The sequence below is a fragment of the Panthera uncia genome (assembly GCF_023721935.1).
Source record: "Panthera uncia isolate 11264 chromosome C1 unlocalized genomic scaffold, Puncia_PCG_1.0 HiC_scaffold_3, whole genome shotgun sequence".
NCBI classification, from domain to species: domain Eukaryota; kingdom Metazoa; phylum Chordata; class Mammalia; order Carnivora; family Felidae; genus Panthera; species Panthera uncia.
In genome coordinates this window covers 31413117-31485205 of record NW_026057584.1, presented here as the reverse complement: position 1 = coordinate 31485205, position 72089 = coordinate 31413117, and the positions used below count along the sequence as shown (strand labels likewise).

Genomic DNA, 72089 nt, shown 5'->3' with positions numbered 1-72089 from the left:
GTTCTTCCTGGAATTAGAAAGCAGGTATAAAGCCAACAGCTGGAGCTGGAGAAAATAGTTTGTGACCTGCTCTTCAATCTCATAAGAAGAAAATCATTAATTATTCCAAAGGTTAGTAGAGCTGTTCCTTGTCCATGTGACGTTGACTATAAGATCATAGTATGAAGTAATGGACTTGGAGTCCATTTTGAATATGTTGAGGTTTATATCAGCAAACTGGTTAACACAGACAAAGTTGCAGTTTCCATTCAAGCTTTATTCATCTGGTAAATGCCAAATTCCAAATATGCAAGTGCTACGGATTGCAGCAATGGATACACAATCATTGTCCCAGATGTCTTTGTAGGGCAAGGACTCTGGCACCATTCTGAAGACCAGTCTTCCTTCTAGTTGTCAATCAAGAAATGCTAAAAAGATTGCTAAAGTAACTAATATAATATCTAATATAATATCTGTTATGCCCAGATGTTTTAGATTCTGCTATGGTAAACTGACTTTACATCATTTAATAATAAAATGTCCAGAATTCCAAGTAGGAGCATCAGTCTACAGCATTGTCAAAGATTTTGAAGATGTCTTCAGTTTAAAGAACCCTACATTGTTCATTTTTGCTCAAAATAATGCTGCACACACACACACACACACACACACACATATTTTTGAGCAGGTCTCTTTCCTGACCCAGAAGATGAAAGAACACAAAGATTTTTCTTGGGAAAACTGATGGATTTGTGCTCAGAGGAAAGAAGACTTTAATGTCAGGACAAACCTTATATTGAGGAGACAAGAAAGATCAAATATAGTGGCCAAACCAAAACTTTTAGTAATGGCAGAATGCAACCTTTTTCAAAAGAGATTTTCTCCAAAACTTGTTTGGAAATACTTAGATCATTGGATTTAATTTTCAGTTTATATAAAATTTCATCTCATGGAATTCTAAAATTTTATTTCATCTTACCTATAATTTCTACTGTGAAATTAAAAGGAAAAAACCTCTGCCTGCCTTCATCCCAAATTTTCTTAGGGCAATGTTTCAAAACTGTCCTTTTCCCTAGATTTAAAAAGTATCTCAAAACCCCCCATATTCCTAATATTCTCTGATAGCATAGGGGAGGATGTTTGTCAGGATAGATTAAGCTATGATAGAGTTACAATAAACTCTAAAATCCCAGTGGCATAATTTCATAAATGTTTATTTCTAGTTCACACAATGTCTAGTGTGTGTGGGGCAGTCCTCCTTCGTCTTGTCAACACACCATCAGGAATGTGAAGTCTTCATGATCACCATGGCAGAGGAGAAGAGAGCTGGAAAGTCACATGGAGTGATTCTACCTACATCCGATGGCCAGAACCCAGTCCCATATCTTCAACCCACTACAAAACTGGAAAGGAGACGAACAGGAACTGATGTATAGTACATTGAGTGCCAGTAGTTCTGCTTCAGTTTAATTTATGCCTCCAAATAGCCCTTTGTTCTTTCCTCTCACACATAGAAATAGTTACCACTCCCCAAGAACCCCCAAGAGTCGACCCTAAATCCACTGCATTCAGCTTAAAGCCTAAAATCTCTGGGTGATGCACTGTTGTGTCTCTATCGAGTCTGGATGTGGTTTCTCCTGGTCCAGGGACCAGTGAACTTTAAAAAGTTTAATTATCTGTCCAGTCCCTTGTACAATGGTGGAATGAAGATAGAATTATCACAATAAATGCTCCTATTCAGAAAAAGGAAGAAAGAAAGATACAAAGCAATCACACATCTGGAGTTGTGAGATTCTCCTGGCCACATTTTGGAGATCACTACCCTGGGTGAAGGAGGTTCCTTAATTCGTCCTGGTTCTGTCCTCTGGGAGGGATTTTTCTTGCTTATCATCTTCTCTGACCACACCTGAGTTGGGCGTGAGGAATCACGTCTCCTCCAGACTGTAGCCTTGACACTTGTGCTCATGGAAGATTAGAAACCAGAGGTTGTAATACAGCTCAAACCATCCAAGGCTTTTCTTATTCCAGTTTCACTGGGTTTTTTGGGGGGAATACTATTCCCTCAAAAATCCAGTAGACTTTTGATCTTTTTGACTCTAATCAGCTCCGCGTGGTAATAAATACAACAAAAGTTACCTTTTAGACACAATCCTCAAGTCTACTGTATTTCCTTATTCTTCACCTTTATTCATATCTCTTTCAGCTTAATGGTGGCTACCTTTCAAGTTTGGAGGGGAAGGTCATGTGCCCTTAATCTGATTTGTGTTCAGAGTCACTTTACTTTTTATTCCTGTGTTTGTTACTCAAAACCTTTTGTTAAACTCCACCTCGTACCTTTTGGAAGCTAGCAGATGGCTTTTACAACCCTACAATGCCTCAAATGTCTGGTCCTGATTTCTGTTTGTAAAGAGGTCAGCTCTTTCCTGAGCTCATTGCTTGTTTATATATTTCCAAACACAGTTGATAGTAGGCAATACACAATATTAACATACTGTTTTCTAAACTTTTTCCTTAGATGTGCCAGCTCAGTAAGTGCATGTCCTGTCTCAAATTATTGTAGGTGGCAGATTTTCCAAATGTTTTCCCTTTGCATAATGTGAGCCAAGATTTCTCCAGTCTCCAGTATTAGTTTCTTTACCATCTAGTGGCCATCCACTAATCCAATGCCACATACTGGTACCTTGAGTTCCAGGGCTATGTAAAAACAAAAAAAGCGCCCTAGGTGCCAGAACAGATGAGCTCCCAAGATTCAGTGACTTAAAAAATAAATATTATTTCCAGCTCCCACAATGTTTAATGTATGGCACATGGCCCTCTCCCATCTTACAGCTATATCATCTTGGATACCTGGCCTCCAAAGTACCAATACCTCTTTGAATCGCGGGAATACAAGGGCTGGATAACCACACTGGAAAACTTTAAGGAATGGTCTAGAAGCGGCTTACATCATTTCAACTCATCCTTTATTGGTCAGAACCCCATTAAAAAGCCCTAACCTAACTGAAGGGCAAGCTAGGACGCATTGTGGAGCATATGGATTTGGAGCTGAAGTATCCCGTCTCTGTTGCATGTTATCTCCAAAATAGCAATTCCAAAGATACCCACAAAAGAAATTCAAAGTTTGGGCAAGTTACTTTCCCATCGATTCTTTGTTTTCCTTATAAAATGAGCTTCATTTGATTTAACCTTAATTTTCTTAATAACGTGATTGTGAGGATTTAATACCAAGACATATAAAGTTCTAGCATAATATTTGATGTAGAATAGTCTCTCCTAGACAAATTTATAAAAACTCAGTGGAGTATTTCTAATTTGTCCTAGTTTCACATATAAGGATATCATATTCATGTCCAGGGTCTAGTATTCTTTATAAAATACTCACAGGAAGCAGTTTTGACCATGCAAGTTCCCTTTCAGAAGTCTGTTGATTGCATCTTTAACATGAAATTTTAGTTTTTTGTTGGGGTCTTGGCTTTCCTTATTAGTGTTGTTTTCAAAAGCCTTAGTTCAAGGGTAGGTTGGACAGCTACCAAAGGATATGATAGGAAGAACAGTTCCATGGGCTAGAGGGGATGATGTTGTCTCCAGATTAGGTTCCCCCCTTGAGAAGTACTTGGAACAAGGATTTCTGTGCAAATAGTTGACTTGAGAGGTTATTCCAAGAAACGTGGTAAGGGACTGGGGAACGGAGACAGAAGAAAGTAAAGGCAATAAGGTATATGTTAATGACTAGGTTACCATAGTGGGCAACTGGGAGTTGCCTGGGGACTTTTAGGACATTCTGTAGAATATACTTTGTAACTGTCTCTTCAAGGTTTAAAGAACCCGAGTGTTTATCCATCAACTCCTCTCTCAGTGATTGAAGTCCATTCCTGGGGTGTTACTCTCTCCACTTTGTGCATAAATAAACATGCTCCTCCAATGACAAAACTCCCACAGACACAGAGAGGCAAGACACTCTTGACATATCTGGGAACTATCTGCAGGTAACTTCTGGTGTAGGCCTGCAGCTATGGGCAGGACGCCAATAGAATGGAGCCTGTTTAAAACCGTTTTCCTGGGGCACCTGGGTGGCTCAGTTGGTTAAGCATCAGACTCTTGACTTCAGCTCAGGTCATGATCTCACAGTCTGTGGGATAAGCCCCATGTTGGGTTCCGTGCTAACAGCACAGAGCCTGTTTGGGATTCTCTCTCTCTCTCTCTCTCTCTCTCTTCTCTTTCCGCCCCACCCTGCTCACACTCTCTCTTCCTCTCTAAACAAACAAACAAAGAAACAAACAAGCTTAAAAATAAAACGGGTTTTCCTTGGGATCTCTGAATCACTGGGCCAGGTAGCCACAATTCCTTTCCAGCATTTCTCTCTCTTACTCTCCTTTTTTTTTATTATTATGGCTAACTCTTTTTTTTTTTTTAATGTTTATTTATTTTTGAGAGAGAGAGAAAGAGACAGAGACAGAGCATGAGTGGGGGAGAGGCAGAGGGAGAGAGAGAGGGAGACACAGAATCTGAAGCAGGCTCCAGGCTCTGAACTATCAGCCCAGAGCCAGTCACGGGGCTCAAACTCATGAACCACGAGATCATGACCTGAGCTGAAGGGGGCTAAGTAACCAACTAAGCCACCCAGGTGCCCCTATTATTGCTAACTCTTAAATGTACTTAAAATATACAAATTATGATTTTTGAAAAGGAATGAAAAAACAATACATTGGAAAGTGTGCTTACTTTCGAGTCTATGTTGTTTTATCTCTCTGTACTAGATTTGGTCACTGTTCTCCTTCTTGTTCTATATCAGTGCCAGATTTCCTTCTTTGGCAGGAAGGTATTCGAGGGCTCAGGCCTGCCAAGCTGGGAGAATTCTTGAGGAGTCATGGGAACTTGTTACTGAAGCTAAAGAGGTGGCATTAATCAAGGTAGCAAGCAAGATTGAAAGCAGAGTGGTAAACCTGAAATGGAGAAAGAGAGGAAGTGAGGCGGGGTGGGTGGTGGATTGGGGAATCACAAAAGCCAGAGGGACAGAAGCAAGCATCTACTCTGGGGTGGAGTCTAGAATCCAAACATCAGGGAAACCAGGTGAGCAAGGATTGGCTGAATAGAAGTGGAAAGATCCAGTTACATGAAAATGTTTCATTGTTTCCAATTTCATTTTAGAAGTTAGTCCCTCACTGTGCATGGGAGAGCCCCAAACTTGAAAGTCCACGATGAGGCAGACAGTAGGAACCTCTAGACTTTTACACATTTCCTAGATTTTGCCTCCCTAATCCCTCAGTTCCAATTACTCCCGTTGATCGTTTCTGTTATATTTTTTTTAACTCATTTTTGTTCTCTTATTTTTCAGCTTAAAATGTATCAATGGGTTAGAGTTCCCTTTTTGTTCTGGATTAGAAAGTTATACTCTTCCTAAGTCAAACAACATGTTGGCAGGAAGTTAGCAGGAACATATGGGCCTCAGCATTTTGATGCCCAGACTGGCTTCTGCCAAAACATTTCTTTGCTGTCATATAGAGAGCAGCAGTGTTTGGGACTGTTGGGGAATCATCCCACACAGCTCGGGCTGGGGAATACTGCTATCTAACAGCCTTTGTGTGTAGCTGAGGGACTTCCCACCCCTAAGAACTTTTTGAGAATTTTCAGAGGTGGAGGGAGGTGGGGTCATCCAGTGTCCACTTCTTAAAGCCACAACTACAGGTGATGTCCCTTTACTTCAAACAGGCCACAGATAGCGGTAGGATGACTGGGACAGGAATGTGGAGGTTATTGGTTAGAATCAAACCCAGAAAACAGAAACCACTCTGTTTTTTAAAAGAGGGAATTTACTTGAAGTGATTGGTTGCACAGATAATGGAAAAACTAAAAATCAGGGGCCCCTGGGTGGCTCAGTCGGTTGGGCATCCGACTTCAGCTCAGGTCATAATCTCACAGCCCATGCGTTCGAGCCCCACATCAGGCTCTGTGCTGTCAGTTCGGAGCCTGGAGCCTGTTTCGGATTCTGTGAATCCCTCTTTCTCTGCCCCTCCCCCACTCACGCTCTGTCTCTCTCTATCAAGAATAAATGCTAAAAAAAAAAAAAAAAAAAAAAAAAAAAAGAACTAACAATCAACCCAGAGATAAGCCAGAATAGGAAGACACTAGCACGTTAGAGTAGAAGAGCCATGGGAAGGCAGACTTACCAGAGCCCCGCGGAGTTTGGAGCAATTTTGGCTTGTGCCACAGGAACTGGAGCCAAAGAAGAGACTGAGAAACTTCCAGAGACACCCCCTGAGGTTGATGGGGAGGGGGAAATACCCTGACTTGCCTTCCTCCCACCCTCCAATCTTTTTCCAGTGACTCTCACTAACTGAAATGGGAGTTAACAGACATGGGAGCCTGGGGCACCAGCCTCAGAGGTTAGTCCCCCTGCAAAATAGAGGGATCTGAGAGGAAATAGGCCAGAAATGGCTTGCATGGGGTGGGAAGAAATAATAGCTGGGGCAGAATAAGCTATCCAATCCTGGGATCTAAAGTAGGTACATCCAAATCCCCAACATTTTTTTTTTTTTTTTTTTGAGCCAACTCAGTGCTTGGAATGTTGGCATAAGAAAGAAAATGATAACATCACCATCACCTGACATTTACTGAACTCTGTGTGTTGGGAACTTTATACCAGTTATTTCGTGTAACCCATACTATAGCCTGATATACTATTGTGTCCTCGATAAGTACATGGGAAAACTCAGGCACAAAGAAGTTACAGATGTGTCCCAGTAAGCAGTGGAACCAGTGTTTAGACACAGGCAGTCCAGATGCAGAGCCCATTCCCCACCTACACCTTCACCTCTCCCTGCCTACCCCTCTGCTCTGCTGCCTCTACTCACTGGAAGTCTGGAGCTCTTCACATGTCATTATAAGAGGGACCTGAGGCTCACACCATTACTTGGAAGTATGTGAGCCCCTTCTGAGCATCCCCCAAGAAGGACTATCCCAAAGTAACTTTTGGAAAACCTAGAACTGGCAATGTGTTTTTCGATCCTATATTTCTCCACTGTTTATTGTTTTCTATGTTGGTTATTTATTCTTAGCCCCCGTCATCTTTGCGGCAGAGGTACATGGCGGGGGGGTGGGGGGAGGTTCAATTTTTCAATCTATGAATCATAAAGCCACCGTATTTTCCCCCTTTACCTTATGCTAACACATTCTACCAGGTATGTGCCAGCTGTCCTGAACCCTCGGCATAATGATCTTGGTGCTGCTTTATTTCTAAGCAGCTGGGACTCAAAGGGTTAATTACTGTTAAGGTGACAGAGGATAGCTCTTTGGTCAAAAGCTGCATAAAGTTTTCAGCTGGCAGGTAGGGGAACTCCAAGCTAAAAAGCAAAATAATACAAACAAACAAAAAACTGGGTCTGGAGATTACAAGGGATAGAGTACTGCCTACAAAGAAACCCAATCTACAAGCCAATGCCTAGACTTCTTTTCAACATATGATACTGGTGCAACTGGTCATGAACATGTAAAAACAAATGAATCTATACATTCCTCACAAAAATTAGAACAATGAAATACCACTACATACCTATTACAATGGCCAAAATCCAAAATACTGACAACACCAAATGCTGATGGGGATGTGGAGCAACAGGAACTCTCACTCATTACTGCTGGGAAAGCAAAATGGCACAGTCACTTTGGAAGACGCTTTGGTGGTTTCTTACAAAACTTAACATACTCTTACCATACTATCCAGCAACTTGGTATTTACCCAAGTTGTGGGTATTGGTGTTTCTTGGTATTTACCCAAATTAGTGGAAAACTTATGTACCTATAAAAACCTCTAGATGTTTACACCATCTTTATTCATTATTACCCAAACTTGTATGCCACCAAGATGTCCTCAGTATGTAAATAGATACATAAACTGTGTTATATCCAGACAATGGAATATTATTCAGTGCTAAAAAGAAATGAGCTCTCAAGCTATAAAAACACATGGAAAAACATTACATGCATATTACTAAGTGAAAGAAGCAACCTGGAAAAGACTACATACTATATAATTCCAACTAAATATCTTGGAAAAAGAAAAACCTTGGATTCAATAAAAAAGATCAATGAAGAGGTTTGCAGGGAGAAGGGGGAATAAATAGAACACAGGGGATTTTTAGGGCAATGGAAAATACTCTGCATGATAAATATGATAAAATTGGAAACAATGCAATAATTTTCACTATCACCATTATTCTTTAACATTGGATTTGAGGTCCTAGCCAGTGTTATCAAAATCCTAGTGAGATTTACTTATGTACATTGACAAGCTGATTTTAAAATTTATCTAAAAATGCAAAGGACTTAGAATGGTCACAACAATCTTGAAGATTGAAGGGTCTATACATTGTCAGATTTTAAGATTTCTTATAAAGCAAGCTATGCGATCAAGAGAATGTAGTGTTTGGATATAAATAGATAAATAAATCAATGGAACAGAATAGGAAGTTCAGAAGTGGACCCACATGTATTCAATTATTTGATTTTTAGTAATGATCCCAGTGCCTTTCAATGAGAAAAGAAAGATCTTTTCGATAAGTGATGCTGTATTAACTTTCTATCTCTATGCAGACAAAGTGAACCTTGCTGCTAGCTCACATTACACATATACATTAACTCGGGATGGATAATAGACCTAAGTGGGAGGGCTTAAGGTTTAAAGTTTCTAGAGGAAAACATGAAAATAGCATTGTGACCTTAGTTAGGGTGAAGATTTCTTGCACAGAATTCAAAAAGCACTAACTATAAAAAAAATAATAATTGGACTTCATCAAAACTAAAAACTTCTAATCAAAAGAAGTATTGAAGAAAGTAAAAAATGGCAGCCCAAGGCTATAAGAAAATATTTGCAGTGCATATATTTAACAAAGGATTCATATTAAGAATATATAAAGAACTATAAATCAATAAGAAAAAGACAAATATCCAACAAAAGCAGTAGACAAAACACTTACAAGGCACTTTGCAAAAGAAGATATCTGGGTGGCCAATAATATTATGAAAAGATAGCCAACATCATCATCAGGAGGGAACTGAAAATTAGGACTACAGTGTGATGCTATTCCACAAACACAAGAATGGCTGACATTTTTAAAAGACTGCCAAAACCAAGTGTGGACAAGGATGTAGAGCAACTGGAACTCTCATATGTTGTTAGTGGAGATATAAAGTGGTACAACCATGCTGGAAAAATTTTGACAGTTTTTAAGAGAGTTAAAAATATACTCTCCTTGTGACTAACAATTTTATTTTTAGTTATATGCCCAAAATAAATGAGGGTATATATCCACAAAAAGACTTATCCAAGAAGTCTTAATGTTCATAAAAGCTTCATTCATAATATACCCAAAGTGGAAACAACGTAAACATTCATCAATAAAAGAATAGATAAGCATGTTTTGGTGTATCCATACAATGAAGTACTAGGCCACAAGAAAAAAGAACCAATTACTGAAACATAAAGCAACACAGTTAAATTTCAAAGGCAACCTGTTAAGCAGAATAAGCCAAACACGAAAGTATATACACTATGATTCCATTTAAATGAAGTCACAAAGAGGCCAAGTTAATCTATGGTGATAGAAGTCAAAATAATCATTACCTCTGAGGGGAGTATTGACTGGAACTGGCAAAAGAAGGGCTCCTGGGTGGCTCAGTTGGTTAAGCGTCTGACTTCTGCTCAGGTCATGATCTCATAGCTTGTGAGTTTCAGCCCAGAGTGGGGTTCTGTGCTGACAACTCAGAGCCTGGAGTCTGCTTCAGATTCTGATTCTCCATCTCTGTCTCTCTCTGCTCCTCCCCACCCCCCCCACCTCGTGCTCTGTCTCTCCCTCTCTCTCTTTCTCAAAAATAAATAAACATTTAAAATTTATATATATATATATATATATATATATATATATAATATGGCAAAAGAAAACATTCTGGGACAATAGGAATATTCTTGATTTGGGCCATATCTTGATCTGAGTCATGAGTACTTAAGATACCTCTCTGTAGGGGCGCCTGAGTGACTCAGTCGGTTGAGCATCTGACTTCGGCTGAGGTCATGATCTCACAGTCTGTGAGTTTGAGCCCCGCATCAGGATCCGTGCTGACAGCTCAGAGCCTGGAGCCTGTTTCGGATTCTGTGTCTCCCTCTCTCTCTGACCCTCCCCCGTTCATGCTCTGTCTCTCTCTGTCTCAAAAATAAATAAACGTTAAAAAAAAATTAAAAAAAATACCTCTCTGTCTCTCTCATGCTTGTTCTCTCTCATGCTCGCTCTCTTGTGCTCTCTCTCTCTCTATACACACACACATATATACATATACATACATATGTATACATATATATATAAGATCAAGTTGTACATTTAAGATTTATATTTTTTTCTGTATGAAAAAATTAAAACAAGGAAATAATTCTAAAATGTATCTCTTTCTTCATGGTAGGAGGCTTAAGTGCAATAACTTATCTTTTATATTGGAGGGAGTGTCTTTGTACACTTCAAACACTAGACCCCCAGAAACATCACCAGTGTGAGAGGTCTTTGAATCTTCATAAGATATCTCTCTCATCTTGTTGTGCAAATCTGTTTTAAAACAATCAGAGTACTTGCTATTTCCTGCTCAACAGGTCTGGTTAACACGATATCATTAATATGTTGGATCAACATCATGTGCTTTGGAATATCAAGACTATCAAGATTTGGAGGGTATCGTACCCCTAGGGCATAACTGTAAATGACTCTGTACTCCTCTCAACCCCAGGTGAATTTGAACTTCTTTTGATCCTCCTTCCTGATGGAGGTTGAAAAGAACACAATCACCAGCTCGGTAGCTGCATATCAGGTGCCAGAGGCTATTTTTATCTTTTTAAGTAAAGATGCCGCATTCAGCATAGCAGCTGCAATTGGGGCTCCCACTTGTCGGAATTTATGGTAGTTCACCATCCTCTGCCATGATCCATCTGCTTTTTCAGGGACTGTACAAGGAATTAAAGGAGAATAGTATGTACCACCTTAGCATGCTGTTTGTCTTTGAGAGTGCCATTCATCTCTGCCATTCATCCAGGATGTGTTATTGCTCTAATTTTAATTCCTTGCAGGGGTGGAGAATAGCAGTGCAGACTTAACAGCTTCCTATATTTGTTTTCTATTGCTGCTGTAACGAATTACCACAAATTTAATGCTTAAAACAACAAAACCTTACTATCTTATAGTTCTGAAAGTCCAAAGTCCAAAACAGGTCTCACTGAGATAAAATCAAGATATTGAAAGAACTGTGTTCATTCTAAAACATCCAGAGAAGACTGTTTCCTTGACTTTTCCAGTTTCTAGAAGCTTCCTGCATACACTGGCTTGCAATCCCTTCTTCCACTTTCCAAACCAGCATCATAGCATCTTCAAATTTCTCTCTGCCTCTGACTTCCTCTTCTGTCTACCTCTTCCATTTATAAGGACTCTTGTGATTACACTGTGCCTCCCAAATAATCCAGAATAATTTCCCCAGCTCAAGGTCCTCTGATCAGCAGCCTTAGTTCCATTTGCAACCTAATTACCCTTTTCCATGTAACCTAACATATAGGTTCCAAGAATAGGACATGGACATCTTTGAAGGGCCATTATTCTATCTACCATATTTCCACTAACTTCCCCAATTATAAGCCTATGATCAAGTAATAAATGTGAGGGTTCTGTTCTAAGTAAACACATTCTAATGATGCATTTAGGGCTGAGAAAATCATTGTAGGGTGGTCTACAGAACCATTATATTGATGGGACAGGACTCCATTTATCATATAGCTTCCATAAGCTCTACAGCCATTTTGATTCCCTTTATCAGTATCACCTATGATCCAGTACCCAACAGCCCTTGAAAGATCTGCTTTCACCAACTGTATGATTATCTGACAAAGGACCCTAAGTGCTTTGGAGATGGATTGGGAAAATAGCTACTGCACATACTTCTTGTGACATCACAGCACATTTCCTCCAAAGGAAATAGCTTCCCCTTCAATTGACTCTGGTTCTGAGAACAGTATAAGGAATTGTGATTTTCCAACACAGTGCTTGACATCAGCTTTCTGCTCTCCCACTACTGATTTTTTTGGTTGTATATGTCAAGCAACACCATCATCATCGGGTCAACTTTCCTGCCCCTAGGAATACCATGGTCTATTAGACATCTTCACAAATTCCTGTGGGTCATGGTCTCCTTATTGTCATTCCATCTGTACCCCCATTATAGAAATTACATTCACCTTGCTTCTGATGGTTAAATGCTGCCACTTGGCCTCTAGTATGCCAGAAGCTCATCATACCCATTGATGCTAAGTAGCCCTGGTCTATAACAACCTTCCATTCCACCCCTGGCCCACAAATGATAATCGCCATTAGTTCTCTCTTTCCTTATTGCTTTAGTTAAGGAATAGCTTCTGGGCCCTCTGAAAAATCACAGACACCTGGGGTCTTTTTCTTTTTATATTACGCAATAAATCCATTCAAACATGTTCACATCTCTGATTCTTTTGACCCCTTCCTTAATACTCTGCCAAGACAGTTCTGGCATCTCTACTTCATTTACTAGAGGCCTCCAGAAAATGGGAGGCTTGAGAGTTACGTCGCATTTCCTGCAGTATAGTAGGCTTGGCTCCAGAAGTCCTTGCCAGAATGCTAAGTCTTGCCAGCACTCATATCAATATACTATTCCCTATCAAAACTTATATTCATCCTCTGTGAGCAACCTCAAGTTACATTCTCAGACATGTTGTTGTGAAACATGTTAGTATATACAAGCCCTTTGGTGAACAATTCTTTTTCTTTCCATTGCATGGACAGTGCTTCCTACTTGTACTACACTAAGACCTGACCCTAGGTTTTATTATAGACTAGGGGCTGACAAACTAGGGCCCATGGGCTGGACATCTAACACTGTTGTAAAATTAAGGAACTCAATCACACTCATTTATTTGTCTGTTGTCTATGGCTGCTTTCATGCTATGGTGGCAGGGTTGAATAGTAGAAACAGGAACCATATGGCCTCAAAAGCCTAAAATATTTATTATCTAACCCTTTAAAAAAAACTTTGCCAATTCCTGTTCTAGATAAGTTCTGTCCAACAGACCTTCCTCTGATGATAGAAATATATAATCTTCACTGTCCAACATGGTGGCCACTAGCCACATGTAGTTATTGAGTATTTGAAATATGGCTAGTGCAGCTAAAAAAGAATTATTGATTTCATTTCATTTTAATTGATTTATAGTTGCATGTGGACAGTGGCTAGTGGGTTGAACAACACAGGTATAGAAGCAATGAAGGAAATTGGGAAGGGGCAGAGATCTTAGGGAGGCAAATACAACTTGAGGTCATCCATCTCAGTAAGGATTTTGTATAATCTTCAGAAGTATTAGAAGATTGCTCTTCTAGCCAAGGGGAGAGTGTCACCCCTGCTGGTCCAGGGATCAGAGGATTCTGGGGGTTGACAGTGCACAAGCACATCCACTCAGAAATTCTCATCCTAGGTATCAGGGACTTGATTTTAGTGTAGGAGATACTTGAGCTGTGAATTCAGCCTCTTTGAAGTTCCACTACTCTTACATTTAAGTCTTGGGTTTATTAGTATAGCCTTCTGAAAATAGGAGATGAGGATCTCTAAACACTGTACTGAGGCATCCTGGTTTTCATACTATGCCCTGGGTTGATAGATTTTTGTTGTTGTTGAAATATAGTTGACACAAAGTTACATTAGTTTCAGGTGCACAGCATAGTGATTCAACAAGTTGATAGGTTATGTTATGCTCACCATGAGTTTAGCTGCCATCTTGAGTTGATATGTTGTTGACCTCTTTTATTTTCTTTCTTCCTGTGGATGTTAACAACAGCCAACTAATTTCCCAATCTTCATAATTTCCCGTGCTCCATATCTTTCAAGTATTAGAGCTATTGCAGAAGCAGTACATCTCGTTCCATCCACACATTCTCCCTCTCAAACCATTATAGGAGAAATCTAATGATTAGGTGAATATAATGAAATCTATGATATGCCATGCTAAAGATAATCATTGCCCTACTTTTCAGTAATGGCGTTATCATACCTATCCCATCACTATCCCATTCTGAATGTCTGTTCCCTCTGGCTACTCTTAGTAGCAACTTTCTTAGGCTGCGTGGCCCCAGAAGCAGATGCAAGGATTTGAGTGCATATGCCTCAAGAGGGATGATTTTAGGGGGGAGGGATCACAGAGTAGGAAAGCAAGACAGGGAAGAGTTAAAAGACAATGCAAGGTATGTTAATAAGCAGATTATCCTGGAGGGCAATGAGGTCTCAATTCTGCTGGGACTCCTGGGAAACAGTGTGGAACACACCTCAGACTTGTCCTCCTATACCACTGAGAGGTACTCCTAGCATGTCGGTTCTCTGGCACTTCCCACCTGCCCTGTGCGTAAGCTGAGATAAAACTCTCAGATGCTTGCCATCTTCATTTCCAGGAATGGTGAGTGTTGAAGTAATATAAGAAGGGCACTCACAACATCTTCTACAACACTGAATATACAAAAAACTCGTGAGTCCATTATGGCACTCAAACAAAGAAGGGACAATCAAAGCAAAGCAAAACAAAACAAAAAACAAAAAACACACAAACGCACACAAACAAAACCTCCTTAGTCATCATTGGAGGTGATCAGTATATAATACTTCACCCTGACAATTGGCAATTAAAGGGAAAAAATTAAGCATTGAGACTAATTTTCCTATATGAACTATATTTCAGAATAATCAGCCATGTTCAATGAAGGAAAGTACTTCTTTACAGAAAAATTATCATGTTTCATCACTGTTTGTCATGCTGAAATAACACAAAGTCATTAATTTGCTTTAATATATTTCAGAATAGAAAGGAAGAGCTGGACGAAACAAGTGAAGGAAATCTGAATAAACACTGAATCTATATTGGATCTGCTATGTGGGGAGGTTCATTGTATCACTGTATTGTTTTTTGTTTTTTTTTTTTTTGACTTTTTACTGAGAGAGAGAGAGAGAAAGAGAGAGAGAGAGAGAGAGAGAGAGAGAGAGAGAGAGAAAGTCCTTTCCTTTTCTTATCCCCTCCAGAACTATCATCAGCCTTGGGTTGCATACACATCCTTATAATCCTGATTACCCATCGTCATTAAGATAAACGGAGCACTAAATAATGCAGTTGAACTGCAAGCAACAGCTCTTTTCCTAAGATGCAAGTTTCAAATCATGATGCCTGTTCCTGCTGTGATCACATTATAACCTTAAATTTTCCCTAATGAATTGGTCCACTTACACATAGCCAGTGCTTGTTACGAAATCTTGCATCCATACACACCTCATAGGTTTGATGCGTGGATTTTAAAAGCCATGAATATGGAGCTCCCATCAAAGTGTCTGGCACATGGGGAAGGCACTGAGCCGCAGACACATTTCTCACCACCTCCCCTTCCCATACGTAAATAGGAAAAGCTCCTTTTAGTTCCTTCCAAATGTAAATATATTACCTGAGAAGGGTACTAAGTTCACTCATTAGCACCTCCTAACACTTGAGGAGAGTTTACTTTATTAGATTAACTACTGAAAACAAGGTCCTGAGGCAGTGGAACTTCAGTTGCATACATGTTGACAAGGACAAGGTAGTATGGAAAGCAAATAAATAAAATTCCATCTTAACATTTGTTCGTGGATATGCGCTATCTGGGTTGCTTTTGGTACCAATCTCATTTGATCCTTACCAACCTCAATTCAACAGAGGAGGCTCAAGAAGCTTAAATCATGCACCCAGCCTTAAGCAGCAATAAATGGCACAGCTAGATTTGGAACCTGGATCTTCTAACTCTGAAGTACAAAGAAGGCCTGGGTATCTGGAGCCCAGAATGAGAATACAGAAGAAGATAGAACAGCAGAGCGGTGACTTCTTAAAGAAGAGATGAAAGGTGGGGCATTTGCCTCCTTCACAAAGGGACCCCCTTAGGCTCCCTGGAGTGTAAGGTTTCAGTTTCTATATTTGTCCCCATCTTATTTACACGGAATCACACGCAGGACAATTTACTTGGTGACCTGTAATGGCCTCATGTTCCATTCATAAATACCTTCCCCTGAATATTCATGGTTGTGTTGTTTTTACCCACAGCTCAAGGCAAAATAAAATATTTTAAAATTCCTAAAAAGCAATTTTCAAATTATACCTACAGGATATGTTATGATTTGAGAAACTTCTAGCTTCATTTTTCCTATTCTTGACTACATATGTGATATTCAAGAAACTGTTGATGATTACCCCTGTTTAAGTTATTTGAAACCCAGGACCCGGTGAATTTTAATGGCAAAAGATGGACTTTTTACATTCTTTGTGGGAAACCCTCTAAAAAGACAAGATTTATAGAGTTCGCTGGTTCTGTAAGTTATACACGTTTATAGCTTTCAACATTAGGGATTCGAACATTAGAGAAGTATATAAATGAGACAGTGACATTTCCCCCATAATCCTATTCTTCAGCATGAATCACAGTTAACAGCTATGAAGCTCTTCTTTCAGACTTTTTATTTTACAGAGTTTACAAAGCACTTTCACATACTTCATCTCATTGAAACCTCGCAACAGCAGTATTCAATTATAAATGTGAGATTGGGGAAATTGTTTTCCAGTGAACTTTAATAACCTTCTCACAAAAGGGAGCTACCATGACTGACTACCTTCTATTCACATTTTTGCAAACCCAGGCCAGGATTGATTCACTGTGACCTTTCGTGCTCAATTCATATAGCAAAGAGCAAACTGGGCTGTGGAGAGCAGAATCAATCCAAAATCTGCTAAGCATTTGGTTCTATCAGCTACAGTGTTAGCTAAACACAGAACATTTGCATGGGTAACAGATAAAGATGGAGCAATCTTCCGAAACACAATAGAGGCTGCTTCTTCAAGAATCACTAACAAAGAAAAATGTGGGGCTAACTGGTCTCAAACTCTGGTATAAAATTGAGTTCAAATTAGAGTAAATTGTGGTATTTCCTCCCACAGAAGTGGGTAGAGAGAGACTGAACACACAATTACCACTGGAGATAAAGTAGCAGCTCTCAAATTAATGGAATAAAACAAGTCCCCCCAGGCTAACAGCATAGTCTTGGGGTTAGTTGCTTAATTAGTGGGCTCTTTGCTCTAATAGATCTTTTAGATAAGATCTTGAAATGGAATCTGAATGGGGGGAGGAGAGTGTTGGAGAGAGCTTGGAGTCTTTGGTGAACCCGGTTACCATATTTTTAAACCAGACTAATGGAAAGATAAGGACCTCGATTCCAAAGAGCCAAATCAACCTTATCTCTTGACTTCATTTTTGTATAATGAGCTATTTATTTTGGCCTGGAAAGATGCTTCCATGAACCCATTATGATGGCCAAGGACTAACTATGATTAAATTTTCCTCCAAGGACAACCGAAGGATAGTTAATATCCTTATCTTCCTCCAGTTTCCACATCACGAGCAAACATATTTACCGGGCAAAATCTGTATTATTGTGGCTTTAACATGGTATATAGTGCTTACATGCTTCTCTTCAACTCTTCGGTCACATCCGAAAGCAGGAGGAAGTTGTGACCAAGCGGATTTGATTTCCACTGGAACAAAAAGCAACCAGTCTCTGAGCTCCCTGGACTCGGAGCAAAATTCAGACTGACTTGGAGTTGTGTGACCTAGCTTAAACTGTTGTAATGGCCCTGATAGCGATTCATGTCCGCACAAAACAAACAGCTATCTTTCTAACCCTTCACAGCTTAGGAAGGCCCCCACCACAGAGCCGCCTTTAGTCAGCTCTGCTGGCTTTGATGATGAGGCTCTGGCAGCCAGTCTAAGAGAGAAAAGGACATTCGGGGAATTTTAAGTGGTTTGGATCAGCAGTTGTCATGTACAATTGATGTTCATTTATATTTCACTAGCCAAAATCTAATGCTGCCCAAAATTGGGAAAGAAATATTTCAAATACTAATCAGGTCCAATCCTGCTTTCATGTAAAAAATGAGCTGTCCTACCTTTTTTCAATCCTAGTCTCAGGAGGGAGATTTAATGTTTCCTGACAGTGCTTTAAATACTTTGCCGTTCAGACTTCAATGAATCCACAATAATTATATCAGTTAAACCAGCTTGGTTTTTCCAAAGCTGTTTCAAGCTGAGGGTGCTTTTGAACTTCTTATCATGGCATTCATCCTTTGATACCAGGTTTAATAGAGGAAGGGCTAATACTCAGATGGATCACCACTTAACTATTTAACCCATTTATGTATTAGTTGGTTTTGTTTTCGTTATTTTGTTTAATCTAATCTATCAGACTCTGTGATCTACACTTTCCCAGCCTCCTCCTTTCCAGGAAGTTTAATTACACAGAATATAGGAACCATATGCTATTCCCAGTGGAGAGTCTCAAGGAAGGCCCAGTGATTTTTAATTCCCAGAAGATCAAGCAGTAAAGACTTCAGTGGATTATCATTAAGAACTGACTTAACATTTAGCGTCTAACTAAGCCTTTTATAAGAGCTTTTATGTTGTCATTTCTAAGAAGGAGGTTAAAAAACTATCGTTTCAAAGATAAAGTGTGAATTATCAATGTACCATTGTTTTGGGGGGGGGTGGGAAGTACCAATATATCTAGGTGGAAATTAATTCTACTCATCCCTCATCACTCCCTCAAGACATCTAACAATTTCATCATAATTTTGGCTTCAATCAGTGTGCGTTCTTACTGAACCACACTCTCCTGTAAAATGAGATCTTCTCGATCTGTTGTATTGGCAATCTCCAGTCTTCACTTCTACAACAATTGAATAAACAAAAGAGCACAGTTGAGAACAGTTTTCCTTCAGAAGAGCAGCCAAAGAACAGTAAACACATTTACATAAAGCCAGAAAGCAAGTGTGGGAATCAGAAGGCTTCTTCTCTGTGTGAGTGGAACAGTGAGCCTAGACTTCTGAAGTAGCCCAGGAATCATAAGTGTAGATGCTCTTTATTTCTTCAGATGACCACTGAATTTCCATAGCAGAATCTGTCTTAGCTACTTTGAAAGTATAAGAAATACCACTACAAACCAGAGATCACACGTGCAAAATCTTTGTTGTTCCATAAATAATTTTCCTGTATAAAAATAGATTCAAAATCGTGAAGTGGATGCTTACTAACAGCAAAAGAAATGATCAAAAAGATGAACATAAAGGCTTATAAAATCAGAGTAGGCCATGCAAAATACAAACATTGCAGGGTCAAAATCGAAGTGAGATTTTAGCAAACAAGGTTTGCTTTGAAGTTCTCATTCGACATTTATCATGTCTTCTCTTAATTTTCTAATAACCAGCTATTTGTTATTTTACATTTGACTTTTCATTATAAGTCCAAACTTTCATAATTTTATGCTCTGTTTCGTAATCCTGCCATACCCATTTACATGTTGTTCCAGGATTAATATCAGCAACTAAATTTGTTATTTTCACTTTAAGTGGGGAATCTTTTGATATTAATTGGTTGATTTAGATATTACCTCTTTTTTAATGCTTATTAATTTTGAAAGAGAGAGAGAGAGAGAGAGAGAGAGAGAGAGAGAGAATGAGTGGGGGAGGGGCAAAGAGAGAGGGTCCCAAGCAGGCTCCACACTCAGTGAAGAGCCTGACACAGGGCTTGATCTCAGGACTGTGAGATCATGATCTGAGCTGAAATCAAGAGCCAGTCACTTAACTGACTGAGCCACCCAAGTATCCCTGAGAAGGTTACCTCTTAAGGCAACAAGTTTGGACTGTTGGTAGGATTATTGCCATGTTGAGATACTATAGTGATAAAACTTTCAAGTTTGGGGGTCAGAGGACACAAGATCTAGTTCTAATTTTGCTATTTATTAACTATATGGGCTACTTAATAGGGGGTCTGTAATTTAAACTCCCTACTATACTTTATAGGAAGTATATGTATATGTCAATTAGATTAAGTTACACTGTAAGGGTGGTCATTTGCCCTAACCAAAAATTCACTCCCTAGGAGTCATCAACCAGTCTTCTAATCAACTAGTCTTCTAACTAGCCTCCAGAGGTGTTTTCTAGAAAAAATTTGTCTAGCCATTGACTCAGTCCTCAGTCCACTGGTGGTCTGATATCTACTATAGCAAACTACCAGCTTATATGTTACATGAGTGTTTTGTGCCTGCTTCTTAATAAATGTTTAATATGCATCTTTATGTGTGGCCAAATTTGGTCAGAGATTACTTTCAACATAAACTGGTGAAGAGGTTGTGTGGAAGGTAGTTACTCTTCATTCATCTCTAATTATTGGTGGTTACCATTATCTACAAAATAACTTTTGCAATATTACCCTTCACCTAACATTGGTTTCTCTTTACCTCCATCCCAGATATTTATAATGTCACCCAGGAGTCTGTAGGCAATTAGTGGGTAATAAACTCATAGATCTCCAGACTATAGACTCAGAGAGATTCAGTGGGATTCAGTGCATGCACAGAGCTTTCCTGGGTTAGCAGTCTCCTCAGGATTCTATAGATTGATCTGACAATTGTCTGGTCCTTGCCCCAAGTCCCGGAAGCAGTTAGGATTTCTCCAGTTCTGGCAGCCTCTGAGTAGCATTCAGCTGTGGCTCTGGGGCCCCAGGCAGGTAGTGGGAGGTCATGGTGGCCGGTGCGGGGATGTCTAGGAGCCTGAAGGTGGTGCTAGGCCTATCGGTGGTGCTGATGGCGGCCACCGTGGCCTGGGTGCATCTGAGGCAGCGGCAGGACCTGCAGAGGCTTCATGGTGGAGTGATCAGAGACATTGAGAGGCAAAATTGGAAAAAAGAAAACATAAGTCTCTTGGGAGAACAGATTATTTTGACTGAGCAACTTGAAGCAGAAACAGAAAAGATAATAGTGGCAAAAGGATCTCAAAAAACATGACTTGAAATGGATGTCAAATACTGATGGGATATTGTCAAGTGTGAGTGTGTGAGTGTGGATGGAGAATAGCTTTGTGAGGTATTCAACCTTTTCGTGGTTACTGCCCTTTCAAACTTGACCAAAGACAATGACACTGGATCATATATTCTAAACAATTGCTTTAGAAGTCCCTTCTATCTGAGTAAAGAAGTGGTCACTCTTCTGAAGAGTGTCTGCCTGTGTGATCTTGGTAGAAGCCCCTTTAAGCCTGGTATCCAGAGTTTAGGATTGTTCGTGAAAAGCGCTGGAGAGCCTAAGAGAGGAAGGTATGGATAGTAATATCCACCTAAGTAGTTTGATGAGCCGTCACGATGATAAAGCCACGAGAACATCTACCTCAGGAGGGCTGGAGGAGGGAGAGGTGGAGGGGGAGACTGCCCTGATAGTTGAATCAGAAGACAAGGTATCAGTGGACTTATCTCATGATCAGAGTGGGGATTCCCTCAACAGTGATGAAGGAGATATGTCTTGCATGGAGGAGCAGCTCTCCTACTTCTGTGACAAGTGCCAAAAATGGATACCAGCCAGTAAGGAGCTTCTTAATTCCCTTGATTTGTCAGTTCCTATGCGAAGGTTTGTTCTTCTAACCTGTGAACAAAACATGAATGTAAAATGGACCTAAATAAAAAGATAATTATTATTTTTATGGTTAGTTTAGTTGGCTAATGAGAGATTTATATAAAGCATAGACACATTTGTGCTAATAAAAACTATTGTCAACCTCTCAAAAAAAAAAAAAAAAGAAAAGAAAAGAAAAGAATTTCTCCAGTTCCCTCCAAGGTCTTCAGTTCCCTGGAGTCTTGATCAATGCTTCCTGTAGACTAAGTTTCTTCCCTAGGACCATGGTCAAACCCTTTGCTCTGCTCGTAAAAACAGAACACAGATTAGATATCCTGGGGCCATGTCATTGATAGAGATGATGATGGTGATGGTGGTGGTGGTAATGATTATTAATATGATTTCCACATGGCAAAAAGCTATGTCGCCATTTGATTGTTTGCACATAAAATAAAACCCAAGAAATATTGTCTTACACCACAAAGTTTTTTTTCTCCTTATATAATACACCTGGAGTTGGGCAATCTAAATCTGGTACAAGGCCTCAATGATGCAATAAATGACCTTAAGTCTATCTTCCTGCTCTGTCATCATTAGTTTGTAGTCCTGGTCCCCCCATTTTCAATACGGCTGCAGCACCTCCAGGCATGCAATCAATAGGGGAGGAGAGAGCTTTTACAAAATAAGGTTTTGCCTCTTTATTCAAGATATAAAGTTCTCTTCAGGGAAATCCATTTATATTACATGGCCAGAACTTTGTCATCCTCTAGCTGCAAGGGAGTTAGGAAAGGGAATAATTTTAATAGGACATATCACCATCTTGAACAAAGTGAAATCCCAACAGGAAGGAAGAAGGGGAATGGGGAATAGATATTGACAGGCAACTAGTAGCATTTAGCATTCCTACTATTTAGTAGTTTAACAGGTAATTTTCATACTTACCATCTCTAACATTACCCAGTAACCATCTTCCACATGATGAAACTGAGGATCAAATGTTTTTAGTAACTTGTGCAAGAAAATGGCAGATTCATGATTTGAATCCAGGACAACTTGATTAATAGCAATAGTAATAATAGTTAACATTGGTCAAACACTTGCCATGGGTCAGATATTCCACTAGGTCTTTTATGTGTATTGACTTGTTTCCTCTTCATAGAATCCCTCTGAAGAAGGCATTTTTATTATTTCTTTAAATGTTTATTTATTTTTGAGAGAGAGACACACAAAGAGCATGAGCAGGGGAGGGGCAGAGAGAGAGGGAGGCACAGAATCTAAAGCAGGCTCCAGGCTCTGAGCTGTCAGCACAGAGCCTGATGTGGGGCTTGAACCCATGAACCGTGATATCATGACCCGATCTAAACCCGGACACTTAATGGACTGAGTCACCCAGGGCCCCCTGAAGAAGGTGTTTTTATTGTCCTCACTTATCAGATGAGAAAACCAAGGCCTTGAGAAGTTAAGGGACTTACATAAAAGTCCACAGATTATAGGAAGTGAAGCTTGAATTTAACTCAGTTCTGTGTGAATCCTTAGCCCTTGACTGCTCTTCGACACAGATTCTGCAAAATTCAGCTGCTCAAACCGTGAACTCTGCCACCATCATACTAGGGTAGTATGGTTAAGTACCAATAAGGCAGCTAATAAGTACTCCACTTGGAAGGATTAAATGGAGAATTCCTGGAAATGGAAGCTGAAGATTCAAGAAATAGCAAGAAAATGAGTAAGGTCGAAGCTGGTGTTCAGCTGTGTGCCAGAATATGCATTTAATGTTTTTCCCTGATTCAAAATACACACCTACATTGGTGCGTATTCTTGATGAAGTCACAAGGAAATATCGATCACAGAAGATGACCATTGGTAGTTGCCTATCCAATAACCATTCTCCATTCATTACTAACAGAACCCCATTTTACCAAGGGCAACATTAGGCTTGATTAAAATGACTCAGTGCCACAGACCTCTCTGTGTCTATGGGGTGGCCATATGGAAGCAGGCTGCCCAGCGTAAGCACACTGTTTTGGTTAGGGCTTCCTGAAAAGTTATGTTTATCGCCGAGAAGAGACAAGCTTGTGCTTGCTTTGGCAGCCCATACTGGAAATAAAATGATACAGAGGAGATTCGCGTGGCCCTTGCACAAGGATGACATGCATATCTCTGAAGCATTCCATATTTTCCACAGTTCCCAGAGGTCATAGGACACTCTATTGGTTAATCCCAAGGAAACTGTATGAGTCAAAGCACAATATGTGGCATCCAATATTGACATTGTGATTTTTTTTTCCACAAAGAGAGAGAGAGAGAGAGAGAGAGAGAGAGAGAGACCAGCTCAGCCCCCTCATTATTTGCCCTTTATTCATTCCTCTTCCTTTAGCCTGAAATACAGTTGTGATGTCAAGTGGGGCGGTGGCCATCTTATGAGCATGAAGATAACTCACTTATCTTATGAGCATGAAGATAACGGTCTCACACTAAGGACGGCACAGTGGAGAGATAAATAACTGCCTAAATGCTCCATTTAAGTATATTGACTCCATACCAATCTAAGCTTGCCTATTTCTGGATTTGTAATGATTTATGAAAAATAAACCATTTAGCTAAATTGCTGCTATTGTATGGTTGTTGTTGCATGGAGTTGAAAATAATACCTACTGAGAGAGATGGCCATGCTATTTTCCCTTTCCATTGGGTTTATTTTTGGTTTACTACCAAAGTCATCTCCAGCATAAAGCATATCGTTGTCATTGCCCCAGATTTGACTGCATGGGGGATGCTAATTAGTCTGGAAGGAGTGGGTTTATGGCTCTGGTACCTTGCACTAAAGAAGGCCTCAGAGTAATAAGGTGACATTGTACAAAGAACTGAGACTTTGGCAGAAGTAATCTTCATGACAATTTTTACTCACTCACTTTGAGCTGCAGTTTCCTTAGCTCCACAATGAAGAGTCTACTTTCTACCCTAAATATTTCCTGAGAGGTGCATGGGATTCCTAATTCAAGCAGCATATACGTGGATAGTTATCTTTATTACGAATTCCCCTCTCTCACTAATACGAATGGACCACATCATCTCACCCTCTCCTCCTCCCTTCTCAATGCATCCCTAGTCTTCTTGATAGAATGTTCTTCGGAAAAAAAAAACTTCTGCCCCTAGAGTTTGGCCTTGGTTTTCATTTTATCTAGATTTCGTATGGTTAAAAGAAGTGGTTGGAAAAGGGAGTGGGGAGGAGAAGAAGGCCCATAGAGTATGACCCAAGGAGGATTCTGCTGACAGGCAGAGGAAAACCTACAAGAAGAGAGCATGAAAACATCTCCCCCTTCCTCAGAACTTCCTTTCTTCCCCATGTGAAAATGGAGACCCAAGTCTGTGACCATATATCTTTAGGTTCACAAAGTATATCTACATTTTTAATTAGAGTGTTTCTTAAGAGCTAAGTCTTCTGAAATGTGCTCTCGGAATAAAGTCATAATCATCTATAGTACATATTTATAACACACACACATATATGCCACATACATATTTATATATAACGTTAGAGTCTGTTACCATGGCAACTATTTCAGTACTAACAAATTAAGCATTGTGACTCCACTGTAATAAGAAAAGAGAAATTCAAATGAAACACCAAGCATTTGTTTAAGCACAAATATCTTTAGTAATTAAATACACAGAAACAATACGGAAAGCCACAAATTAATGCTTAGAAGCCTTTTCCAGTATGAAACCCAGATTTGCTGTTATTTTCCCTTTTCCATTCCATTCCATTATACATCTTTATAAATTAAGTTTGGCACTGAGTTAACGAGAACAGATCTGCTGCATGGGAGCTCTCACACACCGAAAAGCTCAGCTTTCATTCTAAATAGTTACACCTTCCATAATCAGTGAGAAAGATTTTATGGCTCTTTTTATTCATCAAAAAGAGGACTTTTAAAAAGAAAGCTCAAATGTGAAGTTGGTCTTACATCCCCTGTTTCATTCAGACAACATGTAGAACTACCCCTGGGGTTTTGAATACATTAACATCCTTTCACAATTAACCCTAATAGGACAAGTGTAGCATTTTTCCAAGCAGATATATTCAAAGCCGAAAAATACATAGTGTTTAAATAGGTCTCATTATATCAGCTACACCAAATCTCTCCTCTTTATATACAGAGGATTGTACCTCTTTTCACTGTCATGCAACATTAAAATAGGAAGGCATACACAAGGGTGACACGGATTTGACAAAAAATTAATGATTTGTACATCACTTTAATGCTTCAAATCTGCAATTCATGTATGCTAATTAGTTCATAATGGGCTGTTGAAGAACAGAACTGTCATCCTGCTGCTTCCCGGGTTTCTGGAAGCTCTGATTCAGCACAGCCCTGCCCGGTTGCCTGCTGGATTCTGGGCTGGTACCCGGCAGATCTATGAGAGCATTTTCCCCCACCACACACACAATTGTTTCTAGGATGTGGTGCTTTAATCTATCAGAGTTCCGATGGCGTATCTCAGATGAGTGGTTCCTGGGTGCCACAATACATACTGGGAGCAATAGCACGGCCCCACTATATCCAAATGATTGATTTCTGGGTTTTAGGCTGTCAGGCTATACCTCAGAGGGCAGCTGTCAGCTTCCTAAATGTATGAAGTTGTATTATGCAGCACATTTTGAAAATGTATGTACAACTTTTTTTTTTATTTACAGATAAAGAAGGCTGTAAAACTTGGAGAGAGGAAACAAAGGGGGTACAAAGATCAGATATCTTCTCTTACTGTGAAATCATGTATATCTCCCCAATGCAAGAAAAGCAGCTACCGAATCCCTTTTTCCTTCGGTCTTTGTGCTGCCGGGGTGGAGACAGACTGTCACAACAGCAGGAGAGTGTGAGGCTGAACTGTTTCACAGACCAAAAGGAAACACCAGGGCTTGCTGGAAGCTGCGAGATTTGAAAACGAGTTGCTCTGTTTTTACTGGAGAGAAAACTTATTTTCCCTGATCTCATGATAGAGGTTTGACCCAGTGTGTTCCTCATATCACATCTGCTGATCTGTAAACTCAGCTGCTGCGCATGTCCAGAGCAGAGACCGCACAAAGGAAACAAGCACTAAATTTGTTTCTAGGTTTGAAGTATCAGATGCCTGGTGGCTGAAATTTTGTCTTGAAGACTCCAAAATGAAAATGCATGTAATTAATTTTTTTTTTAATTTACTAGAAATATGAACTAGAGGTCAAAATGGAAGAACTCAGCCAGGCCAGGGGAAAAAAATATGCCCGATGTGGCTGAGCCTTAAGGGATTTTAGATGGTCAGGAATAGATACTTGATAAATCTGCAGAATAATGGCACATTAAAAGAGAGTTTAAAAGTGATCAAGTTAGGGGCGCCTAAGTGGCTCAGTTGGTTGAGCAGCTGACTCTTGATCTTGGCTCAGGTCGTGATCTCATGGTTTTGTGGGTTTGAGTCCTGCACTGGGGTCTGTGCTGACAGTGCAGAGCCTGCTTGGGATTTTCTCTCTCCCCCTCACTCTGCCCCTTCCCAACTCAAGCTGTCTGTCTCTCAAAATAAATAAATAAACAAACGTTAAAAATAATGAATAAATAAATACATAAATAAATAGACATGATCAAGTTAATGAGAATTACTTTGTTTACAGGTTTATTTAAGGTCTTTCCATAGGCAAGGAAGTAAAAAAATGTACTGATAAGAATAAAAGTAGGTGTTTAATAAATGTTGAATAAGTGAAGGATGCTCTTCAAAAAATATTATGACTTTAGAAAGACATGAAATAATATTCCAACCTTGAGACTGCTATTGGCTGTCTAGAGAGCAACAGGAAAACTCACATAGATGTAGATAGTGATGATACCATTTTGTCTTCATTAGACATCTGAATAACACTTTCTTGGGGAGGAAACCAAACCACAAACTTGACGTTCCCTCCACTGGTTGGGTTATTCAGATCTACAGATTTTAAGTTGTATTTGGTCAATATTTATGAGTAGGACGGTTGGGTCATTTAGTAGATGTGCGTTTCGATTTTTGAGTAAATCTCAAGCTGTTTTCCAAAGTGGTTGTACCATATTACATCCCTACCAGTCAAGTATGACTTGACTACATGTCCCCCCACATCCTCACCAATAGAAATATTTTTAACTTTGGATAGTCTAAAAGGCATGTAATTTGGGGCACCTGGGTGGCTCAGTAAGTTAAGTGTCCTGCTCTTGATTTCAGCTCAGGTCATGATCTCATGGTTTGTGGGTTCGAGTCCCATATCATGGTCTGTGCTGACAGCACAAATCCTACTTGGTATTCTCTCTCTCCCCCCCTCTCTACCCCTCTTCCCCCTCTCAAAGTAAATAAACTTAAAAATAGCAATAAATAAGAGGCATATAATTAGGTCTTGCTATGGTTTTGATCTGCATCTTTCTCATGAGTAATAATGTTCAGCATCTTTTCATGTTCTTATTTGCCATCCATTAATTTTCTTTGGTAAAGAAACTGTTTAAGTTTTTTCCTGTGTTTTACCTTTTTTTTAAAAATTATTGTTATCATCAAGTTTTGAGATTTCTTTATACATTCTGGATACAGTCTTTTATCTGATATATAATTTGCAAATATTTTCTCCTAGTCTCCTGAGTCTTCTCTTTTCATTCCCTTTGTCTAGTTTTTCAAGAGTAGACATTCTTCATTTTGATGAAATTATATGTCATATATATGTAATAGTATATATATATGTATATACATGTATGTATATATATATATAATAGTATATATACATACACACATATGTATGTGTGTGTATGTATGTATGTAAATATACATGATCTTTCAGTATCTCCTTTCCCTGATCAGTCTGCCAGAAGTTTATCTATTTGATTATCTTCTCTAATAATGGATTTTGTTTTCATTAATTTTTATCCATTGTTTTTTTTTCTATTTCCTTGATTTCTACCCTGATCTTTAATCTTTATTATTTCTTTCTATTTGCTTATTATCCATTTCATTTGCTCTTCTTTTTCTACATCATAAGGTGGATGCTGAAGTTCTTGATTTTAGACAAAAGAAAAATGAAATCATATATATATGCAAAGATTGTTATACAAATATTTATTAAAGTTTAATTTTTTTAAGTTTGTTTATTTTGAGAGAGACAGAGATAGTGTGAATGGGGGAGAGGCAGAGAAAGAGAGGGAGACAGGTTTCACACAGCATGGAGCCCAACACAGGGCTCAAACTCATGAAACCGTGAGATCATGACCTGAGCAGAAACCAAGAGTCAGATGCTCAACTCACTGAGCCATCCAGGTGCCCCAAGGCTTTATTTTTAATATCCAACACCTGGAAACTACTCAAATGCTCATCATCATGTGGATAAATACAAAATACATAACTTGTGCATACTTATATAATGGACTAGTACTCAGCAATAAAAAGAGAAGTGTTACATAAACTGTGTGGCTATATCTGAAAATAAGTACACTATTGAAAGAAGCCAGGGAAAAAAAGGAAATACTATATGATGTCATGTATAAAAAATTATAGAAAATGCAAAGTAATTGATACTGACACAATAATAAGTAGAGAAATAACCCAGTGAAATAATAAGCAAAATATTTTAAGAGATATTTTATAAATAAATACATATGTATGGCCAAGAAGCCTATGAAAAGATGGTCAATAATATTAGGCATCAGGAAAATTACAAACTAAAACCACAATGAGATACCACTACAAAGCCACTAATATAGCTAAGATTAAGAAGAGTGCCTTCATTTTAAGGTGCTTGGGTGGTTCAGTCAGTTAAGGATCTGACTCTTGGTTTCTGCTCAGGTCATGATCTCACGGTTCATGGATTTGAGCCCCACGTCAGGCTATGTGTTAACAGCGTAAAGCCTTCTTGGGATTCTCTCTCTGCCCCTCCCATGCTCTCTCTCTCTCTCTCTCAAAATAAATAAACTTTAAATAAAAAGAGTGATAACACAAAATATTGGCGAGGATGTGAAGAAGGTAGGATTTTAATACATTGCTGGAACAATTGCTGGAAAGTAAAAAGGGAAAACTATTTGAAAATTTGTTCGACACTTTCTTTAAAAAGTTAAAGATATATGATCCCTAGGACCCAGCAATTTCTCTCCTGAGTCTGTACCCCTAAAAAAGTATATGTCCACATAATACATGAATATTCATAGCAGCTTTATTCAAAATAGATTAGAATTAGAAATAATCCCTCCCTTGCTCTGGAGACTCCAATTACATGTATATTTGATGTTTAAAGTTGTCTCACTGATGCTCTGCTCATTTTAGTTTTCAAATTTTTAAAAATTCTTTGCAAATTTCACTTTGCATGGCTTCTATTCCTATGTCTTCAATTTCATTAATCTTTTTTTCTCCAATGTTTAAGCTGATGTATTTTTTATCTCAAATATTATAGTTTTCATCTTTAGAAGCTCAATTTGGATCTTTTTTATGTCTTCTATTTCTCTAGTCTTCATGTGCAATCTTTCCTCCAGCCTCTTGAACTTATGGAATACTGTTATAATAACTCTTTTAATGTCTTGTCTACTAATTTTAACATCTGTATAATTCTTACATTGGTTTCAACTGATTGATTTTGCCCTCATTATGGGTCATACTTCCCTGCTTCCAAATGCTAATTGGGAATATTAATTCTGTTCATTTCTGAACGGATGTCTGATGTTGTAAATTTTACCTTTTGGATGCTGGGTATTTTTGTGTTCCTGTAAGCATTCTTGAACCTCTGAGATGCAGTTGAATTACTTGCAAAACACTTCATCCCTTTCAGAACTTGCTTTTAAGCTTTGTTATGTACAACTAGAGCAATCTTTATTCAGGGGTTACCTTTGTCTCAATATTAAAGTGAAACTTTCTTAGGACTTGAGGACTCTACCCAATGTCCCATGAATTATGAGGTTTTCCACTCTGCTTGGGAGGAACAGGAATTATTCTTGGCTTTGTGTGAATTCTTGGTACCATCTCTCTAATCTTTTCAGAGAGTTCTTTCCATGGACCTAGACAGTGTCCTTACGCACATGGACTGATCAGTACTCAGTTGAAGACTCCAGCAGGACTCTCTATGGATCTCTGATTCTCTGCCCTGCAGACTCTAACCACACAGACTCCTTTTTCTCTCTTATCCCATGGGACCACTGTATTCTGCCTAGGATCCCCCTCTCTGCACATTGACCAGAAACTCTCCCTGCAGCAAACTAGGGCAAGTGTAGGTCTCACTGCATTTGTTTTCTGTCTCTTAGGGCTCAGTGTCTTTCACTGCTTAATGACCAGAGTCTTGATAACCTTTGCACCAAGGTGGTATTTTGCTTAGTTTTTCAGGAAGGAAGGTAAATCTGGTCCCTGTTATTTAGACCTGCCTGGAAGCAGAAATCCCATCTAAGTCTAATTTTGCACCACTACTCAATGAGGTCTTTTGATGGGCAGTTTTTAATTTTGAATAAGTCCATTTTATTGACTTTTTTCTTTCCTTATTAGTTCTTTTGTGTCATCTAAGACAAAATTTTGCCTCTCTCAAGGCTATGAAAATTTTCTCCTGCATTTTCTCTAAAAATGTTATAGTCTTTAAGTTAATTTTTGTGTATGGTACGAGGTAAAGTTCAAGGATTAGATTTTCCTGTGAATATCCAGTTGTTCCACCACACCTGTTGAAAAGCCTGTCCTTTCACACATTGAATTACCCTGGAACCCAATCCCTCTGCCATGTTTGCAGTGAAATTATGTTTTCAGCCTCACCTGTCTCTCCTCCACACTGAGCTTCAAAATCTAGCTCTCTATAGCAAATATCTTCTCCTTTTTTTAAAAAAAAATACAAAATGTTCTGAGCACATGTTTTATACAAGACACTGCTAAGGTCTGTGAAGAGTACAATAAAGTAAAATACAGTATCTCCTCTTCCAAGAAGTTCTCAATCTTATAAATAAGTAGGAAGTTACAAATGCACTTTGGTGTAAAAAAAAAAAAAGGTCAGGTGGTTGGTTGAGATGAGTCAAGAAAGAATTAAGTATAAAAATGGCCAAAAGCTTTTGGTTGGAAAATGGAAAAGAACATTGTGTTGGGCATAATAATGGCTTCTGGAGATGTCCAAGTCTTAATCATTGCAACTGTGAATATATTACCTTATGTGGCAAAAGGGGACTCTGTAAATGTGACTAAGCTAAGGATCTTGAGAAGGAGTGATGACGCTGGGTTCCCTGGGTGGGTCCAGTATAATCACCAGGGCCCTTATAATAGAAAGCAGAAGACTGGAGACTCAGAGAAGGAAATATGACAATGGAAGCAGTAGTCAGAGTGATGGGATTTCTGGAAGGGGCCATGAGTCAAGGCTTAAAGGCAACTTCTAGACGTTGAAAAAGGTAAGAGAACAGAAGTTCCCCTAGAGTCTCCAGAAAGAATAGAACTCTACCAAAACCTTAATTTTAGTCCAGTGAGACCCAGTTTGGACTTCTGAATTTCAGAACTATAAGGTGATACATTTGTGTTTTTTTAAACTACTAAGTTTGTAGTAATTATCACAGCAGTGCTAGGAAAGTAAAGCAGGTATAGAATAGAAGGGTTGCTTTTTGTCCTAGTCTCAAGAGTGAGGTTGTTGGGGAGAATTTCCCACATGGAGGCTTCCTCATACAGTGGTGATCATCACCACTGTGCATAAAGGAGGTGCACAAAGGGCTAAATCCAAAGTGCCCATTACTTTGTCAGCCTCTGTTGCTACAATAAATATTTTGGCTCAAAATGGTGGGTGGATTTTATGCAAACTTTTTGTATTTGTATTTTGTATCACTAGCTTCCTGTGAATCAAAAAAGTTCACCATCCTCCATCCCCACCCACAGAGGGGACCCGAACTACACAAAGACTGAAGACAGGCAATGGCTTTACAAGACCTGGAGTCAGAAATGCTATAATATTTGTAACACCTGTAATGGAAAATCCTCTTTCCCTTTATAAAATTTGTCTGTTCTTCAAACTTCCTACTTATGTTCAGAAACATGAGCCTGAATATCCCCCAATAGAAGACTGGTTGTATAGGACTCTTGGCCATATTTCTCTTTTCTTGAAGAGATTTTTTTTTTCAGTCAAGTTCTTGTCATAATGCCTGGATACTTTTGTGTGTCCACATGAGGTTAAGTCAAAATCCTTCTTTATTAATGAAAATTCCTTAATAACCAGTATAAGTTATCTGTATATAGACCAAGAAAACACAAGTCCTTTGCCATATCATTGCATCACTCTCAGCAGTGGAGAACATAAAATGCAGAGAGCTGAGCAGTGGCCTTCCTATGGCCTTCCCTGGTGGGAACAGAGCCACAGGACACATGGTTGTCACTCTGGGTTGTAAAAGTCCTCTCTGCATGTGGGGATCTGCACAGACAAGCGATGAGCTGAACGTGCACAAGCATTGTGTTGGATGAGAACCTTGCTCCTGGCTAAATAGCAAATAGCAGTACTCATTGTTGAGGCTAATCCCCACTCACTTGGCCTCTCTGTGAGAAATGAATAATGCTCCATAGCCTCATATGTCCAGGCATCATGCTGGATATCCAGGCAAGCCTAGGTGGAGACAATGGGCTTAACGATTGGATTGCTCCACTGTATTTATGGGGGGAGGGGACTTTCATAAGGTCCCTGTGAAGCAAGCCAAGACAAGGGTTTAAAATACCAGGTGAGACAAGATGTTCATGAGCAGAATTAAGTTTGCAGCGTCCTAAATCTCTTTGCTGAATTATTTTATCAGATGGGTAATGCTTTCACATTCAGACTGTGTCTACATAGGATTAAAACAGTGGTAAAAATTTAAAGATTCAGATAACCAATTTTTCCTTTCTTGACCACATGATATCAAGGAATTGGTTTGGCTGACTCAATTTTCTTTATATTTATTTTAGTAGATTAGAAGAATTCACTTCTTTCACTTTATCTAAGAAAGTTTCTATTTTGAAATGGTTTAATGTGCATTTATAGTATGTTCCCAGCTTAAACACACACACACACACACACCCTTGTGCCATCTCTTCTTTTCATCTCCTGAGCTGGGAGATTCTCAAAAAGATAGGGGCTAAAACAACACTAGTATAATTAAGCTGTAATTATTCTACATTTTTTATGGTATCATTTGGTTCTCTGAATACTGATATCAGATTTTCCGCTTGTGAAGTTGCCAGTGAAATGGTGTATGGAGATTGGGAACAGAGTTTGAAGAAATCTGGCTTGGAGAAATACTGCAGGAGCATAAATCTCTTAGAAGCCTGTCGAGCTGGAGGATGCATGCTGATTCATGTGAATTGTGTTCATAAGGTAGGTGAGAACCCTTTTAGAGTAGGAGGAGTTCAAGGGAGTTTGGTCCTGTTAGATGATTAGGCAAAAAGAATTTAATGCAGGAAAATTCTATGAACAAAAATAGTGAGTGATGGAGTCAAAGTTCGGGTGTTTTATTTTTTTTTAAGTTTATTTATTTATTTTGAGAGAGAAGGAGAGGGAAGGGCAGAAAGAGAGGGAGATAGAGAATCCCAAGCAGGCTTCATGCTGGCAGCTCAGAGCCCTATGTGGAGTTTGATCTCATTGAACCGTGAGATCATGACCTACACCGAAATCAAGAATTGGATATTTAACTGGCTCAGCCACCCGGGTGCCCCCCAGGTGGTTTTTTAGAACAATGTTGGCTTGAAATTAGGAAATCCAAGTGCAATGGGCCCTCTTTCCTGAGTGGCTAGAGAGTAACAAAAGATGTTCCAGTCTTAAACTTGGAAATGAAATTAATAAATAAATATTATAAAATCTAAGCCATTTACATTCAAGTGGCTCCAATATGCTTACTTTACACAAAAATGAATTATTTAGCACCTGAAATGTGCAAGACTTCAGGTAGACAATCCGAGTTCATAGTGGACAAGACAGACATGGTTCTTATCTTTAGTGAAGCTTAAAATTTAGAGACAAGACAAATGTGATAAGCTGAGGAATACCTTCCCCCACTCCCAAAAATGTCCATATCCTAATCCCTGGAATTTATAAATGTTACCTTGCACAGTAAAAGGCACTTTGCAGATGTGATTAAGGTAAGGTTTTTTGTGATAGAAAGATTAGTCTGGATAATCTAGATAAGCCCAGTGTAATCTCCAGGGTCCTTATAAGAGGGAGGCAAGAGGACCAGAATCAGAGAGATGTGATAGCCAACCAGAGGTGGAAGCAGAGAGAAGATGCTACACCACCAGCAGATAGAAGGAGGGTCCATAAACCAAGAAATGTAGTTGACCTTCAGCAGCTGTAAAAGGCAAGAAGACAGATTCATCCCTGAAGCCTCCAGAGAGGCATGACTCTGCTGACACCTTGATTTGGGGCCAGTGGAACCCAGGTCAGGTTTCCAATCTCCAGAACTGTAAGATAAGAAATTTGTTTTGTTTTAAACCATTACACTTGCGGTGATTTGTACACTAGCAATAGGAAAATAATACAAAAGGAAAAAAAAAAAGGGCAAATAACCATTCTAAATGCCGCTTCATGATCATTGTTGAGGATGCCATGAAGGGAAAGCACAGAGAGCCAGCAGAAAGCTAACAGAGTCCTAATCTAAAGCAGGCTGAGAGTGGACCTACCTCAGTTTCGTGTCTTCTGGAGGAGACAGGAGGAGTACATTGATCAGGAGAAGATGGGGAGTGAGGTGCAGCACCCAGAACCACCTCGGCCAGGCCCCAGTGCCTCAAAGAGTTTGACACACTGGAGGCAAGGCCGGGAGGGAGGGGGGATGGGAAGATGGCTGTAGCACAGTGAATAAGGGCACAGCCCCTGAAAGAGCATCAGGCCGGGGGCAGAGTCTGAAGGGCTTGGTAGACTACAGCGAGTTTAGATTTTATCCCAAAGGGAGAAGGTGGCCCCTGAAGGGTCATAATAAATGGATGCTAAGATCAGATTCAGGTTTTTGGGAGTTCACTCTGGCTCTGTGGGGGGAATGGTTTTGAGGAAGAAAGAGGGTAAGGGGAGAAGCCAGGTGAAGACTGTTGCAATCGTCAGAGGGAGGAATGATTGTAGCAGCTTAGGCCAGCATAATGGGAGATAGGAAGATAATGGGAGAAAGGGAGCAGATACATTTTGGAAGTAGAATCTACGGGACTTGGGTATTGATTGATTTAACCAGTAATTTTTTTTAAGTTGTGATTAGTTTTTCTTTACATGATTATATCACAATTCCATTCTCTTATCGATGAACACTTGGGATTTGTCCAGTTTGGGGCTATTCTTAGTAACACTGCTATCAATATTCCTGTATAACTCTTACTATGAACATATCATCTTATTTCTCTAAGAGGGAAACCACTGGATCACAGGGGAAGCATATATTTAACCTTTTAAGAAACTACTACACTGTTTTCAAAAGTGGCTGTGCCATTTCATACTCCCTTTGGTGATTTATTGGACTGTGTCAGGCACATTCCCTCCAAATAAAGAACAATATGCTGAGTTCTTTAAACATGTCCCTATGTTTTGAGTGTTGAGAAATAGAAAGAGGTGAAGATAAACCCATAGTTCTATTTGCACATCTCCTGAATGATAGAATCCCTTGGTTCCTTGGGTAGAAGAGGGGTGTGTGTGGAGAAAGTTTCTTAAATTGTCACCAAATCATTCTGGGGAGTGTTTTGCTTACAAACTTGTGGAGACCATGTTTCACCAAAGCAAATAGTACGATTGGATCAGAGACTGAAACTTCAGAAGCTAGTTGCTCTTAGACTATTTCAGATAGGGAAACGGAGGCCCTTAGTCAGTGGAACAGAAGTCTGGTCATAATCTATGCTGTGGCCTCCTGTGTGTGCCAGCTCTCTTCTTCAGAACCTCCCCACTCCTGTTTTAGCCTCCAAAGTTGCAGGTTGAGGCAAAGACCTCTCCCTTCTCACCACTCATCACTCACTAAACAGAATCCTTTATGTCAATTGTTTCTCAAGTCCTCCCTCCAAAAAGGAAAGTGTTCCAGCTGGAGGTATGATCAAAACCAGGATCTTGAGCATCAGAGAAGGTACCAACCAGAAAGGACACAGGGATGGATGAGCAGGCTTAATCCTGGACTGTCTCAGGCAAAGAGCATGTACCACCATTGGTTTGGAGATCCAAACCGACCTGCATAGTAAAACAAATAAAAGAAAAACTACAGAAGGAATAAATAGAGCTGAATAGATAGAACCCTAAAGCCAAATAGACTATGAGATTTGAGAAGAAGTCTATAAGAGAATGATGATCTTAGACAGTTTGGGCTCATAAGAAAATTGAAGAGGCAAGGAATGCCTTGCTGGTATATAAATGGATTCTTTTTTGATTGATTAGTCTCTTACCTAGGGAGTAAGAAATCCTTGGATTTAGGGAAAAGGTTGCAGTGGTGCCTTCTGCACCTACCAAAGGATGTATCCACCCAAAACATCTGGGTGGGACTTTGCTTCCAAAAGGGTCCTTGAAGATGTAATTAAGTCAAGGATCTCAAGAGAAGATCATCCTGGATTATCCAGATGGGCCCCAAATCCTATGACAAGCATCCCTGCAAGAGAAAGGCAGAGGGGGAAGAAAAGGCTATGTGAGAACAGAGACAAAGATTGGAGTTCTGCAGCTACAAGTCAAGGAACACCTGGAGACACCAGAAGCCAGAAGAAGCAAGAGAAGATTCTCCCTTAGACTCTTTAGAGGCAGTTTGGTCCTGCCGACATACTGATTTCAGACTTCTGGCCCCCAGAATAGCGAGCGAATCCATTTCTGTTGTTTTTAAGCCACCTGGTTTGGGGTTGTTACACAGCCACAGGAAGTTCATATAGGGTGGAAGGGAGATTCTTGTTCAGCAGGCTTGAGGGTGGAGTGGAGGAGACACTGTGTATGTTAGTGTGGAAAGATGGAACTGGGTGTGAATGGCCGTGAATTTCCTGTTAAGTCCAGGCAGAATAGAATCTAAGGGGAAGTGATCTATGTAGCTAGCTCCTCATAGAGGGCCACAGCTGGGGCACCTCCAGAACAGATTTCTCATGCTGCTTTTATATTATCCACCCAGGTTGAAAACATAATCCAGTTAGAGATCGGGAGAAAGTTACTTCCTCCCTCTCTCCTGCAGGTTCCATAAATACATGCAACTTCTTCATTTAGTTCAGCCTCATTACCAGTAGAGCAAGCCACACAATTCCATTCTTTTAATCATTTTTCTCATTATTTTTTGTTCTCTGTTCTAGTTGTCTCATATTTCTTCACTTCTGCCAACCAGTCCCTTGGTTATACATTTTTCTTGTCATTCGCCTTAGAAAAACAAAACTAAACAGCATAATTAGTAGTGCTTGTATGAAAGATGTGACTTTTTAGGGGGGGAAAGGTGCTATTAATTGCTGATTCACGTTGTAAACATCTTCAACTCCTTTGAGTGTACTGAATTTCTGGTTCCCACAGGGCCTTTCACGAGGTCCTCAGAGCTCTGGCTGTCAAGAAGCAGTGACTCAGGCATGACTGTACAGAGCGGTCTGGATGCAGAGATGCGTGGCCAAGACTAGGGTCACATCACACGAGACTTTGTGTTGAGGAGAGAAGCCCATGCTCGTCATCTAAAGCTCTACCAAAGTGGGTGCCTTGGTTTAAAAATTTAAACCCAGGATTTTAAAAAGGAGAGTATTTAATCCTGAAAAAAAAATAACAACTCTATTTGAAATATAATTTCTTTAATCAAGCAGCACTTAATGTTTGTGTATGATTTTCCTCCGTGAAGCCTAAGGAGGAAAACCTTCCTAATCCTTGTTCTTGAACATCACCCTGCAGCATCAGGAAATTAGACTGTTAAATCTGATGCAACTTTAATTGAATTGGGAGAGGTAGTATGAGGGGGTGGCTAAGAGCCTGAACTTTCGGTTGAGATAGATCTCTGTTTTCAAGTGCGAGCATAAGAGCATCAAATGATTTGAAATTCATGCAGGTACCAGGAACACCATAACTGCTCATTAAATGTATTCATTTTAACCATATTGGGTGGGATTTTTCCACCACATGATGTGGAAGGGAGAGCCACCCCTTTCCTCCTTTTGGAGTCATTCTCAAATTCTCTGGTTTTGACACTTCAGAAAAATTGGGGTGGGGTCTCAACAGTGCTTCCCGGGCTTGCCGGGAATCCGGAGAGCCCTCACCAATCCACCCAGAGGCACGTGCCCTGCGTCCTCTGTGCCGGTGTTGGGATGTCAGGCTCTTGGCCAAGATTCCCAAGTGTGGCCATGTATCCAGCCTCTCCACAAACAACATGCAGCCAACCCTATTCAAGAGCCTCCTACCCTGGTGCAAGCCCCTCACCCCCTTGGGGCCTGGAACAGCCCAGCCTCCTGCCTTTGGATTCAGTCCCCTCAACTTTGGGAAATCCAGCCCTGGGGCATCAGGGGCCTGCACATGGAGGAATGAAAGCTTCTCAATTCTCTCCCGGATTGAGGGAAGTGTAAGCCACGGGGTACAAATCCCACCCGGGCCACATTTCTAAGAGGAATAAAGAGACAAGGTCCTTTACTCTTTCTCAGATGGCCTACAACGAGAAAACATGGCTTGATTAGTGTCTTGTCTTGGCACATTAGCACTCCAGTCTTCATTGGAGGGCCTACCTTGTCAGGTACTTGCCAGCCTGGACTAGCAAGCCACACACCTTCTGGGTTCAAGTCCTAGTCCACGACTTACTACCACTGCTTGCTGCTTACTATTCTTGGAGTTCAGATTGCCAGGTAAAATACAGGATGCCAAATCGAATGTGAATGTCTAATAGGTAATTTTTGTAGTGTAAGCATGTCCCATATATCATATGCAAGATTTGGGTTTTTAGCAAAAAATATGAGAGCGTAATATATGGGACAGACTTACACGACAAGATTATCATTTGTTACTCTGAAGTTCAAAATTAACTGGGTGTCCTGTATTTTTATTTGCTGAGTCTGGCAACTCTATCCTGGATAAGGCCCTTAAACCCTCTGAGCCTCAGTTTCCTCATCTGCAAAATGGAAATAAAAATAGTATTGTATTCTGAGTATCTCTGTCACAGAACTGTTACAAGAATTCAGTGAGTTAATATTTGGAAAGTGCTTAGAACAAGAGTTGGCAGATAACAGGCACTAATAAAGACTTGCTAAGTAAATAAATCTAACCAACCTCTTGTCAAGCTATGTATACATGCTTTACGTAAACAACTATCCCTTGTTCTACAAAAACACAATAATCATAGGTTCTGAGCAAGGCTATAGGGGAAGGGACTGGGTTCTTTCTCAGGGTACAGTAATTTCAGTGATCTTCCCAGACTCCTTTTTCCCTTCCTGCAGTAGCTGGTTTAGACGACTGTTTACATTACCTCACCCCATTCCTCCTGTTACCCCAGCGTCAGTAGAGAATGGGGTTTATTTTATGCTGGCAGGTGGTAGATGAAAGTACCAGGAGGAGGGCAGAGGATTTCTGGCTGCATTCTCCCTCTCCCTTGTCACCAGGACTATTCCTGTCACTCATGCCTCATAACTCTCAGGCTCCCATTCACCCTCACTCATCTCACCCCCTCCCCAAGCAAGCACTAGCACAAGAAGCTCATGCTGGACCAAATGCCCACAGGTCAATGTCTTTGTCTTCTTGTACAAGGCCTTAGAAAGAGGGCAGGGAGAAGGTGTGAGACAGGAAGAATTATGAAATGGGAAGGGTGCCTTCTCCACTCTGAAGGCCCTCCTGAGCCACATTTCTTCAAGCCCCATGATTACTCTGATTCTCCTTCTTGTGACTACTGCATGTTCCTATTGCAAATCTAGACCACAGACCTTTTGCAAAGCCTCCAAGCTCAGACACAGGAGTCTCACAGAAACAACTCTCTAGGCAGTTGAGGTCACTTGGCTTCAGGGATCAAATCCATTTTATTCTGTATTTCTTGGTTTTGCTCATGATGGAGAACTAAAACCTGAGAGGAAAAAAAAAAGGCTTGGATCAAGGAGATGAAGTCAACAAAGAAGCCAAAAGACTATAAAACAAGAAACAAAACCATCTACCCAGAAAGAGAAGGTGACATCAATAGAAAAGGGGAAAAGAAAGCATATATCAGTCACTAAGTCCTCAAAGGAAAAAGACAGAGGACATTGAGACTCAGGTCCTGAGGAGTTCAAACGAACATGAGGTTCCAGCAATCCCTCCTCCAACAATTCACATCCCCAAACTCTGAGGGCTACATCCACCCTTTATTTTGTAGTCTTTGACCTGAAGGAGACTGCTCCAACCTTCAGGAGACTCATTCAATGGTCTGTAGGTAGAGTCTCAGAGTCTCTGCCTCCTTGACCCAGAATCTATGATCCCAATGACAGTTCTTCAACAGGAAGAAGAGAGAACATGGTGTCTCTGTGCTGCAGAAATTGACTCTCCTGTATTTCAATGATATATTGATATATAGCAAACCATCTCAAAGCCTAGATGCTCAAAAACAATTCATTCTCCCACAATTCTGTATGTTGTTTGGGCAATTCCTTGTGGTGGCACCAAGTGAACTGTGATGGTTGCTGTCACTTGGAGACTCTATTGAAACTCAACCAGGGCTGTTGGTCAATGACTTAGCCTTCTTCCAGTTAGGCCTCTCCACATGGCTGCCTCACAGATTGGTAGTTGGTTTCCAAAAAGAACATACCAGGAGGGAGAGCTCTAAGCAGGAGAAAGTAGAAAATTCCAGGCCAAGCAAGAGCTGGTCCCAGAACTGGCACAGTATCACTTCCATAATATTCAATTGGTTAAGGTAGTTGTAGACTCCATCCAGAGTCAACTGAGAGGGGACTACACAAAGGCATGAATCTTGGAAGACACAGTTCATGGGAGTCATCAAAGGAACAGTCTACCACATCTGTTCTGTAAGTTCCATAGTACCTCCAAATAATACTCTGCCTCATGTCTACCATCCAGGTGAACGCATATTTATTGAATACTTTCAGTATTCAAGTCACTATATTAAGTTTTTTTTTTTTAACTGGGTGGCGGTTCTTGTTTCTACCTTTATTTAAGGATCTCACAGTTGAAACGGAACAAACACACAGGTACACAAATTCCAGTGGAAGGTACACTATGAATCCTTGCTACGTAAATAAATCTAAGAAGAAGAGGATTTAGTGGAGGAGAAAATTATTCTGAGCTACAGGATTATGAGAAAGTTTCATGGAAAACTGCTGGGAATGTGCTTTAGAAATTGTAAACCACAATTTTAACATTCTAAAATATTACCATTATTGTTACAAAGCTTTTGCCTCATCAAAAACTATATCTAAGATCTTCTGACTACCCTAAGTCTAGCAGGCCACCTGTTTACATCTTAAGTGTTTGCTGGCGAAGTCAGTGACTTTGGATAGGTTACCTAACCTCTCTGTGCCTCAGTGGCATGACCTTAAAGGTTTTGATGATTTAGTATATTTGAGGTTTTTCTTTTTTTAATGTTTATTTATTTATTTTGAGAGAGAGAGTACAAATGGGGGAGGGGCAGAGAGAGAGAGGGAAAGAGAGAATCTCAAGCAGGTTCCACACTGTCAGCACAGAGCCCAACACAGGGCTCGATCTCACAAACTGTGAGATCATTAGCTGAGCCAAAATCAAGAGTCAGACACTTAACCAACCAAGCCACCCTGGCGCCCCTATTTGAGGTTTTTAAAACAGTTCTTGGCATACACAAAAAATGTTCAATAAGTGTTAATCATTGGTAATTATGATGGACTGAATAATGCCTCTTCCTGAAAGATGTCCTCCTTCACAGGAACCTGCAATGATATTACCTTACATGGCAAAAAAGACTGTACTGAGATGATTAAGGAACTTGAGATGGGGGAAGGCATCCAGGACTATCCAGGTGAGCCAGTGTAATCACAAGGACCCATATAAAGGGGAGACAGGAGGGTCAGAGTCAGAGAAGGTGATGTGATGATGGAAGCAGAGGTCAAAGACATGCAAGGTCATTGACCAAGGAATGCTAACAGCCTGTAGAAGCTAGAAAAGGCAAGGACAGATTCTTTCCTAGAACCTCCAGGAGAAACACAGCCTTGCTGACTCATTTTGGACTTCTGACCTCCATAACTATAAAATAATAAATCTGTGTTGTTTTTACCCACTAAATTTTTGGCAATTTGGTAATTTGGTACAGCAGCAAATAGAAAGTTAATGCAATGATGACGATGATGATGATGACAATAATCTGAAAACCAGGACCTCCTACACACAATCAAAAAGCCGAACCTAACCGACCAAAGCAATGTGTGCTGTCCAGTTCTAGAGAAAGATATTGGAGCTTGGTAAAAATGAAGTAATTCTCTGTGCATCTTATTCAATCAAGCTGTCACCATTTTTTGCTTTCTAGATTTCAAACATCAAAACAATGCTAACTACTTTGCATTTATATTTTATGACTTGTTTTTTGAGCATTTTCATTAATATTTTATTATGAAGTCATGAGTTTTACTTTAATTATATATTTTGTGAAGGTTTTCAGCATACTTAAATATGATTTTCTCATGTATTGGGGCTCTTTGGGGGTTCTTCTCCCTTTTGGGCAACACATCCCTAAGCATGTTATAGCAGGCAAAGAAAGATGAGAGGTGCTCAACATTCTGAAATTACTAACAACTCACTTCTGCATGGCACTTTATAGTTTACATAGTTCTGGTGTCAGCCTCATCTCATTTTACCCTTGCAACATTCCTGTGAGAGGAAAACTAGCCTTCAGAAGGTTGAGAATGAATTATGGAAGTGGCATAGATAGTAAGTAGTAGAGCCAGGTTTTTATGCAAGCTTCTTGACTCTCTAATCACTACCCTGAGAGATATTTTCAAAGGTTTTTAGGAGAAATTTCAGAGGTTTGTCTATTTTGAAAATGAGGCTTCCTATCTTTCCCTGCTTCTCCCCCACTGCGGATTCACATTGCAAGGGTCTAAAATGTTCCAGATGTGAAGATACATTCATGACATGCAATGCAGCTGTCATGGCAAGTCCAAGTTTAAACACTGGCCCTTTAACACATGTGTATTCCCGTGATCAAAAACGAGGCATTGGAGGTTGAGTGCTAAATATTTTTGAACACTATCAATAGAAGACACATTGCTTCAGAACTCGGAGATATGAGTGAGGGCTGTGGAGGGAGAGAAGATCTTTTTCGCTGACAGCCATTCTTTCCAAAACTATTGTAAGTTCGGTTTTAATCTAGTAAGCCAAAAACCTAAAATGTTGAATAAGAAACTTGGTTGTGGCCTTTCAATATATTTCCTAGTAAAGGGAATCTGAATCCAGGTATCAGATCCTTGGATTTGGGAATGAAAGGGGATCTCGACTACCATTAAGAATACTGTGAGCAATGCTAGAGATGCTTTCGGATTTTGTGTTGCAGTCCTCACTCAGCCTATCATATTATATCACCTTTGAAGACAATTGTGCAGATAAGGATTAAACAATAAAGAAATATAGAGGAGCCTGCAGGAATCCTAAATAGCCTGTCACAAAATATAAACAGACTTGGAGACATTCCCCCCAGAGGAATTAGACACCTTTAAATAATGGAGAAAATGAAATCTCACTCCTTCCATGAAGGTCTTTCATTGACCTGGACCAGATACAACTTCTTCCAATTAAGAAGTTCCACCTAACACCTAAATTCCAGCATGTTTAGAGCTGAAATGGGATCTAGAAGTTACCTATGGGGAATAATTTACCAGCTGGCTGAATGCAAAATCAAGATTAATTTAAAAACCCAATAACTTTATTATAAATTGGCAAAAACCAATTTGAAAATACAGTGGAGAAAATCCCATTCACAACAGGAACCAAAGGTATAAAACCTAGCAATAAATCGAATGAGAATGTCCAAGACCTATGTAAGTAAAACTAAAGCTCTACTGAAGGATATAAGAAAGAGCTAAATAAATAGAGAATTAGGCTTTGTTCCTAGATGGAAATGCTGAAAATTTTAAAGATTTCATTATTCCCAAATGAATCCATAAATTCCATGTAATTTCAATCAAAATTCCACTGAGCTTTCACAAAACTTGATAAGTTTGTTTTATTTTTTCATTATTTAAACTTATTTGAGAAGCTTATTTTAAAATACATGTAAATATGGACAAAATTAACTATGACCTTTTTTAAAAAAACAACAATGAAGACAAGAGGCATTACTTTAACAGATTGCAAAACATACTATAAGTCTATAACTATTTAGAGTGTGGTTTTTAGCATAGAAATGTATTTTTTAAATCAGTGAGATAGCGTAAGAGTATAGAAAGAGGGGTGCCTGGGTGGCTCAGTCAGTTAGGTGTTGGACTTGGCTTGATTCGTGGGTTTGGCCCTGCATCGGGGTCTGTGCTGACAGCTCAGAGTCTGGAGCTTGCTTCAGATTCTGTGTTTCCCTCTCCCTCTGTGCCCCTCCCGCACTGTGCGTGTGTTCTCTCTCTCTCTCTCTCTCTCTCAAAAATAAGTAAATAAACAAACATTTTTAAAACAGAGTATAGAAAAAGAATCATGTATCTGTAGGAATTTAGTACATGATAAATGTGGTATTTAAAATTAATGGGTATAAGTTATTATTGCATGTTGCAGCAAGTAACAGACACCTGAAAAATAGTGGCTTAATCAGAGATTTATTTCCTCACATAGCAAGTAGAGCCTTGGGAGATCTACGTTCCCTTCAGCTTTCCATTCCAGCCTCCTTATCACGTGCTGTTACCACTGTGCTGGTTGCCTCATGGGCAACTGGCTGCCCATCCTCTAATCTCATGTTCCTATTTTCAGCAAGAACAAAAAGAAGAAACAAGGAATAATGGATGTGTCTTGAAATAAGGACTTTTCCATAAGTCGAAGTAGGCTTCTATTTCTGTCTCATTGTCAGAACTCTGTCACCATCTCTCTAGCTTCAAGGGAGGCCATGATATACAGGTCCTTAGCTGAGCACAATGACACCAAAAGTGAAGCAAAACAAAACAAAACAACAAACCCCAAAAACCAAAAAACCTATTTTTCTTTTCCATAAAGAAGAAAGGAAGGCTAGCTAGGTAGGTATTTAGAGGTGTCTCCTCTACAGGGCCAGCCCAGTGGGTATGAGGCCAATGTAGTCACACAGGACCCCATGCTTGGTTTTATGCTCTGTTATAGCCATCTTGAAATCCTTAATAACTTTATCCTTGAATTTGTGTTTTGTAAGTGAAGTCCAATGGGACAATGGGGCATGTGATGAGTCCAGGAGGTATGTGCAATATGCATGTTCATAGTCTTATTGTCCCTTTTTGCACACAACATTCATGGCACCCCACAAGGAAAGAATTTTGGTGGATTCATGATGCATGGAAGCTCAGTGAGACTCAAAGCATATACAAAGTAAGTATGTTACATCCCTGAGTAAATGGGGGCACTGACTGCCCTGAGAGGCTGTGCTGCTTTCCATTTAAGTCAGAACTTGCTTCAAATACAGAAAGAAAGTAATGGCATTCTAAGAAAAATCAGTAACTTAGGAGCTCTATCATGCCCTTTCTTACTTAGGTTACTGCCCTGCCTTAACCAACCACCTAAGCTGAAAATGATGATGTACAGCAAAGGAAAACAGGGCAACCTGTAATTCCTTTTCCTTACAGTCATTCCTTACTCATCAGTAAATTAAAGGTAGAGAGTACTTATAGAATGTGTGTGTATCAAAAACTGACATAAAAACAGCTGAATTTTGCACAATGTTCTCACTTTTCTAGTAAGAATAAAATAGATATGCATATATAAACCACAATATACAAATTGTTTAATTTCAGTGATTATGTATACAAGTTATGCACAGGACTATCAGTATGTCAGAACTATTCACATGATCAGAAAAGACCTGAAGCCCTAAACTCTCACTTTTGGATAATGAAATCTCTGTTTAATTACTTATGACTACAAAGCTATCCAAGCAGAGACTTCAGTGACCACACATGACAAAGAATACAGACCCTACATAATTAGTTCATAAATGTCACTAAACAAACAACAAATACAACAACAAAGAATAATAATAACAAATCTGGGGAGTGAGGTAAGAGAATCTGATTTTCAGAATTGGCATATTATATTATTTAAGCTGTCTAGTTTTCAACAAAAAATATGAAACATACAAAGAAACAAAAAAACTGTAGCCCATACATGGAAAGGGAAAAACAATAGAATCTGTCCTTGAGTAAGCATAGACTTTAGAATTACCAAAGACTTTGTATCATCTCTTTTAAATATATCCAAAAAACCTAAACGAAGCCATGTTTAAAGACCTAAAGGGAATTGTGAGAATGATATCTCACCAAATAGAGAATATAAGTATAGAAAAAAAAAATATGAAAAAGGAACCAAAAAAGAATTCTGGAATTGAAAACGACAATAACTGAAATAAAAGATTCATGAGAGGGGTTCAACAGCAGACCTGGGTAGGCAGGAAAAAAATCAGTGACCTTGATAATACATTAATTGAGATTATCTAGTCCAAGGAATAAAGCAGTAGAAAGATAAAATATTTTTTTAAAGAACAGAGTCTCAGACACATGTGGGAAATCATCAAACATACTACCACATGCATGATAGGAGTTCCAAAAGGAGAAGAGAGAAAGTAGCAGAAAGATATTTGAATAATAATGCCTGAAAACTGCTTACATTTAATAAGAAACATTAACTACATATTTAAGAATTTATGATAAACTCCAAGTTGTGTAAACTCAAAGGATTCACATCATACTCAAACTCTCTAATGCCAAAGGCAAAGAAAAAATCATGAGAGCAACAAGAGAGTAGGAATTCATCACATACAAGAAATCCTCCATAAGATCAATAGCCAATTTTCATCCGATACCGTGGAAGCTAGAAAGTAATGTAGTGATATATTTGAAGTTCCAAAAGAAAAATGGTGTCAATCAAGAAATCTACATCCTGCAAAACTATCCTTTGAAGAAGTAATTAAAACATTCCCAAATAAACAAAAACTGAGACAGTATTAATGTATTTTCTAATTTGTAACACTTTTTTCCCTCCTGTCTAATTTAATTGACAACTGCATAAAGCAATACTTATAAATCTGTGCTGATAGATACACAGTGTATAAAGATGTCGTTTTTATAACAATAACAGCACAAAGAAGTTATATAACAACAATGTTTTTGTACACTACTAAAATTAAGTTGGTATTAATCTGAACTAGATTTTTAAAAATTAAGATATTAATTACAATCCCCAGGGCAACCACCAAGAAAACAATCCAAAAATATATACTAAAAGAAATGACAGGAGAATTAAAATAATACACTTAAAAATATCATTTAATACAAAAGAAGTCAATAATGTAGTAAGAGAGGAACAAAAAAAACATAGATATACAGAAAACAAATAGCAAAATGGTAGATATAAATCCTACCTATATTAATTTTCTCAGGTCACCATAAGAAAATACTATTGTATACATGGTTTAAACAACAGACATTTATTTTCTCTGAGTTCTGGAAACTAAAAGTTCAAGATCAGATTGCCAGCAGAGTTGGATTCTGGTGAGGCCTTTTTTCCCGGCTTGTAGATGGCCACCTTCTTGCTGTGTCTTCACATGGCCCTTTCTCTGTGAAAGACTGAGAGATCTCTGATGTCTTTTTCTCTTCTTATAAGGACACCAGTACTACTGGATAAGGGCCCCACCCTTATGACATCATTTAACCTTAATTATCTCCTTTAAGGTTCTTTATCCAAGCATAGTCATATGGGGGATCTAGGCTTCAACATATGAATTTTGGAGGGACATGATTCAGTCAATAAAACCATCTTAGTAATTACAGTAAATGTAAATGGAATAAGTATTCCAATCAAAAGGAAATTATTGGCAGAATACATTAAAGAAACCATGATTCAACTATATACTATCTACAAAAGACATACTTTAGATTCAAGGACACAAATAGATTGAAAGTAAAATAATGGAAAAAGATATTTATTCCACATCAAAATGGAGCTGGAATGGCTGTACTAACATCAGATAAAATATACTTGAAGACAAAAGTTATTGTTAAAGAAAAAGAAAGGTATTTTATGATAAAAGTGTAAATCCATCAAGAAAATATAGCATTTATGTAACAATATATATGATAAAAAATATATATACATGATAGATATGTGAATAAATATATAATACCATATATATGTGCACCTTGTATAAGTATTACATATTATAAACACTATACATATATTGTATAATATACAAATATTACATATATTATACATATATATAGTATAAAAAATATATACATGGTGAAAAACAGAGTGCCCAAAATACATGAAGCAAAGACTGGCAGAATTGAAGGGAGAAATAGACAATTCAACAATAATAATGGGAAACTTCAATATATCACTTCCAATAATAAATAGAACAACTAGCCAAAGGTTAATAAGGAAATAGACTTGAATAGCTCTATAAAAAAATAGCTCTAGATTTAACAGACACTTATAGGAAATTCCACTCAACAATGGCAGAATGCATAATCTTTTCAAGTGTAAATGGAACATTCTCTTGGACAAGCTGTACGTTAGGTCATAGGAGTGTCAATAAATTTAAAAGGATTGAAATATTTCAAAGTATGTATTTCCCAATCACAATAGAAGGAGATTAAAACTCAATAACAGAAAAAACTTTGGGAATTCACAAATATGTGGAAATGAAACAAAACATTCCCAGTAACAAATGTGTCAAAGAAAACACACACACACAAGTGAGATTATAAAATACTTTGAGATGAATAACAATGAAAACAAACATAACAAAATTTATGGGATGCAGATACAGCAGTGGAGAACTGTTGCTCTATCTGCATTGTTTGAAATTTGTAAGAATGCTTTCAAGTGCAATAATATAATTTTTTAAAATCTCTAATTGTGAAAACCTTGATGAATCCTTTATTTAACAGTTACACAGTTGCCCAGAAATGTTGAACAACTTTTCCAGTCACACTGTTAGTCAGTGGAGACTCAATAAAACCAGGGACTCCAAGTTCCTGCAATATTTGTGGACCCACCCCTCATCCCTTCTCCATCCCTTCTCCATCACACTTCTAATATTCAAATAATTTTTTTCATAACTGCCATAGTTGATGGTGCATTGACTTTAATCTACTAGAGTATTAGTTCATAAAATGTGAAGACCTCTTTATTTCTCTGGATGCATTAACATGGCATTTTAAATAGTAATTGGGTACTCATTAAATTGCAGGCACAAGGCTAGTCAGTAGAGATAAAGGTGAACAAGGCACAGTCCCATCCAGGGAGGGGGTCAGTCATAATCTAGTAGCTGCTAAATAAATTCCTGGTTGATTAAGTAAATGGATGGTGAAACCTACAAGTGGATAGTCCTGCCTGCCTACTTAAGAGCACTTGCTAGATTTACTGGAATACTTTTATTTATTTTTTAATGTTTTTTATTTTTACTTTTGAGAGAGAGAGAGAGAAAGAGAGAAAGAGCATGAGTGGGGGAGGGGCAGGAAGAGCAAGGGACAGAGGATCTGAAGCAGGCTCCATGCTAACAGCACAGAGCCTGATGCGGGGCTGGAACCCACAAACCACAAGATCATGACCTTTGCCAAAGTAGGATGTTCAGCTGTCTGAGCCACCCAGGCACCCCCTGAAATACTGGATTGCAAGTAACTTGTTCTGCGAGTGTTCCACAAGACTAGAAAACATTTCTAATAAATTTTAACTTGATAAATGAGAATCGTCTTGTGATACGAGTAGTTCGCGATGCCAGGTGTCACATGATCACAACAGAGCCAATGGTTCTTAAATTTGCTTTGATATACAAGTGCTTTGGATTACAAGCATGTTTCTGGAACAAATCATGCTCACAAACCAAGGTTTTACTGTACTTTCAAATGTATGAAAAAGTTCAGAATAAAGAACTAATTAGACACTAATTTTTCCAACAATATATTGAAACCACTAGCGACCATTCCAAACATGCCTTGTTTTAGGCCAAAAAAAAAAAAAAAAAAAAAACTCTAAAATAGGATTGATGAAAACCTTTACTATCCAGATAGGTAATTTCTACTGACAAATGAGATCATATGCTTCCAAGTGGGTAGATACTATGGGATATTTCCTGTGTTTTGAAAAATAAACCTAAAAGAGATTGATTGTTTAAATGTTGACAGTAGCAACAGAAAATGCATCCCTAGTTTAGAAGACAAATTCAATTACAGTTGCAATGTTAAAAATACACACACACACACACACACACACACACAGAAAGAACCCCATAAGAAATGGATTATACTTCAGACTGGAGTCAGGTTCTGGTAGGGATTGTGCCGAGGTTCTGTGGTGCTGTGAGACCATAATTATTATCCTCTGTGGGCCGTGAATGTCAGCCTTCTGCAAAATGTAGCTCTGGGAAGATTCTGCACATTTGCTTTCAGAGGTCCCCCTGCCTCTTGATGCTTGGTGGAAATCTTTCCCTAAGCAAGAAGAAGAAACACTCTGTTACTGACAAGCTCAGTTACAAAAGATAAGGCTAAGAAGGTGGGAGAAGTGTTCATGGGTGACAAGAGGCTTCAGAAAAGGGATCTAGAGTCAGTGAGTCTGGAGACAAATGGTCTAAAGAAGCATTTCCAGTGCTTCAGAATTGATGATGCTCCACATCACTGAATTCACACTTTTAGAACTTGCTAATAAACATTTAGTGACAGGACAGGATACGTTATGCTGCAGTAGAAAGCAACCCCAGAAGTCTAACTGGGTTATAATAACAAAGTTCTATTTCTTGTTCATGCAACATGTTTATCACAGCTTGGCAGAAACCTCCACCGGCTGTAGAGTCCCAGGCTAATGGAGCTGCCACCATCTCAAGCACTGGTCACCGTGTCAGAGGAAAGATTGCTCTAGAGGATCTTGTTCTGATAATTACATGATCTGGCCCAGAGCAACACATATCACCTCCACTCACAACTCATTCTACAGAACTAGTCACATGATCCCACCCAACATCAAGTGGGCAGGCAGTGCAATCCTACCATGTGCCCAAAGTAAGAGAGCCAGAAATATTTGGTGAACGGCATCTGTGACATTCACAGAAGTAACAGAAATAATCATCGAGACAGAACAGGAATTCCAGCCACTTTAGTAAACCTCTGCCTATATATCATCAAACCTTCAATAAGTTTCTAAATACCTACGATGTACCAGGGTCTGCATTACTAAACCCCTGACATTTATCCCGATATTTTGTGATTTTTTTTTCCTGTCCTGGCTTTTCAGCTCATCATTTACCTACCAGCAGGCAATTTAGAACATAACTTCTATGTCTCTGTTGATTGCAGAACCCACCATGTACATAAGCTGTGACTAAATAATCAGTTCAACTGAAAATTGAAGGTAAAGTAATTTCAGAACAGGTTCTGCTACAATGGAATATGGGACTTAACATGATTTGGAGTTTAATATCTGTAAAGACAGAGTTATGAACTCAAATGCCCGCAGGGACAGACAGGTAACATAAATGCATGAAGAGGTTAAACGTAGGAGGACAGGAGTGACAGGGGCTAAGCTGAACTGGAGAGAATATGGCCTATCTAAAAGAAGCAGAGGCTCTCATCTGGATTCTTACATGAAATCTTGGTTTTGGATTTTGGCTAAAAAAAAATCTACAGCACACCTTTTAAATTACACTCTATGAACCAAAGAAAGCATGTCATAAGCAAGATTTCACCTGCGGGCTACCAATTTGCACTCTCTGCTGAAAAGGTATGGGTTATTTACATATGTCCCACAAGGCTGATTATTTCCTGTTTAGGTGCCACTTCCTATTAGGAGCTGGGGCTCCAGTTGTAGATGCCTGCCATTGGGTTAATGATGGAAGGGACATCTGCAGTCACAGGTATGCAGTGTTTGGTTTGGATTATTGAATGAAAGTGTTGAGAGTACATGAGACTTACCTTGATGAACTAATAGTCCTTCTATAGAAATACCACTCTGACAAATTTGAAGGACATGTGTTAGCAATCCCTACTACTTCCTTTTAAACACAGGGAGTATTGACATATATTTTATTTATTTTTTTAATGTTTTTTTTAATTTATTTTTGAGACAGAGAGAGACAGAGCATGAACGGGGGAGGGTCAGAGAGAGAGGGAGACACAGAATCCGAAGCAGGCTCCAGGCTCCGAGCTGTCAGCACAGAGCCCGACGTGGGGCTCGAACTCACAGACTGTGAGATCATGACCTGAGCCGAAGTCAGACGCTCAACCAACTGAGCCACCCAGGCGCCCCTTGAAATATATTTTAAAATAGATGACAGCATCCCATTCCAGGTAGTATGTAGCCTATCACTAAATTGTATTCTGATGAATTTATATCTCATCGAATGATCTTCCTTAAATATCAGCCACAGCACCAAGTTCCTCAGTATGTATGTGGAGTATTGTTCAGTGGTTTCAGGACATAGAATATGGAGCCAAATCCACTTTCGTCGGTGGTGGGATCTTAGGCAAGTGGCTCAGCTTCTCTGTGCCTCAATTTCCTTACCAGGAAAACAAGGATAATAATGGCAACTTCTTATCAGAGTTGCTATGAAGATTACATTAAGTCAATTATACGTGTAAATTGCTTAGAATCCCGACAGGCACAAAGTAAGCATTCAGGGAAAGTATTTTAGCCTAGTGTCTTAACTCTTCCTCATTAACTCACACACTCCTACGTTGTCATTCTTTGCTAGAGACAAAACACTTGATTTTCTTCCCCCAACAGACTCTGTCCTGGACAGCTGTTCTTCGAGTGCTACGTGAAGTCTTCCCCAAACAGAGGACTATCTGTACGGCTACCATAAAATCTCACCACGATGCGCTCTCTGGTTGAGGTTGTCATTACCATCTCACAACATGGTCCTTGTCAGTACTTCTGAGAGAACCCAAAGCTTGCTCGCTTTTCTCAGCAGGAGACCCCCACACCCTGCTCCTCTGTAGACGCTTTAAAATGCACTCGAACACCATAGACCAATCAGTTAGCAGAGTAAACAATAATTTCTTCACAGGGGACTCCTAAGGGATCTGTGGTGTTTTGATGATCTGCAGCCATGGAAACAGCAGATGAAGTGTTTGGGTCATTGGAATGCTTTTAACTCGTGCTTCCTGTGGCAGAGACTACTAATTGCTTCTCAGTATCCTTTCTCCCCCCCTTTTTAGACATTTTTAGCTAAGCACATTGTTGCCCTACTAAAACATTTTCTCTTGAAGTTAATGTTGCTATGTGAAAGTTTTGGCCAAAGAGCTATAGACAGGAATGCTGTGAGCCTTCCAGGGATTCCTCTTAAAGGGAGAGTACTAATCCTTCCTTCATCCTTTTCTCTATCATGATATCTTCAATGTGGATATGATGGCTGGAACTTCAGCAGTTATTTTTAGGCTATGAGGTTTAAGGCAGCAGTTCTCAAAATGTGTATTGAGGACACACAGCATCCCCCAAACCCTTATTCAAGAAATTCCCAGGTTTCAGTTTCCTTTGCCAATCACATATTTATATAAAACCTAGAATGTTCTCCTAAAACTTCAACCAAAACAATACATTGCAATAGATTCCATACAGTAGCAGATATTTGCTTCAAGGGAGCCAGATAGGGATTTTGTGTGTGTGTGTGTGTGTGTGTGTGTGTGTTTTATAAAGTTATTTTATTTTATTTTTTTATTTTTATTTTTTTTCAATATATGAAGTTTATTGTCAAATTGGTTTCCATACAACACCGAGTGCTCATCCCAAAAGGTGCCCTCCTCAGTGCCCATCACCCACCCCCCCCCAACCCCCATCAGCCCTCAGTTTGTTCTCAGTTTTTAAGAGTCTCTTATGCTTTGGCTCTCTTCCACTCTAACCTCTTTCAGATAGGGATTTATAAATATGTAAACACGTTACTCTTCTCACCAAATTTGTTTTAGAAAATATAATTATTTTTCATAAATCTGTGTTATTAGTGTTTACATGCAATGGGTTTATTGTCACTTTAAAATGGATTAAATAAGTGTGCACAATAATTCTGTTTTAATTGTTTTTTAATTTTTTCAATTTTATTTATTTTATTTTGAGAGAGAGACAGAGAGTGAGCAGGGGAGAGGCAGAGAGGGAGGGAGAGAGAGGGAGAAACCCAAGCAGGCTCCTTGTGGTCAGCACAGAGCCTGATGTGGGCTCAAAGTCACAACCATGAGATCACGACCTGAGCTGAAACCAAGAGTCGGATGTTCAACCGAATGAGCCACCAGGCACCCCTCAGTTTTAATTTCTTTAAAAAAAAATTTTTTTTTAACGTTTATTTATTTTTGAGACAGAGAGAGACAGAGCATGAATGGGGGAGGGGCAGAGAGAGAGGGAGACACAGAACCGGAAGCAGGCTCCAGGCTCTGGGCCATCAGCCCAGAGCCCCACAAGGGGCTCGAACTCACGGACCGTGAGATCGTGACCTGAGCTGAAGTCGGACACTTAACCGACTGAGCCACCCAGGCACCCCCTCAGTTTTAATTTCTAATAAACTAACCCACATAAGGAAAAGTTCCTTGGGGGCCTTAATAATTTTTAAGGGTATAAGGGTGCCTGGGTGGCTCAGTCAGTTAAGTGTCTGACTTCGGGTCAGGTCACGATCTTGTGGTTTGTGGGTTTGAGCCCCGCGTCAGGCTCTGTGCTGACATCTCAGAGCCTGGAGCATGCTTCAGATTCTGTGTTTCCCTCTCTTTCTGCCCCTGTCCACTTGTGCTCTCTCTCTCTCTCACAAAAATAAATAAACATTAAAAAAAATTTTAAGTAATAATTTATAAGGGCATAAAGGGGTCCCGAAAATAAAAAGCTTGAAAACTGGTCTAGTCGCACATTCTAGGCAGAAAGATGAGCTACAAAAAAGGCTGACTTAAAGTCAGCTTCTTTTTATTTGAGCAAAAATTAAACTTTTATTATGCGTAAGTCATTATCATCAGAGGAATTTGTTATATCCAGCCAAACTGATATTTAACAGATACATTTACACTTTGTTATTTCATTTGAGACCATGGCTAGGAATACAACAGAGCAATTAAAAGCTGAAGATGTTTTGAAAAACTCCCTTGGTTGAGAACGCTAGTTTAAACAAGCCGGTGTGAAGCATGCAGTCCTGGCCTATTTTGTACCTGAGATGTCACAAGTGTCTATTTGCAGTTGCCACAGAAGCTCTGTATCCAGCTAGCCCTTCCTGACTGCTCAGCTCGTTTTCAGGGGACAGGGCTGGTTCCAGCGCCGGGTTCTGGTGTAGGCAGGTGGGGGCAGGCAGATGCTTCTGTCTGGAGGACGGGTTTGGTCACGTGGCTGCCCCAGTACCCTTGGCCTAGGGCCAGGTGGGGTGGAGTAGAGGCTGTGCCCTGGGAAAGCTGCCCTCCGTCTCCAAGGCTTCTCGGCTATGTTTCCTGCCTTCACAAAAGGCTCTCAGGAAACCCAGCAGCCGGTTGCTGCCAGGAAGTAAAGGACACACAGATTCTAGGGCCGTGGGAAAGGGGGTGAGCGAGGACAGGGAGGCCCTTCCATCTGAGCACACGCCTAAGGAGAACTGGGGGAAAAGAATAGCAAAAGCTTCCTGTGAAGTGAAACCCGCTTTCTGCACAGAAAGGAAGAGATTCTGGGCTGCCATATAAAGTATATATCATTCTCTTTTATAACAGAAGACCCTGCAAATGGGCTGGACTTGTTACAATCCACAGGGCTGAAACCCATCATTTCTAAAATTCAATTTGCCGCTAGAATTTTAACTTGACTTTGTTGAACACTTAATAGAGGCCAAGCAGAATTTTCTCCATGTATTTGCAAGCCTGTTTTAAGTAGTACATTTTAAATCATAACTCTCTTGAGAATAATATGGCGAATTTGCTTTCTTATAGAGCCCATCTGAGAATACATCAGATTGCTACATTTTTGTCCAGTCTAGACTTTCTTTCCTTTTGTTACTTTGCTGTGAATCCCTATAATAACATTGTGCTGGGACAGGGCTAGAAATGTTGTCCTATGGCCAGTTTGCTATTGTCAAAAGGAGTCCTCATGCTTCTGCAAGAGCTGTTTTGTGAGGTCCTTCAGAAAGTCTAATGGTAGGGTGCCTGGGTGGCTCAGTAGGTTAAGGGTCTGACTTCGGCTCAGGTCACGATCTCATGGTTTGTGAGTTCCAGCCCCACATCAGGCCCTGTGTTGACAGCTCGGAGCCTGGAACGTGCTTCAGATTCTGTGTCTTCCTCTCTCTCTACCCCTCCCCAGCTCTTTCTCTCTCTCTCTTTCAAAAATAAACATTAAAAATTTTTTTTAAATAAAAAAGAAATTCTAATGGCTATAAGCAAATTATTTGAAAGAGATTATTTAAATTTTACATGGACAGGAATTAAATATTCAAGCATAATAAATTTCACTGATTAAGATTTTTATTCATATGGTGCAGTAATGAAAAAAGCATATAATGAGAATGGACTTTTAAAAATATTTTTTATTTGTTTAATGTTTATCTATTTTTGAGAAAGAGAGAGACACACAGAGTGCGAGTGGGGAAGGGCAGAGAGAGACGGAGACACAGAATCTGAAGCAGGCTCTAGGATCTGAGGTATCAGCACAGAGCCTGACGTGGGGGCTCAATCTCACAAGCTATGAGATCATGACCTGAGCCAAAGCCGGACACTCATATGACTGAGCCACCCAGGCGCCCCTAAAAAATACATTTAAATCATCAGTTCCCTCTATGGCTCCCCCAGAAAGGAGCTGCTTTGTTCCCATTGAAATGCAGCCATCACTCAATGGCAATGGAATGCATCACGGAGGGGTCAGTAAAGAACTCAGCCAGAGGGACACACCCTTGTCCGAGTTAGATGCATCCCTCCAGGGTGTGCAGAGACCCCAAACTGGAGGGTCCCTCACTTGTCTCCAGCATCTGAGCCGACTGTCAGATGATGATGTCTGCTCTGTTGGGTTGTATTGGTCGCTAACCATGCATTCCCCCAACAGGCCCCAGGCCCCTGGAGTGTCTAAGACTTACAATGACATAGCAGTGACAGTGTGTGTGTGTGTGTGTGTGTGTGTGTGTGGCCCTGTGTCGTACAGTAGATTGCAGAAACACGGCTCCTAGGTTAAATGGGGGTGAGTCATGCCTCAAGTCATGCCCTTTGGAAAGAACTTAAAGTAAGTTCTGGTGGCCTCTCACAATTGTTAAAGGAGGGATTGGAAAGGTCGTGGTAAGAACGTTTGCGATTAGAAAGAAACCTCCCATATTACCTCTTACAAGTGAGGGACGGAGGTCTGGAGAGGGTGATGACCCACCTGTGTCCCACAATCAGTGGGAACAGAGCCAGCCTAGGGCCTGGTTCTCATGACTCTTACTGCTGTTCATTCCCTGTGCCCCACCACCAAAGTTAGCCAGGAAACAATGAAGCAAATTGGGAGACATTGTGGATACTTTCTGTGTCCTTATAGCATTCGTTATCATTTATTAAAATCATCTAGTGGTCTATTTCCTCCACTAAACTGTGAGCTCCTTAAAATAGGAATTTGGTTGTTTGTGTGTTTGTTTCCCCTGTGCCTAGCCCCACTTCCTTAACACACGGTGGGCACTTAATAACTTGGAGAAAAAAAAATCGTATTTATTTTGAATTTGTCCTGACCATTTTTACTTCAGCTCTTAAGGGGCTATACTGGGAAGATATACAGCTGACCCTTGAACAATGTGGGGATTAGGGGTGCCAGCCCCGTGAAGTCAACAATCTGTGCATAACTCTTGACTCCTCAAAAACTTAACTACTAACAGCCCACTGTTGACAGGAAGACTTGCAATGATATAATTAGTTGATTGACACACATTTTATACGTTACATGTATTATTTACTTATTCTTACAATAAAGGAAGCTAGAGAAAAAAATGTTATTAAGAAAATCAGAGGCACCTGAGTGGCTCAGTCAGTTACATGTCTGACTTCGGCTCATTCATGATCTCGCAGTTTGTGGGTTCAAGCCCTGCGTCAGGCTCTGTGCTGACAGCTCGGAGCCTGGAGCCTGCTTCGGATTCCGTGTCTCCCTCTCTCTCTGCCCCTTCCCTACTTGTGCTCTGTCTCTCTCCCTCTCTCTCTCTCAGATACACACTAAAAAATTTAAAAAATTAAAAGAATAAGAAAAAGAAAAGAAAATCATAGGGCAGAGAAAATACACTCACGGTACTGTATTTATCCAAAAAGATCCATATGTCAGTGCGCCCATGCCATTCAAACCTATGTTGTTCAAGAGTCTGCTCTTTTGGTTAGTGTCCAGCGAAGGAAACAGAAATTACTCTGTACCTTTACACAGATGTATAAAATAAGAAATAGCTATGTAGTGTGGAAGACAAACAGAGGGTGAGGAGGTTATTAGTGGCAGAAAGTTGGAGGGAAATTGGGAGGAGATTTTGTTAACAGGACTGTTTAAAGGGAACAGGCATGTACTGTACCATGCCTGTTCCATGGAGCGAACGGCCTTCCAGGAGGCGGGGTCTTTGTCAGATAGACCCAAAGCCGGAGGCCCCACAGGAAGCAGAAAGAGGGGGAGAAATACCCTGGCTTTTCTCTCCTGCTGCTGCCCTTGACAGCAAAGGGAGAAGGGAAAAGGAAATGACCTGTGGGAAACTTACCTACTCTCCTGGTGTGATCAGCTCATCATTTGCCTCCAACATAATGGAGGTTCTTCAAGCTCATCCACTACCCTTTGTACTAATTCAATATTCAGCAAGTAACCCTCCTACCTCAAACCTCATTCTGTTGCCATATTGTTATTTCAACCAAAGGTCAAAGAACTTTTTCTCCTTTCTTTCTTTTCTTTTTCTTCTTTTTTTTTAAATAGCCGATCAACAGGTAAAGGAAAAAAAATCAAAACAACTGAATTTTGTTAGTTCAGGGGTTTCACTTGCTTTTTTTTTGTAAATTAAGAATGAGGGACCTAAAACTTTTTGACTGCTGCAACAAATAAAGCACATATTTCAGCACGACCATGAAGGATGCAGGTGTCAACGAGTGAGGGTCGGCTTCCCAGCAAAGGTCCTAGAGTTGCTTGGATTATTTTACAAGTTCCACGCGAGGGTCATCGTTCACAACTAGATGCTTCTTTCCCCTTTCTTTTAGAAAAAGATAGAAGTAAATTCTAGCCCAAAGAAAGAAAGATATCCTGGCTTAGAGTTAGGGAAAAAAAATGAAATGAAAGAAGAGACATCTAAAGCGTCTTCTTGCTGAGAACCTACCGCCTGCTGTCTCTGGCAGTCCTGACCTCATCCCTGAGAATAAGCTTCCAGAGAAGCCCAGAAAGAACTCTCTTTACTGCTCCACTTTCAGATATGCGCACAGTTCAATTTGTTGATCTCGAGGGTTGCAGCAGAAACTGACAGATATCGACATTTATAAAAATGCTGCAAGCCAGATAAAACTGAGATTAAACCAGAGCAGCTCCCAGAGCCGAAGTTTCCCTTGCCCCCTGAGTACGGCTGGCAAGCACACTGCACGGATGCATATTAGATGCCATCAGGGTGTTATTGCTAGTATGGTACTGGGAGTGTGGTTAGGAGATTAGGCACAGTTTTCGAAGACGCATGCAGAAGTATGCAGGGGTGAAGTGTGAGTGACGTTTGTAACTTATTTTCAAATGATTCAGCAAAGATGATTAAACATACAAATATGAAAAAAGTTAATAATTATTACATTTAGGTGGTGAGTATAAGGATGTTCTGTTTTTTCAAAGATTTTATGTTTGAAATTTTTCATAAGAAAACTGAGGGAAAATTAACTGCTCTCCTTTTGGCAATTAGAGTTTTTATCATCAACCACTAGTATGGAATTGGTTTGGTATAAAACGTCATATGTCTCCAGTTGGCAAATCTGAACCAATTGACCAGAATCTAATTGAGATAACAAATTGACTTTCTTTTGTCTTAATGTTTATTTATTTTTGGGAGAGGGAAAGAGAGAGAGAGAGAGAGAGAGAGAATGCAGTTGGGGGAGGGGCAGAGGATCCAAAGCAGGTTCCACACTACAGCAGAGAATCCAATTCGTGGCTCAAACTCCCAAACCATGAGATCACGACCTGAGCCGAAGTCGAATGTTTAACCAACTGAGCTACCTAGGCACCCCAAGAATTGACTTTCTAAACCTGGCAAACATGAGTCATCAAACCCTTGACTAGAGGTCACATGATGAGCAAAATACTGTGACATTCTAACGACTCTAATAGGAATGTCTGTTACACTGACTTAGGTTGAGGGCAGTATTCTCAGCTGTTCATTCAGCCTGTAAGCACCTGCTGTGGGCCCTACCATTGGGGAACAGACACAGTCTACTCTCCAGAAGTTTCCAGACCACCGGGGAGATGAACTTGGAAACAAATGTGGGCAGTGAAGTGTGACTGGTGCAGTGATTGAGCAGAACAGGCCACAAGGATAAGAAAGAAACAAAGGCAGCAGTGATCAGCGCAGAACTGGCAGGACAGGATTCAAGAAGGAGCATATCAGTCAGAGAGGTTAATGAAGGAATAATTTACAACAGTGTGGAAGGGTTATGGAAAACCAACAAGGTTGGTGAGGCTACCAATAGTGGGGACCCATTAACACCGTCAGTCTAAAAAGAACAAGAGGAGGGAACACTACCAGAACTTAGAGAAGGCCATTGTAGCTTTTGGTTAAAGGATTCAGTCAACCTGCAGGGACCCAACTGAGAGGGAACCAGGGGAGGAAATATTCTGATCCTGTCTTTGCACCCACCTCTGATCTCCTATAGAGGCTCCCACCTCCTGAAACCAGCTGGAAGCCAGGAGATTAGAAAGCTTGGTTGGTGCAGTCCCTAAAGTTCAGTCTCCAGAGAGAGAGGACAAGGTAGAACAGGCCAGGACCAATAACACTGTTTTGCAAAAATGCATGATGCCGGAGAAGACCTTGAAATAGAAGTAGGAGAAAAAGAGGCAGAGAGGTGCCCACTAGAGGAGAGTAAAGGACATGCTATGTGGCAGAAAACAGTCTTGCATGCTCAGGGATTGAGGGCTTCTCAAAATAAGCTTTGAATAAACTTTGAATTGTTTTACCAGTGGAAGAAAGGACTTAGTCACAAACATCTCCCTCTCTCATGTATTGTCCCTTAGGATCAGACTTTTACCATTTTGCGTTCTTAAATATGCAAAAAAAAAATGAGTTTTAAATTCATCAAGAAACGTGGCTGGAAACATTCCCTTCAAAGTTATTTTGGCGTGGTATTATTGGTCTGCTTATCATGTGTATATGCCTTGTCCTCCCCCTGGATTTTAAGCTTTTGGTTTTTTTTAAAGTGTATTTGAGAGACAGAGAGAGAGAGAGAGAGAGAGCAAGATGTGCAGGGACAGAGAGAGAGAGAGAGAGAGAGGGAGGGAGAATCCCAAGCAGGCCCCGTGCTGTCAGCATAAAGCCCAACTCAGGTCCCCATGCGGGGCCCGATCCCACGCACTGTGAGATCATGACCTGAGCTGAAGCCAAGAGTCAGACACTTAACTGACTGAACCACCCAGGTACCTCAGACTTTAAGCTTCTTGGAGGCAGTGATGAGACTGGACTCACCGTAGCACCTCATATTTAAATAATGGTACACGTTTACTGATTGATTTATAGACAACGTATGGCCTGCATCCATGTTCTGAGAGCAGAGAAACTTGGGCAACACTTACAAGAACTAGCTGCAAGTAACTATAATACTAACAGATCACAAGTGAATTCAAAATAAAGGCATCTTATATCAATGATTCCCAATAAGTTTAAATATGAAGACCTTCTCTGAGTGTAGAATATTTTTACAGAGTCTACATATACTAATAAGATCAGTGTATACTAATTAACTAATGACAGAAAGTTGTTCTGGGTTCACATATTTATAATTTATTGACCAAAGCATCCATAATCATTCAAAAATAGTTGTATGTATTATCCAGTATACATTTAATGCTTGGGGTCTGTATGGGTCTTAAAAATCTTTGTAATAATTCTATAGTTAAGAGTCTTCCTATTATAAGTGACAGAAACTCAGCTTAAGTTAGCATAAGCTAAAAGGGAATTAATTAATAACTGAGATATTCCTGAGGTGGCACTAGTTTTAAATATGGCCCTACCTAGGCATTGAAATGATGTCACCATGCCTTTCTCTCCCTCTTTCATCTGTTAACTTTGTTATCGCTCTGTTGGCTTCTCCAGCTGATTTTCTCTAGTTGGGAGCAAAGATGTCCACAGGAAATTGTAAGGATGTGCTGTCCTTATAGCTGGTGAGCCAGGAAAAAGAGAACAGCCTCATTCAACATTCCTTTCCATCCCTTATTGTGGATTTGTATCAGCCCTGATTGCATTAAATGCCCATCTCATCCCAACACAGCCTCTAAGAAGAAAAAAACTCAGTTTGTCAACAGAGATCATGTGGCCCTCATGTGAGGGAGAATAGGAGAGGGAGGTAAAATTGGACCTACGTGATTTATAAACGGCAAAAATGTTGAATAGACTAGAAAGTACAGATGGGTATTACTGTAATCCACAGGCTGTGAATAATACCCTTTCCATTCCTCTTTCTTTTTCTCACTTATTCATAAAAGCACTCTTAATTTTTACTTTAGGTCAGGTACTGTAACAGTAACACATCAGTGAACGTTAAAACTCAGTAGTATCTTAAAATCCCTTATCTTGTTTTTGTTTTGTTGTTTGCAGTGATTCATGTAACCCTTCAAAAATAATATGAACTCTATTTTAATTCTATAGTTTGTTTTAGCTTTCCTGCACGTATATTCAGTCAGCAAATATTTATTGAACAAGTACAATGTGCTATTTAAAATAGTGAATAGAGGGGCACCTAGGTGGCTCAGTCGGTTGGGTGGCCAACGTCAGCTCAGGTCACGATCTCAGGGTCTGTGAGTTCGAGCCTCGCATCGGGCTCTTTGCTGACAGCTCGGAGCCTGGAGCCTGCTTCTGATTCTGTGCCCCCCACCTCTCTCCCTCCCCCACTCACACTCTGTCTCTCTCAAAAATAAAAAGACATTAAAATTTTTTTTTTAATAGTGAATAGAAATCTACAATCTAAAATGTTTTTTGACTTTTATTTGCCAAAATCCAAATCAAGAATTCTTTAAACAGTGAATAACATTACAACCACTCCAAATAAATTTCCAGGTCTGCAGTTATCTGTTGATATTAGTGCTATTGCTGAAGAAATAATACAACTTTGTACCATAAGGAAAGTGAAGAAAGTGTTCTTTATGTCCATTTTCAGTAACTTTGTGATTCTTAACCAATATTCTTTATTTATTATAATATAAAATACTTGGGAGATTATTTTTAGTCTTCAGATGTTATGTTGTACTTTTATCATGGTAATGAGAATGTTTTAAAACAGGGTTGTTTTTCACAAATATGAATTACATATTGTGTTCATAAGTATGAGTGATAGTATTTGAGTTGTAATGTCCTAATAAATTTTTTTGAATTTATAGAAAAGACTATACTCTGTTGACCTTTTTAATATTCTGCTCTCTCATTGGCTACCTATCTTAAACCTTTCTTCCATATTAGTAGGAATTGTTACAAGAAGAGGAGGAGTGGAAATGCCAGCCAGTCAGAAACCAGAATATTAAAAAGGTCAACGTTGTACAGTTTTCTGCTGTAATTCATAAAAAAAATATTAAACATCCAATATTTCACCTCAGGACCAAGATTGTAATGAGAACAGAAAATGGCACAACACTAATTCATCTTCATGACAAATATTGTAATGAGAAAGGCAGGATATCAGCTATAAATATTTGGTCACCGTTTTAAAAATATCTTATATCCTTTATAACATAATGAGAGTAAATTTATACTTCCAAAAGTTGAGTCCTCTCACTAAATACTTACCGCCTTTTAAATTAATAGGACTCCTTTGGGACTACACTGAAATTAGGCTTTACCCCAAAGAAAGCTGCTACTACCTGAGGTTGCAATAAAGAGATATAAAAGACGTTCGTTATAATAAAACAAACGACTAGACATTTTATTTTGGCTAATTTCTACTTTCGCTATTATGGAAGCCTTTAAGTGTGACTAATTATAATTTTCTCACTACTTTACATGGTTACTTCATTACCACCTTCGTATCGATATATCTCCAAACAAGTAGTATTCCTTCATGATTAATTCTACCATATGATAGAAGTTGCATTATATGGCTAGTAGTAACAGAAAAGGGGGTTGTATATTCAGAGTCTGAGGGGACTCAGGCAGTAAATCAGTCCAAACCAAGTAGTAAGGCCCATATGCATTCAACACAGTTTTGTATCTTTCTCTTTCCTTGTGTCCGTACGTGAGGTGGGAGGGAGGACAACCAGAGTCCTACACGAGCTCGGGATCTAGCTTCAATCAGCCGTATTTCAGAGTTGTGAACAGGAGTGAGAGAGCTAGCAAGGTGGAGGCAGCCAGAGACCAGAAACAGCAGAAATGTATTATTGCCTTTAGGCAGAGGGCAAAGAGAGTAAATACTGTCACCAGAGTCCTGGATGACAGGACTCAGGCAACAGGAGCTGTAGTCACAGAGGGATGAAGCCGCTGCTAAACCAGTGATGCAAAGTAGGGAGAGAGGAGAGGAGAAATACTGCCACCTCTCTCTTCTCGTGTCCCATTGGCCAAACCCACCTTAACACCAGCTATCAAGGAAGCCTGGGCAAGGGTTGCATCAGGGGTAGGCTCTGTGGATCAGAGCAGGGAAAATGATGGGGAGGGGCACCACCGATGGACAATAAGCAACAGACATGTTAAAGGGGATTCTGAGCAAGCTTTGCTGAAGGCAGGTTTTGGGGTCTCTTGGAGCACAGTGGAAAGAGATGAGAATGGATGGAAGAGAGAATGGAGAGGGGAAAAGAGGGAATGAAGGAAAAGGGAATCGAGTATAGCTCTCTGAGTCTGACTAGAATCTAGTGAAGCTATTTTAGGATATTACTTGGAAAGCTGCCTTAAATGAATTTAAGTACAAATAAAACTGCCAAACAACTGTATAGAATATCTCCTGGCACATCCATCTTGAAATGGGAAATGATGCCGAGAGATTGTGAACTTCCATACTTGATATTTATTTTTTTCTTTTGGGAGATCTTTGGACATTAACAAAAAAATCCCCTATGAAATCCGCCAGTTCAAGTTCTTTGATATTCAACCAGTTCTTGGTATAGTGAATGCAACTAGAGTGTTGAGTGAGTCATTAACAAGAGCATAATCACCGCCTGCCTTTTTACCATAGCTTATTTACTACTAACAAATATCATCTTGCAGTGCTAAAGAGTGTCTTTCGCCCACTGGATCCTGGAGTGCTTTATGAACTAGGAACGCCAGAGTAGCTGAAATAGAGCTCTCTCTCGGGTGGAATAAGACAGCTGTTAGCCTTGCAGAAATGTTGCACAACAGCCCGAGTGGAAACCAGGGAGGGTTCTCAATCTAATTGAAACTGCAAAAAGAATTTAAGTTGATGGACTAATTGCTGAGACTGGCATTTACTCAAAAACCCACGACTTTTCTTCTCTGATAGTGAGAGGCACAGCAATGTAGTTCCATTTAATAGCCCCTGTTGTTTCCATTTAAGAGATGAGGAAACTGAAGTTCATGGCACAAACTCCGCTTGAGAGAATTGGATTGTAATGCATGCCCTTTGAGTTTCTCAGTGTTATTTATCTTTTGAATCACATGGCCGACTTCAGAGCATCCGCTGCGAAGTAATGACTTAGCACCAACATGAGAGAAAGGGTACACCCATAGTGTGCACATTTTTGCAGAAACTGGGCTACTCTGGGAGGGTCGCCATGTGATCCTGACTCAACTTGACCCTACATAGTTTCTGAATTCAGTCAAGTTCCAAGAGCCAGAGGTGGTATGAATGCAAAACACTTGTACGCCTTCAAGAAACAGCAGATTGTGAGTCAATGAAATTTAAACTGATTAGTTTGCAGTGGGTTCCTCTTGCCTAACACTTCTTTCATGCTGGAATGTCACATTAATTGGTTCTTAATTGAACAATGTGCTTCCAATTTTCAAAACCCAGCAGAGTATAAAACAGAAGAAGTCAGACTCTTGCTCTCTGGAATCGAAAGTCATATGGGTAAAGCTACATTCATAAGGATTAAACTCTCATGAAGGTTGAAAGCTGTCACACAAACACTTCTGAACACTGTAAGGCAAAGCTCTTCAGGTTGTCAGTTGTAACATGGAAAGCAGTTTAATGCTACTTGTTTGGACGAGAGATGATCCTGAGGTCTAAGATGATGACTAAAACTTCCTCAGCTACTTGCTTTCTGGAAAACCAAGATCTCTAAATGGAGCCGTGTATCGTATGTGGTTAATTATCAATTTCCTCTATAAATAAACATCTTGTTTTTAATTTGTGTTTGTAAAATAAGCCATCGTTTGGTGGTAGCTAGTTGAGCCCTTGACATGACAGTTTCTTATCTGCAAATAAATTTGGGCCAAAAAGGTCTACTTCCCACCTGAAATTAAAAACCTGTTTGTTCATGTTCTCTCTTTGAAAGTGTTCCATGTAGAGGCAAGTTTATTTTTTCTGTTTGGAAGAAATATTATTTTTAAACAGGGGCTGTGTTCTGAATTCCTATGGTGTGAAAAGAGATAGAGGGAAGGTTGATTTCTTGCAACAAATAAACCTTTTAAAAAACTTGTCAAGTTTCTGAGTTATTTTTTCCGAATACCACTGTGGTTGAAGGGGGGGAAATCAAGCAGAGTTCTTTAGATCATGATACTTAAGAGTTAGGTATTCATTTTCTTTCTGTCATATCTGTATCACACTTGCTTATCTTACAAATGAGAGAAGGTTTTCTAATTGCATGCTCACACATGGATCATTCATCAAAGTTGGGCTATTTCTGCCTTTTGCATCAGAAGCAGAAATGACATTCTTTCTCCCCCTTGCATCATGACATATGGTCTCATATAGCACTTATCAGTTGATAATGCAATTGGTAGAGCCTTTGCTTCTTTTTAGAGATGCGCTGGCTCCACAGTTACTGTGAAAGTAGGTAGGAAAAGGAAGAAACAGTCCATGAGATGATGCCATTTTGACCACAATCTCTCTGATTATATTGGGTGCGTTACGATGATACTATATTTCGAATTGGGAAGCAGCGATACTGTGATTTAAAAACAAAACAAAACTGTATATCACCAATAAATCAAATGCACCCATTGCTTCTCACTAACAAAGAATCTTTGTGGGATTGCCTCATTTAAAAACAGAGTCTGGAATAAAGGTCAACCAAAGGTATGTCTAAGAAATGCATAGCGATCTCAAGTGAGTTTCTCTGAGCATCTCCAGCTGTGGAAGGCCTCCGACTCTCAATCCTTGTGGCAATTTACTATGCTGACACCAGGATCACACATCTTCAGGTTAATTACTCTCATTCCCTCAACACCATCCTTTCTGCTCTAACAAGACCTCCTTTGACTTCACTAGGACCAAATCTGGCATCAGAAAAGCAAGCATGGCAGCAACACTGCCACAGGAGATAAATGTTTCCCTGGGTACAAACTCAATAATAAGTGCAACATTTGACAAAGAAGAATGCCTCTGGCGGCCCGGCTCAATCTCTCTAAGAAATTGACACTGCGGAGTACCGGAGCAAAGCCCAGATAATGACAGCTACAAAAAGCTTTTGTAAGCAAAGTAATCAGGCTCTTGTCAGCCGGTCTCTCCTTTCATGATCTCTTGCCTGAACAGTTGGTAAAATCTGATCAATGGGATATTTTTCAGTATCTATGACAAATCATCAATCAGTACAAGGTGACGCTCAACAGCAATGACCTGAACAACAACAACAACAAGAGTTAGAAAATGGATCCTGGTTTGAGGAGACAGTTGCATTTGGTGGATTACAACTTTCAGGACCCTTTTTCCACCAACTGCAGAATCCAGGCACTATTTTATGCAAGCAGCTATGCTCAGCTACTTTCTGTGCTACATGGGTGCTTATGGCATCTGAATTTCTAGGCTGCTTCTTGGCACAAAGACCCAGAGTCTTCTTTGGGCGACTTCTTCCTTCTTCGGTTCCTTCACCTGTGAAACAGAGGTAAATGGTTGCAGGTAGAACTTATTGCTACCCAATCCAATGATCCACTCAGTCCATGCATTAATTTAGAAATCTTGTGTTTTTAAATTCATACAATGACCAGGCTCCATGCTGGTCATTGTGATGGACTGACACTGTGAGGGTCCCTGGAGAACATGAGGAGTTTGCTGCTGGGGGCTGGAGGGACAAATGTCACTGCTACGGAGTGTGATGAGGTCCGTAACATTAGGATAAAGTACGAAGGCATTCCAAGGAGGGATAAAGCACTCGTGACAGAAATTAATGGGAGTTAAGAGGGAGGGCTCCTCGGTGGTGGTGGCATTTGAGCTAGGCCTCAAAGGAGGTGTAGACTTTAAACCTGTACAGATGGAAAGTGAATAACGCAAATGGAAAAAAATCACAACAGAGAGGCTCCCTGCTGAGATGCTTATGATGTTTCAGCCGGAGGGAGAGAAGTCTGGGCGTGCGCGGGGATTTCTTGCTCTAACGTTTACAAAGTCCTCCTATATGCTCAATCTTAGAGAAACTGTGGTATGCGGGGAGAGAGGGAGATTCAAAAGCCACAGTGCCTGGATTCATATTCTAACTCTGCCACTTTCCAGTTTATGACCGTGGGCAAGTGACCTCAGTTCCCTCTGCTGCAAAAGGCGGATAAATTACAACAGTGACCCCACAGGTTGTTAGGGAGATTCATACATAATAATATGTATAATGGACACTTGCTGCACGACAGAGGAGGAATTAGTATTGCTCGGAAAATGCACAAGGGCCCAGTAGAGGTAGCAGTCACAGAAAGTCCCCTGTCTCTCAAACATGTGCTCACAACCCCCCAGGGAGCCCGAAGTGAGAGATCCTTGGACACACCTTGTGGCCACTCCAGTGCAGTGCAGTGATTCTCAACCAGGAGTGGTTTTGCACGCGTACATGCACACGTGCACACGTATACACACACACACACACACACACACACGGGACATTTGGCAATGTCTGGAAACACTTTTGGTTGTTATAACTGGGGGATCGCAGCTAGCATCTAGTGGGTAGAGGCCAGTAATGCTGCCGAACATCTTACAATGCACAGGGTGGCACCCACAGCAAAGAATTATCTAGTCTCAAATTTCAGTCGTGCTGAAGTTGAGAAATCCTGAATAGAGCTAACCCTTGAGGAGATATTTCAATATTTCAGCAGGACTCCCCTTTGCACAAAATACTTGGCTGAAAACTATCAAGGCAAAAGTCAAGTCGTGGCACCAGTGAAAAAAATCTAAGTGTTGATGGAACTGTTGGTGGGGGGGGTGCTGTTCCTCTTGAAAAGAAAATGCCTATGTTCATGAAAAATAAAAGGAGAGAGTCACCCGAAACCCTGATCTACTAAAACAGAATCCTAAAAAGCAATCTAATTGCTAGAAGAGGCAAAACGTGCAGGTCTGCTGCTGCAGTATGTAAAGCACCTAGCTTTACACACACACACACACACACACACACACGCACGCACACACACGCACACACACACACAAGGTATTTATTGCCAACTGCAGCTCAAGGCTACTTCCATGGTCAAAAGTGCTGGTGAAAAGTCTGTCTCTTCCGTCCTAAAGTTAATTACCATTCAACGTGTAAATATTGCTCATTCCATTGATTGTGCTGTGATTATACTTTTTCTCTTTAAAAGGCCATTAAATCAGGTATAAAAGATCTATTAATTTTCTACTATAAATAGTCTCAGAGACATTAATTACTTCATTGTTTGACTCAGGTGCTGTAGTTTACGTAGAGGAAAGTGTCTGCAAAGCTGTGGTTTTATGCCTTCTGCCGGCCACTCTCATCTTCCCCCAGTCCTGGGAACAATAATTCAGATTCCAGATACATTAAATGTGTTGTAAATAGTACATGCCTCCATAGCGCCACCTCGATGGACTGATCGACCTTGTTGTGGTGTCATAAATTTGAAGGCATCCAATAAAGCTGCCACATGCAGCCAGACATTGTTGTTCTGAGACTTACCAGGCAGTTCAGCAAAGTACCTCACCTTGCTCATTCCTCCCCTATCATCCCTCCCATCTTTGCTCCCGGAGACCCATCATTACTGGATCATAACAACAAGAAGAGTTATAAAAACAGCATTTGTATATACTTTCCAACATACAAAGCCCATTTATGAACATTATGTTATTCGATCCTCATAATAATATCTTGAGCTTGCTGTGGAAGTTCTTATAAAATGATCCCAATTTTGTAGATAAGAGAACGCAGTACTACCTTCTCAAGTTCTATAGAAACTTTTTTCAAGACCTGAGGTCAGCTAAGACAAGGAAGATTTACAGATGTTCTCATGATAGTGTACAGTCTTAGCTTGAGTTCCTGTAGAAGCAGAACCTGAGACATGGATTCCATTTGTAAGAGGTGTGGGAGATTGTCCTAGAAAGTACCAGGAAGGGAGTGTGGAAACAAGACATGAAAGGAGACAGTGAAGGGTATTTTACGGAGCAGGTACCACCGTGGAGGCTCAGGACTTAATCCTGCAGGGGAGCACTGTAGACAGTGTGGAGTGATCCTCCCTGGAAGTGGGAAAGCTGGAGTATGAATGTTCCAACTCCCATCCATTATTGCCTGAAGCCTGTTCTTTGCGGGGGCAGAGGGGATTATCTCTCTGGAACTCTGTCCAGGCTGAGAGAAATCCCCTGAGTTTCAGACGCTGGCTATAGGGCATCAAGACAACCCAGTCAAAGAAAGCATGCGTGCACATAGGGTGGTGCTTCTGTCCTCAAAATCATCAGTGTCAATTGTGGTGTTACAGTGCCAACCTATGCAATGAGAACCTAAAGATGGATCTCAGCTGTCTTTTCTGTGCAGCTGCGTCCCCGACCTCCCTATGGTTTGCATCTCTTAACGTAATAGACGCTCTCATCTGACCTTTGAATCTAAACACCTTCTGACACACTCCTCCCCCATTTACTGGTGCAACATCTCCCAGCCTCCTCCAAGTTTCTTCTCAGATTACGGATTTACTCCAAGGCATGTGTGACTGATAACTTTAAACATCTCCTTTCTCAGGAGGCAAAACAAAGTCTTAACATGGTGAGCAAAGCTGGCTCTGGGTCTATATATTGCTTGGTTCGGCTTTTAAAATCTTAATTAGCTGTCGCAATTTTAAAATACTAAAAGAGTTCACCTAAAAATTGGAATTCCCTTCTTCTCCCGAAGCATCAGATGATCTGGCAACCCCGACCCACATGAAGACCACACAAGGATCTGCTTGAGTGGGATAAAGACTGTCTCTCTGGACAGGGCACCTATTCTCCAGTTAAGTGCGTTCCCATCACCCATAGGCTCATTCCAGCCACCTGCCTGCTTCTCCAGGCATTGGAGATGAGAGACATTAGGAAACCTGACATTAGAGATGAGAGAGAAGATTCTTAGAAGTTGTTGTTTTGATTAGTTACCCTCTGCCAGTGTCCTTGAAATCACACTATCTCGCGCATAATTATCCTTAGCA

General features: G+C 39.9%; 1 protein-coding gene, 1 long non-coding RNA gene and 1 other non-coding gene across 3 annotated transcripts; 2 read left to right on the top strand and 1 right to left on the bottom strand.

The window, feature by feature from the left end:
* The first annotated feature begins 20631 nt into the window (after positions 1–20631).
* LOC125911766 (protein PET117 homolog, mitochondrial-like) lies at positions 20632–20916 on the top strand. Its single transcript, XM_049615868.1, has one exon. It carries the CDS (start codon positions 20653–20655, stop codon positions 20914–20916), a length of 264 nt encoding a protein of 87 aa, XP_049471825.1. The 5' UTR covers positions 20632–20652.
* A 2671-nt stretch (positions 20917–23587) lies between these two features.
* LOC125911976 (U6 spliceosomal RNA) lies at positions 23588–23690 on the top strand. The gene has a single exon (XR_007454552.1). It is a non-coding gene; the product is annotated as a U6 spliceosomal RNA (small nuclear RNA).
* Positions 23691–40379: 16689 nt separating this feature from the next.
* On the bottom strand, positions 40380–53660 carry LOC125911767 (uncharacterized). Its single transcript, XR_007454441.1, has 2 exons — positions 53351–53660; positions 40380–40442 (listed from the first exon to the last, which is right to left on the bottom strand). It is a non-coding gene; the product is annotated as an uncharacterized LOC125911767 (long non-coding RNA).
* Positions 53661–72089: the final 18429 nt, after the last annotated feature.

Coding starts and splice junctions, on each gene's coding strand:
- LOC125911766 (XM_049615868.1), top strand. CDS start 20,653: ATGGTGGCCGGTGCGGGGATGTCTAGGAGCCTGAAGGTGGTGCTAGGC.